Here is a 55,000-nt window from a genome sequence, read left to right on the forward strand (position 1 = left end):
AATCCGGTGTCCTTTTCATCAGTTGTTGCAGCTCTCTCTCTCTCTTGCTCTCCCTCCATCTCAGTGTGTAAACAAGCAAAATTGATGGTTTCCGGTGATGAATTGTAGTGGAATGACAGTGTCGATTACCAGGAGTGACAGTACGCCTCTCAACGTGACCCTGATTTCCTTGTTTCTGTGCCTGTGTGTGTGTGTGTGTGTGTGTGTGTGTGTGTGTGTGTGTGTGTGTGTGTGTGTGTGTGTGTGTGTGTGTGTGTGTGTGTGTGTGTGTGTGTGTGTGTGTGTGTGTGTGTGTGTGTGTGTGTATGTGTCATCCTAGGGCTATTTTGCTGACTCTGAAAAGCCGTTTCCGCATCTACCTTTTTGTTTGGTTTCGTTTTTCTTGGGAAGTGACTGCGATCCGCCGCCGCCGCACTCTACAGCGGAGAGACAGATTGATAAAGAAAGAAAAAGAATGTTAAAGAGAGAGAGAGAGAGAGAGAGAGAGAGAAAGAGAGAGGGAGAGAGAGTGAGTGAGAGGGAGACATAAGGAAATAAAACAGAAGGGAGAAAGAGAAAGAGAGACCGAGGAGGACAACAAAGAAAGAGGGAGCAAAGCGGAGGGAGAGAACCTTGGTTGGTTTTCACTTAACGGTGCAGAAAAATGGGCGCTGGATCTCGAATTAGAACCAGTCGCCATCACAGAATAAAGAGTTAAGATGCTGAAGGCTGGACGGCCCTCTCTGCGTTTCTCTCTGATTTCTACTCGCCTTTGATCTTATGTTTACTTCGACCTATTATCCGTTACTGTGTGTTGCCCCACCCCACCGCTTATTATCTGAGGTAAATGCAGAACTCCGGCCAATCACGAGCGAGCGAGCACTACTTAAGCAACGTGCTGCTGGTATTTTCTTCCCGGGAGAAGTGAGTGTAAGAGTAAGTTCAGTTTAAAGGTGCAGTGTGTCGAATTTAGTGGCATCTAGCAGTGAGGTTGCAGATCGCGACCAACTGAATACCCCTCCGCATGGTGGTGCAACATGGCGGCCTCCGTGGAAGAGACGGGGGCCACGCATCTCAAGAAAAAATGTGAAAGGCTCTCTCTTGAGCCAGTATATTTGGTTTGTCCGTTCTGGGCTACTGTAGAAGAAACACGGCGGTGCAACATGGCGGCCTCCGTGAAGTGTACCTACCTCATTCTATGGTAACGCCAACTCCATTCTTATTTTCATGGGATAATACACTTATTAAAACATACTTATGCATATTATATTCCATTTCTGCCAAGTCTGTTCCCTAAATTCTACACACTGCTCATTTATTTCAAAGATTAGGGTAATCCCCGATGTTGACAAAAAAAAACATTTAAGTTTTGAATGGAATTCTGGGTCTTTTAGTGTTATCCACCAAACACAGACGACTGTACGGATCGGCATTTTAACGGTAGGGGAGCCGGGACAGAGGCCTTGCGGGAAAATAAATTGTGCAGGACAGAAGATAGGGAAGGAGGGCAGGCGGAGGAATAGGAACAGAGCCTGAGGGCACTCTTCATTTTTTTGCCAGTTGGATGGAAATCTAATTTCCCCAGTGCTGCGGCCATCGTTCTGACCACATCAGCAGCAGCAGCAGCAGCATGTCTGTCTTGGACTTGGACTCTCTCTCTCTCTCTCTCTCTCTCTCTCTCTCTCTCTCTCTCTCTCTCTCCCTCTCTCTCATTCTCCCTATTTGCCAGGAAGTTGTCAGGCACCTTCATTTCCAACACTGAGTGTTTTTGGGAGTGTACATGGCCACGAGAGCACCCCTATAATGCACCTTTACCCATATAGGTGCCGTGCGCATTTACACTATTGCAAAGTAACCCAAGCTGCTCACCCGGCTGGCTGGTGCCTGGCCATTATTTATTTTCCTGTCTTTTCCATTTTTCTTTCTATTTACCACTCCCTTCACTGCTTCTCTGGTGGGTTCCCCTTGAAATGTTCCATCTTTTCCAATTATCTGAGATGCTCCCTGGATCGTCATGGGTTCATCGCAGTTGCCACCGAGGAGATATAGAAGTGCATAATGCGTGCACAGGCATGAGTGTGTGATATCTGAGGATTGGCAGGTTGTTGGTTTGTAAGTGTTTGTGTCCGTGCATATTCGTGTTTTTGAACTAAAGCATCCATAAGAAATGTAGAGAACGACTGGCTTCCTCTGCCGCTCTTCCTGTTCTTTTGCCTCGTCTATCTGGCTCTGTTAGAAGCCGCCTACTTCCATAAATGACCTACCGCTTCTACTCGCATTGCCATATTTACCCAACATTGCGATGGTCCGTCCTTCCCTTCTCTTCATTACGCAAGTCATTAACAGCATCTTTGAAGTGAACTGTGAAGAAGAACTTTATACTGGCGAATGGATAATTGAAAACTTTGGCCACTGTTTAGCTGTGACTCGGCACTCCCGTCTTTAATGAGAGCACATATCTGCCTCCTGCCACACTTCAGCCGGGCTGCATTGTGCGGCGGCAAAGAACGACACAATGCCCGTGGCTTCACGCCGGAGTCGGCCAGATTCCTGTCCAAAATGGCGTCTGCTTATTGTCTCCTGCTTAACATCTTCTGGCAAAAGCCACCCTATATAAAAAGGTATTTAGCGTTTCTTTTCATTACATTTTCATTATTATTTTTGTAAACCTGTGCTGTCAGCATGCTGGGCATACAACACTGAGTATTTGTGACATTGCATCTAGGACAGAGTTAGTCTGCAAGAGGAGTTCAACTTCTCAACCTGCAATGCCCCCCCTCTTTATTCATTCTTTTATCATCAAGAACTGCTTGTGATAACTCTACCGACCTGTGAGATGACAAGAGCACAGCTTTTTGTTACACAGAGCCACCAGCAAGCCCTCTCTTTGGAGAATGATCTTATCATGTTTTGGTCTTTAATCATTATTACTACTCCAAGAGGGGGCGAATCACCACGGGTGAAACAAATAAACATAGAACCAAACAACAATATGTACATGGAAAAACGTAAACACAGAAACATCAGGAGACAACATGAATCGACAAACCATAATTAATTAAGTCCAGGGAAATTGGAGCAGCAATTCGGCACGTGGCCTATTCCTGTCATAGCTATGGCAGTAAATGAGGGAGAAAAGGAGAGGGATGTAATCAGGAGGATGTTCGTGTTTTTCAGCTTGGCATCCAACTCGCTCTCCTTTTATTTGTGCTCTCTATCACTATATTAATTTACCTGCCCTGTCAATCAATTCTGAACAGTGACCTTTCAACAGGACAACGCCCTTTGACGAGGGCCTCCTGTCACTGAGCGGCCCACAGAGAGACTGTTCTGAAGGGGGGAGGGGCTCAGAGAAGCAGGCACGAGGGCATGAATATTTAAAGAGGCACAGTTCGGGTTTCAAGCTTCTGACTCTGAGCTTTATTAAACATTGACAGAAAACTGTACAGCTCCGAGTCCCTGCAGAACGCCGACTATCAGGGTTGCCAATGGCCCGTGAATTCACAACCCGGCCCACTAAGGAAATCATCTAAATTGGAGCAAATTCGGCCCATCCATCAAAAGAGAAGTCAAACCGTCCATAGAAATGTTCCGTTACTCTGACAGTAATAGAAATTGTCTCTCTTCTCGGTGGCGTAGAGGAATTGTTGATGATTAAAATTACTGATTTAATTAAATTTGCTTCTTTTTTGTAACCCACCCATTTTGTAAAGGGCCCAGAATGAGAGACATACATTACAATTACGGAGAGTAAAAATGATGTACAGTAAGGGTGACCACATTTTGAAACCTCCCAAACCGGGACCCCAAAGTGTACTGCGCGTTCGGCACTCTGTGGGCGGGGGGGCACCGCACAATGCACAGTCACGGATATTAGGACGAAGAAGAGAGTAGAGAGTGACTGATGAGCCTCCCCCGTTATGCACTGTGCTTTTTTTACTTTTGTTCAATCAAGTAACGGAGAGACACAGGGACTCGCAGCGGAGTCGCATATGGGAAGCGCCGGCCCTACACACACACACACACACACACACACACACACACACACACACACACACACACACACACACACACACACACACACACACACACACACAGAATGCAAGCAAAAACCACACAATTCACATTGAGGGAGTGGGCATGTTGATGACTTTGTGCTCTCTCCTGCTTGCCTGTATCCGGTATATAATATATGTAAACGCTGAACACACGTATAATATTTTTATTTAAATTGTGCTGAAAACTGGGATAATTTGGTACTGAATGTTGAAAACCAGGACAATTTAGTGTTTTGCAGATATCGGTCAGGACTCGGGACACACAGCTCTAAACCGAACAAACCGGGAAATCTGCTTTGAATATCCCAACCTCTCTTATCTGAATTTACCCCCGAACCAAACCTTTTTCCCGTTTCCCAGGCTTGTACGTCCCCAAAAATCTATCTGACAGGCCGCTGAGTAGGCTATTAGCTCGTAGTTTTGGCTGTTTTAGTGTTTTTATTACAATTTTCTTGTGTTATACTGTGGCTAATTACAAGGCTACTTAGTAAAAACAACATAGCTAACACTGCAACATCCACAACATCCTGACCTTGTACCTTCTATGTAGCATCACAAGATGTCACTGCTAGCTAGAGTTAGCATTAGCATATAGGCGGTTTGAAACGAGGGATGTCAATGCAGGTAGGGAGAAGTGGTTGTCCGTGGAAACGGTCATTATTAACAGACTGTGGTATTAACTCAGAAATAACTGACCGCTAATGGACGCAATGTGATTGACCCATCAGGATCGAGTATTCCACAGAGCCGCGTTATAACATTGGATATTCATAGGCTTGTGTCTGCCAGAGTTTGCCCGGGAACCTCGGAAGCCGTTTTGAAATCCAGTTGTTCAGTGTTTCAGTCGACCGAATGTGCTCCCCAAATGAGCTTCCACTCGATGTGCGAAGGAAATGGGGGCCGAGGCAAATATGGAAAACGGAAAAGATTAAGCTGGAGTGGTCGGGCTTGGAGTGCTCCGGGCCTCGAGTAGAGAGAGAGAGCGCGAGAGAGAGAGCGAGAGAGACGTGCTGCGGAGTGGACGCACGACTCCATTACTCCATTACCCCTGCCCAGTAGAAGGAGAAGAGGTGAATCCCGGTGGTCCCCGCCAGTCCCTAATGGACGCAAGCAGAGCGGGAATGAAGAGAAAGTCCGAGAGAAAGAAAGAAAGAATATTGTGCGTATCAATGCAAGGCGTTCGCCAGCGCAGTGGAGATAGAACAGCGGCGAGAGCGGAGCGCCCGTCTCTTAGTAACACTGAGGTGTGCTGACAGCACGGCTGCCGAGCTGGTCGACGGAGGAGAATCAGCCCAAAAGAGAGAGAGAGAGAGAGAGAGAGAGAGAGAGAGAGAGAGAGAGAGAGAGAGAGAGAGAGAGAGAGAGAGAGAGAGAGAGAGAGAAAGGAGGAACAGAGGGGGACAGACGGACGGAGTGGACAGATATTACTGAAGGATGTAGGTCAAGAGCACAGACTGGGCGTGGAAGTAGACACCGAGACACAAAATGCAGCGGGCGATACCTTTCCAGTGCTACAACAAATCTGTGTGTGTGTGTGTGTGTGTGTGTGTGTGTGTGTGTGTGTGTGTGTGTGTGTGTGTGTGTGTGTGTGTGTGTGTGTGTGTGTGTGTGTGTGTGTGTGTGTGTGTGTGTGTGTGCATACGAAGAGTGACACCATGATTGACAGCTCCTCATCCCCAAACCCTCCATCCCCCCCCCGTCCCGATGCCAGGGACGTCATAGTAAATAGAACATGGTTTAATTTACCCTTCTAGGCAATGCCAAGCTTCTCACTTTGCACGCAATTAAGGAACACACACACACACACACACACACACACACACACACACACAGTTAACAAGCGTCACCCAGTCAAACCCAGGCTGCTTGGAGAGGCCGATGACACGGCCCGATGTGGGCGCCGTTTCCTGGGAGGCGGTTCTCATTCGGCCAATCAAAGGGAACAGGTCACGCTCTATTTGATGATTAGAGCGGCATCTGTCCCCTCGCCTCCCGTCTCAGTGGTTGAAAGCTAAGCCCCTAAAACCAGCCCGTCGAGAAATTACACCCTCATCAGGTAATCTCATCTCCAGTTTAATCAATTTCAGACCCTACCGGATTTTCAAATTCCGCCGAAATGCGTTTGTGTTTTATATCTACAAACCCCCTGGGTACGACTGATTATTTTGCCAATGAACAGTACGATTAATAGAGGAAATGATTAGGGCGTCTAATGCCGGCCCGATGAAATACATCATTACAACATTGGTGGCGTAATGGATGTTATTATCCACTTGGCGTGGGAATTGGATGACATTCAATATTTTGCGACGTGATCCTGTTTGCCTCGTTGCTCATTTGGCGTCTGAAGTGGAAGTGGTGTGTCATGCAGATTACAGAGCTCTCACTAACGGTGGATTTCACCCTGGGTTCCCCGGATTCTCCCGTATTTTACTCTGCTTTCCCGCTCTCCTCCCAGTTTTTTTATTTTCCCTTAAATATCCTGTATTTTTAACCTTTCTAAAAATAAAAGGTTGCCATGGGGCAATCCCCGTTCCGCTGACTGCTGCGTGATCCGCTGCGTGTCCCCGCTCCCCGTTGCTCCAAATAAAACCAATAATAACAGTGTGTTTATTATAGTAGTTGTATTTATTTTAATTAAATGAAATAAAAAAACATAAAACACTGGCCCAACCGTGCAGAATGGGGAGCTTCAAAGCGGGACCATCCAGGACGTCTGGTCACCATAGTTATATTGCATGTTTACAAGTCAACCTAGCGTTACTTCATCATTCCCATGCGACCAATAGTTCTCAGTCCACCTCTCCATCTGAGGTTCAAAGTACGCCGTGCTGTGTTGTTGTATCTGTTGCTCGAGAACAAGCCCATCAATGTGCATGGCCACAATGTTCTTCTGTGTGTTTGACACAAAGTTTTATCGCCCCGCAGCGCTGGCCTGGCATGCTTATGAGAACCTTTTCAATCGTTTTTGAGACGGAGATATTTTCAAAAACGCCGCTGGTGTGGTCAGGAGGTATTTTGAGAAGGGAGGGGAAAAAATATGTTTTTAAAAATGCTCATTAATGTGTCGACAAGAGGTGTGTCTTAGAGGTGGGAGAGAAGAGGAATCATCACAAAGAAAAAATGAAATTTGAGAGAAGGAAAGGCCAATACGCATCAGCCCAGATAAATGGCAGCCTTTGAGATGAATGAGCAGTGGAGGAGCTGCCTGCATGCTCAGTGCAGCCTCCGGGATAAACGCTGGCTGATGAACTGTTTGTCTTTGTTGGATAAAAATAAGAAAAGAAGTGCAACATCAATAAAAATGATAATCAGTTAATCAGAAGAAAATAGTTTTTCACTGATCGTTTATCCAGCCGCTTGACAGCCCCCGGAAACAACGGAATCAATTCTTGGCATCAATCTAATAAAAGTGGGTTTCTTTTTGTTGCAAAAAGCTATTGTATTAATTTGTGCATCCCATCAAAAATTCAGTCCCAAAAAAAAAATCTGTTCTGTTCGGGGGTCTCTGCGTGCACGTCATTTATCTTGAACCAAATTCTTTGTCTTCCCCTCAGGTGAGTCCAGCGCAGCCCTGTCTCGCCCACAGCGCCCCCTCTCGGCCCGGGCGGCCCACCACGCCCCGGCGCCTATGAAGGGCTACCATGTCAGCCGCAGCATGTCCCAGCACTCCTCCGGCGGTGGCGGCGGGGGAGGGGGGCCCTGCCACTGCATGCCTGAGGACTGCGACGCCGGCCCGGGCCGCGACTACTACCAGGGCCACAACGAAGCCGGTCACTTCTACCCACCGCCCGAGGCCCTGGCCCTCGAGAGGCACCACTCGCACTCCCACAGTCACTCCGGAGGGGGCACCTTCCCCCGCTCGCACCCCAGCCAGCACCCACCACTGCAGTCGTTTGACTCATGTGAGGAGTGCCTGTCCTCGGGCCACACCGCTAAGATGCACCGCATCCCCCCCAGCCTGATAGACCAGTTCGAGAAGCAGGTGCCCTTCCACCCCGACGGCTTCCACACGCTGCAGTACCAGCGCACAGCCAGCGGGGGCGCTGAGCAGCGCAGCGAGAGCCCCTCCCGCATCCGGCACCTGGTCCACTCGGTCCAGAGGCTCTTCGCCAAGTCCCACTCGCTGGAGGCACCCTCCAAACGGGAGTACAACGGCACCAGGGGAGGGGGTGAATACCGTGGTGAGAGGGGAGGAGGCGGCCACCGGAGTGGAGGGGAAGATGGCGGGGGCCACTACTCGGGGCACCAGTCCCGCTCTACCAGGAGGAGCAAGTCCCGCGAGCGCAGCAAGAGTGGAGACTCGCGCCACGAGTCCAGCAGGCGCCACCGGAGCCGGACAGCCGGCTGGTGGAGTTCGGACGACAACCTGGACAGTGACAGCAGCTTCCTGGTGGGTGGGGGCAGGCGCGGCTACCCCAGCGGCCATGAGAGCCTGGATGCCGCCATCCAGGAGCTGACGATGAAGAAGCCCAAGGAGCGGGGAGGTGGGGGTGGAGGTGTGGGCGGGGGTGGGCAGGGGCCAGCGCCCGCTCCGGGGGAGTGCCTGGCCTGCACCAGCATGGCTCTGGCTGGGAACGAGGGAGGCCACCACGGTGGTCACCATGGCCACTCCCTCAAGCGTAGCACCTGGTCGGCCATGACGGTGAGCCAAGCCAGGGAGGTGTACCCCTCCAGCCGGGGAGGTGGCTACGACAAGGCGCTGGTGCCTCTGGAAAGCAAGCTGAAGGAGCGGTCCTTCCACTACCTACAGGTGTGTTTGTTGATCTTTCATGCATGTCTCTGTGTGGGATTACGTTGCACTAGTCGCCCATTGAGGCGATGTTAACATGCTGGGGTTTGCTTGCGACACGCCACGCTGAGCCGCCCACCATCAGCCATTGATCTGTAAATTTGCCACAAAGATCCCCGCAGTCTTGGCCTGCATAGAGTGAACATGTACTCATTAGACGTAATTGTTTGACAGCACGGAGGCTCCAACAGGACAGAATATCTTTGCCGAGATGCACGAGATCCACAGGCTCCTCTTGGTACTCCGCCCGCCACTGTGGAGAAGTTTCAGTTTTCTCCGTCTTCCCATGCGCTCTTCCAATTTACCAGCATAGGCTCATAGGAGGCACGTACAGACATACACACACACGGCCTACAGCAGCCCAGCATGCTGTAGGCCGTGCCGACCGCCGTGTTTCTACGGTAACTGCAGGTAGCTATAGGAGCTCTTGGTGTTTTCACAGATCTAATTTAGAGGAGGAGAAAGTGTGTGCGTGTGTGTGTGTGTGTGTGTGTGTGTGTGTGTGTGTGTGTGTGTGTGGGTGTGTGTGTGTGTGTGTGTGTGTGTGTGTGTGTGTGTGTGTGTGTGTGTGTGTGTGTGTGTGTGTGTGTGTGTGTGTGTGTGTGTGTGGGTGTATGTGTGTGTGTGTGTGTGTGTGTGTGGGTGTACGTGTGTGTGTGAGGAGGTTATACTTTATGCAATAGTCTTTCTCAGAACAATCCTACCAGACTCTCCTCTGCGCCTTGAGCCACCAAGTCCCCATATCGCAATCTCCCGGTGTTCTCCACGTGTGAATTTCGCTGTTTGAATTGTGCCAAGACTTGCTGGAGCCGGTGGGTGGAAGGGGTGGGACGGGTCGGATGCAGAGGAAGGACAGTTAAAGCAGAGATGACTGACGTCCGAGACCCAGAGGGAAATACGGAGGGAGGTGGGGTTGAGGTGGGGTGGTTTTGTGCAGGCACATGGCGGCGCGGCGGCCATAAAGCAATAACAATTTATTTTTGCGCGTCTGGACAGAGCAAGATGGAGCAAGCGAAGCAAAACCTCCAATTACAGACACAAGAGGGCAAGGGTAGCAGATTCTGCAGTTTTGGAGAGGAGGGTCCACACAGAGAAGAGAAGAGAAGATTTAGCTTCATCAAAGTTCGTTTTGTATTGCAGTAGAAATTCACATGCACATTGTTGAGCTTTGGACGGAAATAGTTGAGTCTGCTGCATTTGTCATACTCTGAAACACACTCGTGTTTTGGTGTCCAAAACCAACTCACTCAACGAGAGCAGAGACTGGGAATGGACCTTTTTTTTGGGGGAAATTTTACCAAACCGACTCGTGTTTTTGAGCCAATCTTCACAAGTTGGGATAAGTGGCGTTCAAAGGCGGCGGAACGGCGGCAGATTTCTCTCTCCTCCCCCACCTGGCAGCCTCCACGGTGACCCGATCGCAAAGGGGCACCGCGCCGCTACTCCGCCCGCCCTCTCTCTCTCTCTCCCTCTTTCTCTCGCTCTCTCTCTCTCTCCTCTCGCCGTCTGTGTCCGGCAGATAAGGAATTCAAGTATGGAGGGGTGAGAGAGAAAAAAAACACAGAAGTGAGTGTGAAATAAAAAGGAGGGGCGGAGGAAGAACGGGGAGGCGGTGGAGGTGCAGCGATGGCCGAGGGAGGTTCAGAGACCATGGGGAGAGATAAAGGAGAGGGAGTGGGATGGAGAGATGAAAAAAGACGAGGGGGGAGACGGACGAGGGCCAGGGGATGAGACGGGGGCAGGGTGTAACGTGGGATGGGGGAATTTGGATGAATCATCTCTTTTAAGTGATGACCTTTAAAAACACACTCGGCTGGACCGACCCTGAAGCCCTGAAGCCCTGAAGCCCCGAAGCCCTGTGCGCGTGTGCGTGTGCCTATGCGTGTGCGTGTGTGTGTGTGTGTGCGTGTGTGTGTGTGTGTGTGTGTGTGTGTGTGTGTGTGTGTGTGTGTGTGTGTGTGTGTGTGTGTGTGTGTGTGTGAAATAAAGAGCCTTTTCTTGGTGGCCGTTGCACAGGATTCTTCCACCGCCAGCAGCTGTGTCAGCTGGTGTGAAACTCCCATCGTATTGGTAAAGGACTGGGGCCAGATGGTTGGCACACACACACAGACACACACACACACACACACACACACACACACACACACACACACACACACACACACACACACACACACACACACGGGTCTGAGGGGTTCTCCAGAACAATACAATGGAGGCTAGATGGAAGATGAATTAAATGTATGTCCACATGGGCCATCTCCCTGTGTGTGGATTGTATCTATCTATGATGTACATATCAACTCGTGCTTGTTTTGTCTGCTCATTGCTTAAGCTTTTTCTCATCTGCTTATTTTTAATTTGTCTGCTTGTTCCTATCTTGTTTGTGTCTGTCTGTATATCTATCTATCTATCTATCTATCTATCTATCTATCTATCTATCTATCTATCTATCTATCTATCTATCTATCTATCTATCTATCTATCTATCTATCTATCTATCTATCTATCTATCTATCTATCTATCTATCTATCTATCTATCTGTCTATCTGTCTGTCTGTCTGTCTGTCTGCCTGTCTCTTTGTGTTACAGTAATCTGTTGGCTTCTCTCGCTCATGCAAACTTCTGTTTTCCTCTCTTCCGTGTCAGTGTTTCTCCAGCTGTCAGAGTTTCTCTCTCTCTGTAAGTCCTCCTTGTCCTCTCTCTCTCTCTCTCTCTCTCTCTCTCTCTCCGTCTCTCTCTCGCTCTCTTTTACTCCCGTACCATCTCACGCACACGCGTGCATGTACTCTTACGTGCACCCGTGTGGGTCCGTGCGCATGAGCATGTCCGTGCTGTGTGAGCTGTCCTCTCAGACCCCATGATGCACCCCTCCGGGCACACGCGCAAGAATGTCGCCAGCACGATGGCACGGGGGACATTCGTCTATATTCCATCGGACGTCGTGAAATATTTCAATTGGGCAAAGTCGACGTCCGACTTCGAAAGCAGGGATTGAGGGTATTGGGAGAAGTTTCAGGTTAAACTTCTTAAAATTGTGTCATTTATGAGCACTGACTTAACATTATGGATAACAACCCCGCCCCCCCACCCCCTTAACTGTTGACTTGGAAGCATTAATTACTTAACTACTTTTTAACCCCTCTGTGGAGAAACATACTAAAACTGTGTTACTCATGACTCAAACTTTTATCCTCACTCAAATGTTACCCCCATTAGTTGCGTGTGTGTGATCTTTTGTCGGGTCTGGGCGGATCTTTCATTTTGAAGGTCCCGTCGGACGAGTGGGGCGGGGCCTACCCGGGGGCCGGCGGGGCAGACAGCGGCGGGGAGATCCCATGCCGCCGCATGCGCAGCGGCAGCTACATCAAGGCCATGGGCGACGACGACAGTGCCGACTCGGATGCCAGCCCCAAGGCGTCGCCCAAGAGCAGCCTAATCGCCCAGCGCGAGGCCTTCCGCCGCTCCATCAGCATGGATCAGAGGTCCTAAAAAATTGATTTCTGACGTTTCTCGAGGAGTTTTGATAAAACTCCTAGATTTGCTTTAAAATGATTTTTATCCGTATCCAAAACCTTAACCTGATAAGGTGGAGCAAAGGAACAAATGGCATGTGGCTCAATACTGGGCCTAGAGGTTTGATTCCTACAAGAAATGGGGTTGGTGTTATGTTTGATCAGTGGGATTGGATCGGACGGAATCATCAAAAACAAAAAAATGAATATTAGTTTTTATTTTAAAAAATCCTTTCCATCCTGCCCTCCAAAAAATTTGATTGACAGAAATATGTCTGGCTTTTCCAGGCAACCTGCTTCATCTTCATGCAGAAAATGCAGAAAATGACATAAGTAATGATACACACATTAACAGTGGACCTCAGTTTATAGAAAGATAATGCTGAAATGGTTCTATTTGTTATCCAGGTACTCCTGTAAGCAGTGCACAGACTCCTACCCAAACAGCCGAACGACGCCCAAGAGCCAGACCCGCTCTCGCAGCTACACACGCTCTCTGACCAGCTCCCAGGTAGCTGTGTGTGTGTGTGTGTGTGTGTGTGTGTGTGTGTGTGTGTGTGTGTGTGTGTGTGTGTGTGTGTGTGTGTGTGTGTGTGTGTGTGTATTGAAATACAATTGAATTATTGATGTATACTTGTTCAAAGTGCCTGGCTATATGGTGCCAGAATAACAATTGACACAGTATGGACATAAGGTTGTTGAAAATATGGATTAAAAATCATTCATTCATTACAATTAGCTATGCCTAATGAAAATGTAAAGTATGATATAATACGATATGATATGATGAAGTCTGTTTGGATAAAAATGTTGTAGTTTCTGTACATTTACAAATAAAACCTCCATCATATCTTCCTGTAGCCATTAGTTAAGATGATAAAATTGTACATCATCAGCAGATGATCTTAATTTTCCCACAATGCAAAACCACCGATACATAAATCTACCCTTGGGGTCGCAGCGCCCGTGGGGTGTCACAGGACATATCTAAGACTGATATATTGATATTTGATTGATGTATTCTCAATAAAAACTGAATTTTAGTAGGTTTGAATATATATACTCATTTCTATATAATTCATTTGGAGCTCCCTCCAAGTCGTGTTGGCTTCAAAATAACAATAAAAGGAAAGAAAATTGAAAATGTAAATTTTGAGACCTAAAAATGAGGTTGCAGGCCAAAGGATGAGAACCCCTGCATTCAGCTGCTCAACCCCTTTTCGTCTCTTCTTTTCTAAGTATCTTAGTTCCTGAGTTTGTTTCCTCTGAACACTCCCCCCACTTTCGAACCCTCTCTCGATGACATTATGTAAATATTGTATTTTACCCTCACCCTTCAGCTAGGGGAGACCCTGAACCGGCAGTTTGAGGCGGTGTGTGAGACCATGTTCGGGGAGGTGGAGTCGCAGGCGGTGGAGGCCCTGGACCTCCCCGGTGTCTTCCGCACGCGCAGCCACAGCTACGTGCGTGCCATCCAGGCCGGCTGCTCCCAGGACGACGACTGCCTGTCCGTCTTCTCCATGTCGGGCCCCCAGGGCAGCATCAAGAGCGGGGCCGGTGAGTGTGTGTGTTTGAGTGCATACGGCATTTGGTGTCCTCATAATATCATAATATATATATATCTATATTTTATTATATATATATATTTTTTTTTTTGATGATTTAAATTATACTAGATTCATAATATTTAATATTATATATTTTGTAAATATTATATGTGTATTCAAGAAAGAACATGTGTCATGATACATGGGTGAAAATTCAATATAATAATAATGGAAATATTGTTAGGTGAATTTTGTGTAGTAACGTCAAAGCAATACTGTAACACTGTAGATTAAGGTTTAATGCAAATATCTACTTTTTATATGATGTTTATACCTTCCATCAAAATAAATAGCTATTCTCTGATTTTGAGAATTGCTACAGTATTTATGAGCAAAACATCGCGATTCTTGAGAGTGTCAATATTTTGGTGCTGTGTATGTGAGTATTTACTAAAGTTATGTGAACTAACCAAAGGCACATTTACGAGAATGTTGCACTGCACCCTAAAACAAGCTGTTATTTTTACATAATTATTACATATAGACCTGATCGCAATTATTTGAGATCGCAATCTTTTTGTAAAATCGTTTCCATTTCCATCCTAATTTCAGGGGACTTTTAAACCAATGTTAGAAAGTCACAATAAATAGAATCTGAATTAGAAGAGTTTCCACCAGTTGAGCTGAGGGAAATTAACTGTCTACCCAAATTGTTATATTCCAATCTACATCTTCAATGCTAATTATTGGCTCTTCTGCAATAGGTACACATGTGCTCCATTGCCACCATATGATAGTGATATAAAAGCAATTAAATTGTAATTAAATTGGAATCGCTTTGAAAGCGATGGTGTAAAAATAATTGTTATGCAATTATTTCTATGACAATTATTCATGGATCAAATGTATTCACATGATCATGATGGCCCTAGAGCGCATGCAATTTCACTCAATTGCTCTACTGTATTTATCTGAATGCCATTCCGCTTGTGTGTTCCCGCTTCTATATCGACTCTATCAGATTCTTCTTCTTCTTCTTCTTTTTCTTCTGCTTCTTCTTCTTCTTCTTCTTCTTCTTCTTGGGTGGAATGGCCGCTGTATCAGGCTCGGTAATGGCCACTGGAGTGCTCATGATGAGGATGATAGCTCAATGTACCCTGCAACCGCTCCCCTGGCCCTCTCTCTCTCTCTCTGTCGCTCTCTCTCTTTCTTTCTTTCTCCTTCCTCCTTCTGCCTTGATGTGTTCTTCCTCTCTTTCTACATCTCCTTCAGCTGGGTTCTATTCTCAAGCTGCATCTACAGTACATCTCCAGCATAAAGGAGTGTGTGGATGTTTTGTGTTAAACCTGTGTGTGTGTGTGTGTGTGTGTGTGTGTGTGTGTGTGTGTGTGTGTGTGTGTGTGTGTGTGTGTGTGTGTGTGTGTGTGTGTGTGTGTGTGTGTGTGTGTGTGTGTGTGTGTGTGCGCGTGTGCGTGTGTCTGTGTGTGTTTGCAGACTGCGGTGTCTCTTTAGCGCTATCTCTTGTGTCCCTACAGGGCTAATATTTCTTGGCTTAGAGCAGCAAATCCCCCGGAGATTTATTAAAGCCGCCGTGAAGTGGTGTACACATCAACCACCGACACACGCACACACGCACACACACACGCACACGCACACGCACACACACACACACACACACACACACACACACACACACAAACACACGCACATCTTGCACGTGCACACACACGAGGGAGGGGAGGCTCAATTCACTGACACACTGACTTTTGGAATATAAAAGCTTGTAGGAGTGCTGCTTTATTCAGTCAAAATAAACTTTGAATAATATGCGTGTGTGTGTGTGTGTGTGTGTGTGTGTGTGTGTGTGTGTGTGTGTGTGTGTGTGTGTGTGTGTGTGTGTGTGTGTGTGTGTGTGCCTGTGTGAAAGCAAGGGTGTAAAAAAGACACAGAGAGCGGGAGAGAATCCACAGGAAGGATGGGGGATCTCTTTATTGTGCGTCTCATTTTAATATTTTCTCAGGATATCGCTTCATGTTCTTAAGAGGCAGAGTTAACTTCGCTCACAGAAAAAAAGCTTTTCTTTCTGGGGTTTTTTTTTTTCCTCTTTCTCATTTTTGTCATTCCTCTCTCAAGCCGCTGCCTTCGTCTTGATGAAATTCTGGCTGAAAGCTAATGTTTGGGAGGAAAAACAAAAGTAGAGCGCAATATGGATCTGCCTCATATTACTTTTGATGATTATTATTATTTCTCCTCCCTGTTTTCATTCTTCCCCTGTTCCTATTCATTCTCCCTGTTTTATGCACCACACGCCTCCCTCCCTCTCGCCAGCCTGCCCCCATTGTAAGTATCCCAACACCAACCAACTCCACCTCCACTGCCACCTAAACCCGAAACAAAGGCCGAAACATACCCGAAGTAGGCACATGAATAAAAAACCAAAAGGTCATGCACCTGAATCCAACAGGGGGCAGTAGAGGACAAATATGATCTGGTTTGTACTATGGCAGTCGACAATCACAAACAAATACTCTATGTCCGCTGTTGAGGAATGTGTCATTTTGCACTTATGGTACCAGAGAAAAATAAAATAATAAACGGGCAGAATCGAGACTGGAGATGGACTTTCTAAAAATTTACGTGTGTAAACTAATCAAATATTCGTCAAATTCAACTGCCATCAGAGCACCAAATATAAGGGATAAAATAAAAATAAATAAAAAATACAAGAGATATGAGATTTGAGAGGCTGTTTCCTGTTGTTGCTGTCCCCTAGCTGCAATGCATGCCCCTGCAACTGGAGCTTGTGCGCAAGGATACGTGAAAGCAGCTTTACGTAGCTCGAAGTGTACTTACATAGGGTATGATTCAGCTCTAAGTTCGCACGTTGCCCGTACACTAAATAGCACACCTGCTTTGCCTCAATCTCCCTCTCCTCCCTCTCTTTTGGCCCCCCAGTCTTTCCATACCGCAAGGGTGCCCCTCCCCCGCTCCCGCCTCGCATGTCCAAGTCCTCCCTGTCCGTCCGGGCACAGAGCAGCACTGAGTCCACCCAGGACGCCTACTTCCACGCCACTGCACAGCGCTCCATGGACATGGGCCCTGGGCGCCACAAACAGCACAGCAACTCGGTGGACTTGGGGGGCTCCGAGGGGCCGTCGGGCCGCACCTCCAGGGGAGGCTACTACACAGGGACGGGCCCCGGACGCTCCCGGCAGCACAGCAACTCGGCCGAGAGCCTGGATGGCGGGGTGAAGGGGTCCCGGGAGCTGGTGCCCTATGGAGGGGGCCCCGGCGTGGGGGTGAGGGCCAAGCACAGCAGCTCGGCCGACAGCCTGCTGGAGGGGCCGCCACGGCCCCCCAGGGAGAGGGACGGCAGGGCCGGCGGTAGCCTGGGGAAGTCGGCATCCCTGCCCCAAAACAGCATGCTGCTGAGTAAAGGAGGCGGAGGGGGGCAGGAGGAGGGGCGCGGTGGGAGGAAGTGGAGGCCATCCATCGCAGTGCAGGTGAGGTCCAGATGGGTGTGTTGACAATTACAGGAAACTATACGATGTCAACATATATCACGTATATCGTATATCTGCGTAATAAAACGAAATTCCACATTAAGAACCCAATGGCAGTTTGGTTCTTACCTAAAACTAGATGGAACTGTTAAGTATGATATCACACCAAATCCTGAAGTATTTCAGGTCTCAGACCTTGTGGAAATCTGTAATTTAGAACAGTGAACAGTGAACCTGCGATGCCTGACCCACACAGGGGCTGCCAGAAATCGAAGGCGGGGTCATGAGGCCTTGGACAGTTTGGGTGTTAAATACAACTTGTTACAGAATCAACATGTTATAATGTACCCTATGCTCCCAAAAACCTACATTAATGTTGTGAAATTAAATGTGATGATGGGGGGGGGTCTGAGATGAATCAGGTGTGATTAAGGTGGTCTCGGTTGGGAACTACTGATTTAGACTACGAAATGTGCCTATGTTCAAGGTTCTGATGTGTTAATACCACCGGAAGAGAATATATGATAACACTGACTTCTCGCTGCAGGTGGACAGTTCAGAGACCCTGTCGGACTCGGATGCAGAGGGCAAGGCGCTGAGAGAGGTCCACTCCATCGGGGTCCAAGTGGAAGACGACAAAAGGTAAGAAGAATCTTTAATTGTCACTCAACACACCACATGCATACACACACACACACACACACACACACACACACACACACACACACGCTTTTTGGATGGTGGCCGGTGAAATGTGGCCTCTGCATTTGACCCATCCTGGCTTGTCCTTCCTCCTGGAGGGCAGCCAGGAGCAGTGGGCAGCATTTGTCAACGCGCTTGGGGACCTGGGATTCAAGATTCAAGAGGTTTATTCGTCACATACATATACATACTTTCATACATATATGCAGTGAAATGTAATGCAACGCACCCGGTGATAACACACAATATGTCTTAAAAATGTCTTTCTAATAGACCAGCTAACTGATTCCTAAAACGTAATACAGTAAGTCGAATAATACTTATAGAATAAAATAAAAATATATAGAATAAAATCAAATAAAATAGATAAAGGGAATATGCTTATGTATATGGAATAGGCAATCATGTACAGATATGTGCATTAAAGTGGCATGTGAATGAAGTGAGGTAGTGTTAGTGGGATTATACAGCACAGTATACAACAGTACGGCATCACCGAACAACCCTGAACGATGACACAGTATGCGGTACAGTATGCTACATGCAGTACAGTAAGGTAGTGGTACACTAGTGGTAGTGTGTTGGTCAGTGAGGACGCCTGGTGAGGTCAGCATTGACAGTTCTTATGGCTTGCGGGAAAAAACTCCGTCTCAGTCTCTCTGTTCTCGCTGTGTGATTGCGGAGGCGCTTGCCTGACCGCAGCAGCTGGAACAGTCCATTGTTGGGGTGGTGAGGATCCTTCATGATCCTGCGGGCTCTGCTCCTACACCTCCTGGTGTATAAGTCCTGCAAGGGGGGGAGGGTAGTTCCAGTGGTACGTTCAGCTGAACGCACCACCCTCTGCACGGCCCGCCTGTCCTGGGCAGTGCAGTTCCTAAACCTCGAGCTACTGTATATGTGCTCATGAACGAGACGTTCGAATCAAGAGATACTTCGCTCAGACTGCATGACATTTCGACACCTCAGTGTGTCATGTGCCACGGAAATAAACAGCAAACTGCTGGGAAATCGTCGCATGACTACCCCCTATCGTGTTTGTCAATCAATCAGGCACTAGAACAAGAAGTTCCGTGAACCCGATGAATCTTGGAAAGGCTCCTGTACCCCACTCTCCCCACTCTCTACTCTAAACTCATCATTTTTGTTTTGTTTTTTCCCCCCAGACGGGCTCGTTTCAAGCGCTCCAACAGTGTGACGGCGAGTGTGCAGGCCGACCTGGACCCCGAAGGCTTCCCGGGGCTCAGCATCGCCGTGCCCATGCAGGACAAGGGCCTCCAGTTTGGCTGCTCCTTCCAGAGGCACTCGTCGGAGCCCGAGTCAGCCGGACAGTACGCAGAGTACCACCGCACAGTGCACACACAGGGCCAGTGGGCGTACAGGGAGGTAGGCGTTCAGTCAGTGTACCAACCTTTTTAACAATGAAATAATGTGACAGCACACCACTATCCTGCTAACCACTAACAACGCAACAAACACGTAGAACGGCGCTTATCGCAAATGATTCGTTTGTAGCGAAGAAATCTTTGAAATGACTCGGGGGTCGGTCGCATGTTCGACTCACAAACAAACTGAAAATAATTACTGAGGACTAATTCCAATGATTCTGACAGCATGAAATGAATCTTGTGAGAATTCCAGTCACAACTGAGAGCTCAAACGACTCATCTGACTCTTGTTCATTGCCTCTCTCATGGTGTGTTACACCAACAGATGCAAACAAACAAAGAGTTGGAAAATCAAGCAACTTTTTTTACAGAGTGACTCGTCAATCACTGAATCTCAAAGAAAGAGGCAAAGCTTTCATCACCACCAGTTCTCACGTTCATTGTGAAACTTGAGTTTGCTCTGATGAACACAGAGCTGCTATTCTGTCTGGAACTGATGAATTTGATGAATTAGTACCGCCTTACATTTAATCTTGCAACACAAGAGCTAGTTTCCATAGGTAACTAGCCCCAAATATCATTGGCTTGGACAGATCTTTTTCATCATCTCTTTCTCCAAAAGCAGGACTATATCCAGAGCGGCTACACCGGGGAGACCTGCCAAGGCGACCCCCGGCCCCACCAGCACCCCATCCTCCCTCCGCGTGCACACTCCCCACTGCCCCTCACCTCCGAGCGGGCCTGGGCAGGGACCCCGTCCCTGGAGGGTCCACGCAGCCTCCCGGACTCGGGCCGCGCCTCGCCCTGCATGAGGGACGGAGAGTTCTTTCTACGGCTGCTCCAGACCGAGGTGGAGAGGATAGAGGGATGGTGCCAGAACATGGAGAGGGAGGCTGAGGAGAATGAATTGCCAGAAGAGGGTATGTTACAGGGGTGTTTCTGTCATGTTTTCTTTTTCGTGGGAAGAGGTTCTGATGGAGCAAAGGGAGGTTTGAAGATGAAACAACTGTGGGGATTTTTATTTTGTAAGAGAGCTGAATGTTCAACGTCTTTCCGCTTGCTTCCCACTCCCAGTTCTTGAGCTGATTCGTAATGCGGTTGGCAGCGCACAGATGCTCATGTCTCAAAAAGTCCAGCAGTTTTTCCGCCTCTGCCAGCAAAGCGTGGTGAGTATGTGCATTCTTGTGTGAAAGCACCCACTGCAGTGGACCTCATTTGAATCCATGGCGTGCACATCTGCATCTACACATCGATTTAAGCTACTCTCTATATATTAGCCATCGCTGCAGGTGGAACCCGGTCTCAGAATCACTGAACACGTTTTATTCCTTTGCCCTATTTCCATCTCCCCCTACATCTCCCAGGACCCCTCGGCGTACCCCCAGCCCACCTCTCAGGACCTGGCCAGCTTCTGGGATCTGCTCCAGCTCAACATCGAGGACGTCAGGGTGAAGTTCCAGGATCTCCAGAGGCTAAAGGACTCGGACTGGCAGCTCCTGCCGGAAAAGAAGGTGAGCGGCCCCGGGGTTCGCTCGGCTCTGGTCTCATTTCAGCGCTCCCCCAGAACCAAGATGGCCGTGTGCAGGAGAGTGCCACAGATGGCCCTGCCCTCCACCAAGCCGCCGTTGGCCAAGAACCCGCAAGACGGAAAATGGAACTCAGTCACGTGAAATGCGCGGAGACCCTGGCAAAATCCCTGTATAGGTGTACAAAACTATTTATATGTGCTTGTATATGTTGCAGCTGTGTGCACATAAATTTAATTCTTATAGATATTTTAAACAGTGCAAAATTAGATTCAATCTGCCCTCAAAAAAGTACGAGATGGTGAACTTGGAAAACGAATGGATGGAAAACTACCTAAATGGTAAATTAAGATACACCTCATGGTATACTCATTGACAACTAACACTTGATCTTTTTCCTCTTTTTTCCCTTCTACTTCATCTTATTTATAATTATTATTTTTTTTCCTTTCCCATGTGTCATCCCCTTTTGCCATTGTACTGATGCCAATCCATGCTGTTGTTTTTTTAATTTGTGCGACCAATTTGCTCCTTATCTCTGTATGTAAATCTGCTCATGTTCTTCCCTGTAAACCGGACGTTGATCTCATCTACCCATTGATGTTTTGTACCCGTTTATGCCTCCCAATGTCCCTCTCACGAAACCGTCACCGTGCAACCCTTGCGTCGCTCTCCTGTCCTGTCCTGGTTCATGGTCCATCAACACCCTGTCCTTACTCCCTCGCCACTTCACCATCACCCCTCGTCCTGCCAGGACGACAAGAAGCTTCCTCCCCCCTTACCAAAGAAGCCAGCCGGGGGGGTGAGTGGCAGCCTGCGGGCCGACAGCGTTGGGGACGGAGGCGGATGTGGAGGCGGAGGCGGCGGGCTCGGCGGCAGCGTAGGGACCCTGGCGGTGCCCCGTGTAGGCGGCCGCACGCTGCCCGTCAGGGAGAAGTCCCTGGACCTCGGGGAGCGGCAGAGGACAGAGGCCAGGAGGAGGCTGCTGCAGACCAAGCGCACCGCCTCCTTCCGGCAGAACTCGGCCACCGAGAGTGCCGACAGCATCGAGATCTACATCCCCGAGGCGCAGACCCGCCTCTGAAACGGGCAGTGGACACTTTGGGCGCTCTATCCCAGAGCGACCAACGTTTTTAGATCTGGTTCAACCGATACCCTTTTATCGCTGCCGCCCATCTGCTACCCTGCCCTCAGTGTTGACGTTAAGTGACGGACAATTCTCTCGTGCCCGACCCCGTATGGGGCCAAAGCAAGCAATGACGGGACATTTTTTTCGACATTTGTTTTTTATTGGCGGTCCTAACCTAAACCTTAAATGGTAGCCTGGGTTTCGCGGATGGTAGTCAGCTGTAGTAGCATAGCATGCCTGTGCCTGTCCTCCTAGCAGCTCTCCCTCCATGGAAATAAAGGGCTTAACAGGCATGCCATCCTTGTCGAAGGAGAGAAGAGCACAGCACAGCATCACCTTATGCCGGGATCAAACTACACAATGATTTTGTCTTTCATGATGGTCACCATGTCGGATTAGGTGATGATAGTGCCATAAATTCTTGTCGTGTCTTGGTCGGGAGACAGGGAACACTACAAGCATGACCCCAACCATCGTTGCCTGAGTTCATAGGTCGCCGGGGGTTGGGGTGGGGGGGAGGGGGTCAAGAAACTGTCAACAAACATGGCTACACAAGCTCTATGTATGATGCTGGAGGTCTTGTGTTCTGGGAAAGAAAAACAAAAGAAAGAAAAAAACGATTATGGACCCGTTCCAGTGTACATGCGGCCATGTGGACAGTCTGTGTCGGCAACCGACGTACAATCTGAATCGGTTTTGGCTCACACCTCCCCGTCTCGCAGCGCCTCCCGGGTGGACTTAGTTCTCAGTTCAATCAGAGCCCCCGTCCCCGGACGTGCCCGGAGCACAAGGCTAATTATTATGCAGGATGACGTCGTCGGACCTTCCTAGGTGCACTGGGAAATGTTTTGGACTAATTGAGTTTGGGAAACAATGGGCAGTCCCCACAGCAACAGCAGCATCCCTCTTGCCATGTTTACATACAGGTATGTGCACCAGAGAGCACTCTGTGTCGTAGGACGAGGCAGGAAGATACAAAAAATTCTGACATGCTAGACTTTTGGTTTGGGTGTCGCAGGGCGTACGAAGATTATGTACATTACCACACTACACGGGTTAGATGCTTCTTCGTTGTTCCCGACATTCATATTTGGGCCTGACGCTGGAGATTCGACGGCCACGAAAGAATCGCCTAAAAATCGGGCTGAATTTGTGTAGTCTGATCCTGGCATTATACACGTCAACCATCACCACCCTAGAAATGCTTTTTCACCACTGAATCTCACTATATACCATATTTACAATATGTGAGCTGGTGTTTGTTTTTTGGGGTTTTTTTTGTTCTATTTAGTACTCTTCAATGACGCTCTCAGTATCCTTGGTGGGTTTTAGACTATTTTCAAATATAAGGAGTACTCCTTGTGAAGACAGGTAGTTGGCAATCCCAAAGAAAATTCGTCATTGCATAGCATGCCAATTACAGATTTCATCAAGGCCCAGTCAGTCACTCTAAATATATACATATATATATATATATATATGTGTGTGTGTGTGTGTGTGTGTGTGTGTGTGTGTGTGTGTGTGTGTGTGTGTGTGTGTGTGTGTGTGTGTGTGTGTGTGTGTGTGTGTGTGTGTGTGTGTATATGTATATATATATATATATATATATTTCAGACCGAGCGTTCCGCAGCGAGACCCTGTTTTGTACATAGTCTGCATGCCCATGCTTTGCCAGGGAGGGAGCTTTGCAGTGTAGCATCACAGGCTTGACAGCCGGAGATCCTTGCAGACACACACAAAAAATAAAACCCAGAGTTGTTTGCTTTTTATATATTCTTTCTGAAGTTAGAGTGCTCATGGGCGGGGTAGGGGGGACATTTTTGGGGATTTTTCGGTGGCTTTTTTCAGAGCTGTCAACGAGAAAAAAAGCAAAGGAAAAAGGGAAGCCCCATTTCACTGTGAGACTACAGCACTCCCCATGTGGTGAAACAAGGCAACACACAATACAATACTGGCCTGAAATAATAGAGATCTTTCTCCTTCTCTTGTCCTGCTTCCTCCTCTGAAGTGCTTAGATTTTCAGTGAAAACATTATACCCCGTTGAGCCAAATTATCCCAAGGCTCACCTAAGGAGAGGGCGGGGAATGGACACCATCCCTCCTGCATCCTAAAGTACTGACCACAGTCTGAAGGAACCCAATCACCCCCAAGAACCCAACGAGATCATGTCAAAAGTTACACGTCGCGACACTTTCAATTTCACACACTGCCATGCAGAAAAAGAAAGGATGAGAGGAAAAGCGAAAACAAAGCCTTGGTCTCGCCCTTGGAGCTAAAACGCTCAAATATAATCTGGCTCCCGCCAATACTCCCTCCCAAAGTGACGACAATTTAATTTTTACGCTCCAGAGGTGACGATGGATCAGGCGGGGAAATGCTTGAATCAAAACCGGAATCATTTTGTTCCCTTTTTTTTTTTGGTGCAGGTTAAACCGCCTCTTCTCCCTGCCAAAACCGTACTGCTCGTACAGGACAAGCATAAGTTCTAAAGATCTGAGAGGGTCCCTTTGTTTTTGTTTTCAAACTCATGTGGAGAAGATACTAAAGATGTTATTAGATCTTATCGCTGGTGCGTGAGTGTGACACTGTGAGCGTGATTAAGACAAAACAAAGGGCTTTTTTGGGGGGGGTTTTTTGTCTAAATTTGCGATAAAGCCCTGATTGATAGCCTGTATTTAGGAATTTTTCTCGAAGAAAAAGGAAAATGAGCTGAGACAGGAGTCTTTAAGCATGATATGTTGTTTTTTTTTCTCATTTCTTTTTCCCTTTTCTACCGTTTTGAGACGGAATGCGTCGGGGAAAAAAATAATATTTTACCGGGAGATGTATATTTTATAATATAATCAACATTTCTTATTAGATGAGTAGAGACTGTGGAGTACAGCGTACAGAGGAACCTATATCAAATGTGAAATGTTGCAGTATTATTATTATTATTATTATTATAGAATATATAGTGACGTGTGATATGACTACAGCCGCCAGGCAAAAAATATTATTACTATTATGGCGTCAGCACTGGGGCATTTTGACAGGGTACAACTGGCAAAAGTGCAGTTTGCCACTGTCTATTTATCTTCTAAGTCAGTGGTTTTTTTGATGAAAATCCAACTACTGTAACCCCCCCCCCCCCAACCCCACCCACCCACACACACACTCACACGCACAGACACACACACACACACACACACACACACACACACACACACACACACACACCTTCCCACCTCCTCTTGCTCCCCTGTTTTGAACCAACTACATGTGCCTAACCAGCTAGATGTGGACGTTTTCTTGGAACACACTCTATATAGACACGTGACACGTGCATATACTGTGTGTGTGTGTGTATATATATATATATATATATATATATATATATACACACACACATACACACACATATATATATATATATATATATCATACAAATCTACAGATAATATTGTAAATTTTTTGAGGAAAATGTTTTTTAATCGTGTAGACATGCGTGCATCCCTCCCTCACTCACGTTGTCAGATCAACTGATTTTGCCCTTGGATTATTTGCATGGTGTTACGGCATTTTTTTTCTTTAAGCACAAGGAGTCTTTTAAGCATCATTTTATTCAACGTTTGAAAAGATTTCACTCACAAGGCTGTGTTTTCTTTTCAGAAACTTTTGAAAAAATCATACATGGCGGTTCCCTTTTTACAAGGACGTGTACTCCTCACTCAAAGCACAGAGATCTCCCTACCGGTAAACCCACTGGGAAGGACTTTTAACCTCCATCCCTCACGTCTCTGTTTCCACACACACAACTTATGCCAAGTTCACTCGTAGCAATTTATTCTCACTAAATCACTGCATTGTTTGACATCGCAGTAAGTGTTGTGGGTTGTTTTATTTTGTTGTTGTTTTTTTTTTTTAACCAGCCGTCTTGCCTTGAAAACAGGTCCATTACAAACACTTAAAACTTACTGGGCAGGTGTGATTTCCACACCTTAGTTTCTGTATTTAAAACCTCCAAACAGTTCCCACGCCTGTAAATACACGGGGGCCGATAGGCGCTTCCCTTCACTTCACTTGCAAGCAATCGCACTGGAGAGTGACGAACACGTGTAAGACCCTGCTCGGCGCCCACGCGGGGCGCTCTGGATGGGACTTCAGAGTGCAAAGCGTTTGGACAGTTCAAGTACCTCAGTCTCCAGGCCCCCTCCTCCAACCCAACCCCCAAGGCCTCGATCGGTCCTCAGGGCTATCATCCTGACACACAACCAACACAACCACAAACCCCTCATTGGATGACGGCACAGCAGGATAGCCATCGCCCCCTTGTGGAGAGGAGAAGCCAGCGTCCATTTTGGGTGGGTGGACGAGTTGAGCTCAATTGTAACCAATGGTTGTCTTGGTTGGTTCATGTCTGCAACAAAACTGGAGAGTAGGGAACTGGTAGCATTAACGTGTATATGCCTGTGTGTGTGTGTGTGTGTGTGTGTGTGTGTGTGTGTGTGTGTGTGTGTGTGTGTGTGAGAGAGAGTGTGTGTGTTTTGTGTGCGTGCGTGCGTGTGTGTGTGTGTGTGTAATTGCACTGTGATGTTCACACCCCCTGCTCCTGCCGCACGGACACACGTAACCCCACGCCGGTCGGCGACAACTCAGCAATTACTGTGTAATTAACAGAACCATGAAATAAACAGATAGCAAATACACCGGTCAGTCCGCCCTCGTGTTTACAAAACCCCTGTAAATACCTTGTCGCTCTGATTCAATGACATGTATCGTTATTACAATTAGTAGGATTATTATAAGTACGATATCACCGTCATTCAACTGATTAATTACTGCCATCGCCGTCCTTTCTTATGAACTGTTGTCATTGCAATTCTAGTTATTAGGGTTGGGTGAGGAAACATTGTTCTGTCCTCAAGGACGAGTCTTATGTACAATAACAAAACAAAATAGTCTATTCTACTATTTAATTGCTGCTACGGACGGAAAAGACTCGAGACAGCAGCTCCGAGAGGACACGCTTGATGGACTGTTGGAAGGAGGGGGACGATGGAATCTCAGGAGCTTATCGGTCCCACAAAGGACTCCTCGGTTTTCCGCACTTTCCTTCCTTGATTTTTCGGAGGGGAAAAAAAGGACAGAACGGACTTTGCAGACGCTCCATCCTCCCTCCCTCCGCATACTCTACTTCTCTAATGTAGCAACGCCACTCCTCCTTCGTCCTCCGCTCCATCACCCCTCCTCCTCACCTCTCCTGCTCCACGTTGTTGTTCTCTCACCCCAGTTCTTAATCAGACGGGTTTGATACAGTGAGATGTTTCTTCACTTAGGACAGTTATATACACTTACACACACACACACACACATATATATATACACATACATATACACACACACACACACATACACATATATATGTGTGTGTGTTTGATTCAGATAGAATATTGTACATAGAGAGGAAAATATTTGTTTGTCCCTTGAAAAATGGATTCACTGGGGCTTATAGCAATAGCAACGCCGCCGAGCGGAACTCTGTTGTTCTACACCAACGCCACCGACGGACACACGAAAATGCATGCGACCGAGAACGTAGTGTGATTATGTGCTTGGTCGAGGGGTTTGAAGCGGTGGGAGGGTTGGGTTGCACAGCGACATATAAATCATGATCCAGTTTGTTGTTTTGTTTCAAATTTTTTTGTGCATACAAAATGATTTATGGAGCCTCCATGTTCCACGACACTCGATGTGTCCAGGAGTTCGTCTGCTGAAGCCCCGGAGAGATGGCACACTGTGACATGGTTTACCCCAACACAGAATGTAACACTGTCAACATTGTCGAGACATTTTCTAATGGCTATATTATTACTATTAATATGATTATTATAAAGCTATTTTTAGCGAGTTAAACAATTGCCGATTGTGGATACGCTGTGTCGTTATTTGTGTCGATTCCCTGACTCTGACTTTAGGTATTCGGATCAATATTTACTTGCGGCTCACGTTATCTATCTCTAGATCCCGAGGGGATCGTTCAGTTTGGAACCCCTCTGCATTAGGTCACACATGTTATAAGGGCTTAGCATAAAAAACCACAATGAATACAGTGTCAAACTAGCTTTGAATGGCAAAAAGTGTTTTTCTTGGAAAAGGGGAGAAAAGGTGGCCGAAAAAAGTCTATCCAACAAGAGATGCATACAGCATATCAGCATTAGGAGGTTGGCTGGAATTTAGAGTGGACACTGGCTTGTGATATAGCTTTCAAGGACTCAAATACTCACCAAACCTGTTGGTCTAGAAAAATCACAAGGCAATTCTTAACAGTGGAACTGTTACAAATACAATAAATCATGTCACGGCATCAGCCGTGTTCTCAAATGAGGATCTTCTTACCGCTGAGTATAATTCCTTTTCCATCCATTTCCAGAATCGGATAACGGCTGTTAAGAGAAGCCTTTTACATATCCCAGGAGAAAATACTGGACAACAAAAACAAACAATTAATTTCTATTTTCTTTGTTTGGTAGGAGAAAAACAAAACATTACCCTTCAGGCAACTCAAATTATATTTTATTTAAGTAGAAAAATAGAGTGCTATTAAACGGTACATCACGTGTCATGTTCATTAAAATCAATCGGTTCTGGAATGAAAGGATTCTCCAGGTGATGCAATTAGCTGAATAGTTGCCAGGAAACACATTCTATTCACAATCATTGGTATTTAAATGGAACACAACTTCTGGAAAGTAGTAAGGCCTCAATCTCCGAATTCAGCATTCAAATTTGGAATGCAAATGGGGAAAAAAAAAAGGCATCTTTTCAAAACAAATGATTCTGCATGTAATGGCAATAAGGCCTTCAAGATGAATAGTGTGAAATCTTTGCAGTAAATTACTTTCAAAACAACCAAAACCACTTCACATTCGATAAAATATTCTCCATCATCCAAACGCGCTGATCCAAGAGTCTGATCACTTCTAAGTTGAAAAAGGCGCCCGGGACTCACAGGACCCCGTCGAGTCTGAGCGTCCAGGCCTGTCCCGGGACAAATGGGAGCTCCGGCAGCAGCACGATCAGCCCTGCGCTGGGGTCGATGGGCGACCATTTCAAGGGCTCAGGGTTTCCCAGCAACGTCACCTGAAGGAAGGGACAAGACGCGGCTCCATCATGTGTTCCATTCACAACGTTTCATTTATGTTCATAGCACAAACTTAATACAAGCATGGCTACCGAACATGAGGAAGCAAATTTTCAGTGAGCAAAGCTATGAGAATTCTGAACCCATCAAACACTGTTCACTCGGCACAAGAAAAAGATTATGAACATATTAAATGCTGTTAAAAATTATATATGAAATGACTCAGGAGTCGGGAGTCACTCCAGCAAAAGAGTTATTCGCTCGTTTTGTTTGCGACTGTAACTGTAGCGACTCACAGGCTGAACTGAGACTCCAACCTGGAATGAAAAGAGCCGAGAGCTCCAAGTCCCAAACAGAGGCCATGACACCCGCACTGAGGGCCGCTATACTGGGATGTCTATACTGGACAGAAAGTGTTCAGACTCTTTTATCAGAAATTGTATTGATCCTGTTAGTACACCTACATGTGACTAAATAATGATGTATTTTAATAGAAAACATTGGAACACTATGTTTCCTTTTTCCTCAAAAATATATAATTCTAAATAGAATGAAGAACTTTTGGTCAAGATGGTACATATTCTATCCTGTCAACTTCATCATATGTATATAGTGACCACTTATTGAGGATAATTAGGAAATCCTGAGTGTTTTTTTCCTTCTTTCAGTTTGTTATTTATTTTATTTATGTTATTTTACATCTTTCATGGACGATTTCCTTTTTATACCTGATTTGGTATATACGGTATACCATATGATATAGACAGGAAATGGGCAAATTCTCGTCTGTCTGTCTGTCCATCTGTCTTTCTGTGTGTCCTGCGAGAAGTACATAGACCTATTTATGAAGTGAAGGTATCAATACGCTGACATAAAAGTAACTGTAGTGTGCACCGAGCATTTTAGGGGCAGGTGCAAAAATTCGTAGTCTCAGAGAAGCTGGAACCTAGCAGGACTCTCTAGTGTAATGGGTTCAGATGCCGCCTTTCAATACTGCCGCCACAGGTTCACGTCACAGGTCCAGATTTTGACATCCAAGTCACTGCCATTGTTCCGTAAATCAGATGCCTGGAGGAGACTTGGCAAGCTGTTGGAGGACTTCAATGCCCAAGGAGTTTTTGAAAGGCGGCACCTCGAGGAGGCGTTTGAAGGTGCCCAGAGACCCGGGTTGATTGGTAAGTCTACCCGGTGGCACCATGGTTCAGCTTCCAGCCCTGCCACCACAGGATCTGTTCCTTTAATCAAATGATTTGAGGAGATCGACCGAGTTCACTAAGTCTCGGTGGCACAAAAAGATAAGGCCGTGTTGAGGACCTGGGGTTCAAGGATTTGAGGGTTCAATGCCAAGTGAGCTTTTAAATGCCGGCACTGCCGAGGGCATGTTTAAAAGCACACAGAGACCATGGCTGAATGTGAAGCCATTTCGGCGGGCGGCTGGTTCCACTCCCTCTCTGCCCCAGTAGCCGGATCGCAACAACATATCCCGCTGCGGTGGGTCTGGGGAGGCACTAGGTTCCCCGTACAAGAACGATAACGCTAGTGGATTATTCCGTGAGTAGGCTGTGTGCAGCTGAAGCTTTAAAAAAAGCCTCACCACTGACACGGTTTTTCGAGACCAGTGGAGGATGTGTAGAAGGTTGTGCTATATATCATCAATGTGTTCATGATCATGTCATTCATTGTCCATTTGAGATGAGTTCAGATTTAGTCAAGTGGCTGTCTTATACCATTTTCACACCAAAATGAGCGGATTGACCCGGGTTTTTTTAATCCCGGGTCAATCCGCTAAAAATAGGCGATTGACACTGTGGTGGACGGGGCGGCTTAAGTAGCCAGTTTTACAACCGGATGCTTGTTAGCCCAACCAACGAGCATCAGGTTTTAAAACTCCGTCCACACACTCGGTCAGGATGGGAGCCGTTTGTCATGACATGTTCCATCTGCTCCTGGCTAATTCCACCTCGCCGCATCTCTACAATAAAGTGGTGGTATCAACCCCCCCCGTCGTCTGTGTCTCTGTGCCAGAGGTCCCTGAACATGCCACTTGGGTGGTGTGTGGTGGCAAAACTGCCAGAGACACCTTTCCCATTGCCAGGAGGAATGCACTTTTTTTCTGGGGTGATGGTGGAGCTCCCGGCAGGGAGCTTGGGGGTTCTCCGCTGTGCTCCCCATGGTGCGATCCCCACACTCACAACATTTCATGATCTCCCATGCAGCAAGAAGCCAAAAACTTCTGATTCTGGATTCTAAAAGGGATATTGAATGACACACATATATTCCTGTCTATTTATGCGCCAGCATTCGAAACTTAAACGCGCGTCGCATCACGCGCGTTGAAGTGGGGGCAAAAAGGGGCCAAAATTAGCAATTCAACCCGGGTGTCCTGCTCATATCTGCGCCGATCGGAGGTAAAGCCTAAAATCTGCGTCTATTGCGGGTCATTAGACCCGGGTTTTTCCTTTCTCACTGATGACAAATGCCGGACATAAGCGGGTGCCACCGGGTTTTTGGTGCAGTGGGAAAGGGGTATTATAGATGATGGACATCCCAATCATGTTATACAGTCCAAAAACTAGTGTCCAAGAGTTTTAGATCTCATCTATAAGACAGGTGTCGTGTATACAACTAAATGATGACATTCCTTTCTTCTTGTGGACACAAGAATCTACTGATCTCTGCAGTCGCTGTCTTCAACAGTCAGTTCTGAGGTGTTATTCTAAAACGTCAGCAGCGCTGCACTGCTTCCTCTTAGAAAATCCCCAAGCGCCATCGTTCCCGGAGACTGGGGGGACTTGGCGCCCCCACCAACCCAGTCTCCGAGACCCACCGCAGCGGGATTTGGTGTTGCGATCTGACTCACTGATTCAGAGCTCATTTTTTCATCACTCCACAGCTTTCAGCTTGCGCGCGCCGCTTTGTTTATTTAACAAAGGGAATGAATGTATTCAGATTAAGGGCCTAAAATGTTTTGGCCCTAAAGCATTACAGATCACGTGAGGGGCGTGTCATCTATGTCATTCATGCAACACGCGACCCTGTAATAGGCTGATATGCAGAATGATACAGAGCTTGGGGCTAGTGAGGAATTAAGACACTCCAGCCCCAAATTAATCTCTTTCAAGGTAGTTATTGACATAGAATGGGGCATGAGGACATACATACCTTAAAGAGATTTTCTCATCTTTTTCTCAAAAATATGGGGAGGGCTTAGCCCTGTTAGCCCTTTATACCAGACTTCCCTGGTGATCTTACTTTGGTGTTCTCTGAAGTCCGTGGCTCATACAGGTAGAAAGTGGATTTGGAAGGCCTGGTTGTCATGGTGGCATAGACAGTGGCGTTTTTGGAAGTATACCTAGAATCAGGAGACAGTAAATAGAGTTGGAAATATAGTCAATATTAAAAGCAATTAAAACGGTTGATAATTTCATTTTTTCCTGAATGACATAGATGGATTTGTCACCGTCAACTAAATTTACAACAATGAAAATATCAACTGTATGTCATATAAAACCAGTAAATGTCAAACACTAGGCGACCAAAAAGCATAAAAAGCACTGGTGCAGTGGGATCACGGTTCAGTATCTATCACGGTTTTTGGGCTATGGTAAGGATGTCTTTATATTTAAGACTTTTTAAGTTAAAATGTGTAAAAAATGTTTTTATAGTAGTCTGCCACAAATAATAAGAAAAGTACAATCCTGATGTGCAATGTGTCAAGATATGTGCAATACGCTTAGTACTCTGGTTCCTATTTATGGTGTTTTTTTATAAATATTTTATATTGTTTGTAGTGCTTACCTTGATATGCTCTCTATTTTCTGCTGTCCCCATTTTTCTGCTGAAACAATGTCAATTTCCCCGGTGCGGGACTAATTAAGGCTTATCTTATCTTATCTTATCTTATCTTATAACTACGCTCTGTGTGTATGACTGTGGGCGGAGGGCGGAGACAGGGTTCAAGTTCATTTGTGGGTTGGTATAATTTGCATAAGTTCATGTGATTGGAGGGGAGGTGTCCAGGATAGTGGATAATTCAAATATATATATATAAACAATGTTTCGCTATTAAAAAAAATAAAACCAGTTCTATAGTTATGTCTTCACAAATAAATAATAATAGTAAACATATTGAAATAAAACCTCACAGTCCTAGCAGGGCATGTGTGCCTTGGCTTTGTGAACCTGACGTGACAGTGGGTGCGCTCCTTTTCAGCCAGGGCATCTCCCGGCGAGGCAGGAGCATAGGCTACCTCTTACATAGAGGTAAAACATTTGCCAGTGGCAGGAGACGACAACTTAATCAAACAACACAAGATAAAACTGTAAAACTTCACAAAAAAAGAACGGCTCATCACCCAGCGAGACTCGGTTCCCTTCGTTGGTACTAAAGAGCCGCTCAAAAGAATCATTCAAGACAAGTTCGTAATAAAGAGGAAGAGGGACACGGCCATCCCAGAGGTTTCTGTGCCAATGCGTCCGCTGGACTTCTACCATGATACCATAACATCATAATACCTGTCACGTGTGCGTATTGAAGCGTAGGGGGCGTACCGAACGGTTCGATAACACACTGTGTACCGTTGCATCCCACTAAATTCCCAATTCAAAACTTAAATATGTATGAGCCCAACCCTTCTGTCTCCATTACCAGACGATCACTGTGGTGTTGTCTGACTGGACCCTCCAGGGCTTGGAGGCATAGATGGCCTCCCCGTTGACCTGCAGCCAGGCACCTACACCCCTCAGCCGCTCCTCGAACAAAGGGGGGATCATCCCGTCGGGCGTGGGGCCCACGTTCAGGAGGTAGTTCCCTCCAAGGGCCACCGTGCGCACCAGGTCCTGTACAGGGGAGCAAAACAACAATCGGAAACCCGATCGAAACCTGGATCACATAGACTAGATGTTGGAATTTAGATAAGGTCCACAAGTTGCTTCTGATCAATGTTCTCTTGACACAGATCATTTGTATACTGAAGGAAAGTGACAGGATTGGTGTGATCTAACGACACTAAACTAGTCAACTATTTTTATACCCTATAAAACCCCTGAACCTATAACCCCATAAACAAACACTAAAGCCTAGCCAGTGTGTAGATAACAGTCCTACTGAGTTTCTTAATTGCACATTAACCCTTTATCTCTATGTGATTTTGCGGCGGTTTTGAAAAGTGGGTTTGACCTAAATCAGGACTAAGACAATCCTACTTAAATTAATCCAGAATTTTAAAATGTCTTTCTGAGACGTTGCTTAATTTAAGATTAGTTCTAGACTAGGTAGTCCTGGATTAAGGTAAATAAGGACTAGTCAGCTGGTCAGCTAGTAATCTGGTTTTGGTCCAGATAATCAATTTTCTCAAGTGTCGAGGTCAACCTGGAGGACCACATCCACTCATTCAAAATGAACCTGCCTCTGGCCAGTTTTAATGAAAGACTTCACTTAGACCTGCATTAGCTCTAATATTGCCTCTGGAAACTTCTGAAGATGTTTTGAACCAAGACTAGGGCAAGTCTGAGACTATTTTAAACCACGACTGAGAAAGGCCATTTCAGTTGGTCCAGATTGAAAGTGTGATTTAGTCTACGATTAATATGCCTAATCTGTCCGCGAAACTGCCCCATGATGCCTTTTCTTTTTTAAATCTGTTTTTAGGTTGTTTTTCCAAAATGTAATTCTCCCTTTCTTTTACATTATGTATTTTATGCCGTATATAAAGAACTTTGAATTGCCACTGTGTACAAAATTTGCCATACAAATAACCTTGCCTAGGTCTAACGATAAGGAGGAAAATAGACCTGTTTTCACCTCTATGATGTTGTGCAGGTCCATCAGCTCAACAATCTTCATGTTCCTACGGTAACCCCAGGATAGCAAATCGACAGACATGCACTTCTCCCACTTGTGCTTGGGGAGCTCGGACGGCGTGTACTTGTCCTTACAGTTGTAGTAGCCGCCGTGTTTGCAGTAACAACCTGCACCCCATCTGTCATTGGTCACCACAATATCCTGCGACATATAGATATGTTAAGACTTTGATCAATCCAAGCCTGACAATACGAATCATACAAGATCAACCACTGAATTCTAGAGATGCTTGCTTAAATTTGAGAGCACTTACTTTTACAGGGCTGTCGTTGTAGAGCCAGGTGAGGAACTGGGTGGAGTTCCAGTAGCTGTCAGGTGCTTCCCAGTCCCCGTCGGACCAGATCAACTCGGGCCTGTACCTACAAACCAACAGGCACGGAGCCATTTTTAATTGGTCAATGGGTTTCTTTAATAGGCTATATATTCTGCATATTTTAATATATTTTAATATTTGTATTTTATATGTGGCGGCTATTTCTGTATATTCTGCAATTTCTTTTTAATTTAAACTTTGGTTTTAATTCTATTTTATTTAGTTTTTATTATAATTTATTTGCAGAGTAAACCTTTTTTATGGTGATCATCTGTAGAAACGCACCAAACCTCACTATGACAAATTCGTCGTACATGTAAATGCACCTGGCGGAATAAACTAATTCTGATTCTGCTCTGAATTTAGACATTTAAAAATGCCATATTTTTTTATATACTGCTGTAATTACATTACCTCACAACCATGTTATAGAGCTCCGGAAGCAGTTTGTGCAGCACAAACTCCTGTGTCTTGAAGCCATTCTTCTTGTCGGACAGGTATAGAGGGTGAAACCACTCGTACAAGGAGTTGTACAGTCCATAGTGCAATGACCTGAATTAGAGAAAGGTAAGTAAAAGATGTCTCACGAGGAAGTTGGCACACAAACAAACGATCAACAAAACAGGTTCCACATCGAATCACATGGAGCTATTAAAGATCCAGTCAGCAGTCCGCGAATTGAACTTGTTTTCATTCCTCACCGGTTGCGTACGGCCTCTCCCAGGTCTCCCACCATGTCCCTGTGAGGGCCCGTATCGACCGAGTTCCAGTTCCACGAGTTTGGAGATGCCCAGTTGGTAAAGCCCTCGTGGTGTTTGGCCGTGAACACCACATACCTGAAGCCATGGCGAGAAGAGTGACAGAGGCTTTTAATGGAGACTAATGCCATACTTATCACTGTATGACACAGTATAATGGACCTCTCTAAAGAAAGAAGATATTTACATCATTTCATTTTCAGCCATAAACTTCCCCAATATATTACATCTCTCCTCAATCTTACAACCATGGTCCTCCACACCAGAGCTGAGGGCTGGCTTACTTTAACCATTCCACTCCCAAATATACATAACTCGATGTACTGTACGTGACCCACAAAGGACGAAAACCTCCTATTCCATTCGGTACCTTTGAATCAGCAAACCTTTGGGCGAGAAACTTGTGCTGGTTCTGATTAACACAGAGCTGCTATTCTGGTTGAATGGAATGTTGATCGTGCGACACAAGAGCTAGTTTGGCAACGGAATTTGACAGTCTCACGGCACCGTGGCTGAAAAACAATGCCCTGGAGAGCCTAAATGGAAACTCGAAATTCCAAATTCTGAATTCCAATTCAATAGCGAATGAGCTATATCAAGCCTCTCGGGCCATGTCTTTTACAAGCGAAAATATAATCGTATGCCACCATAAAGCAGGTAGATTTAGAGACATAACGACATTTCATCCTAACCACACCCTTCATCCGTAGATTTCGGTTAGATTGGGTCTTTTCAATGCTGGAATTCAATGGGTGGTATTCCCGTTTAATGCCTGCAATCGTTTCTACTAGTTTCTAATGTGTATAAACAGAGTGCTGACTCTATACGTGTGTGATTGGATTATGGTTGTCCTGTTTTCTTAGTAGCTGCTCTTTCATTTATGTTCTGTTCTCAGGTAACCTCTGGTAAAAGTCATTCATATCTCAATGAGAACCTTATGAGAGAAAGGTATAATTTCATTTTTCATTTCATTTAAATTCTTATTGAAAGGTAAGCTGTTTATATGCATTTATTTATTCATTTTTACATCATTTATTTTCATTTATTTTCCCTCTTAACGCCTTAATTGTGTCATATGGGGGACAGCAGAGTAAATACATTTGAAAGACACCCACTTTGCGCCAGAAGCCTCGAATATATCAGCCCAATCCGAGGGGTTGAAGAACTGGGCGTGGAGCTGCGGCGCGAACTCCGGGTAGCTGAACCCGGGCGGGTAGTTCTCCTCCATGTAGCGCACGCACCGCGGGTCCGGGGGCCGCTGGCCCTGCCAGTACCACCAGAACCACTCGCTGTCGAAGGCGGGCACGGAGAACACGCCCCAGTGGACGAAGATGCCGAACTTCGCCTCGTCGTACCACGGCGGTAACGGCCGCGCGTCCAGGCTCTTCCAGTCCGGAGTGTACCGCGCCCCGGCCAGGGCCAGGGGCAGAGCCGCGGCGAGGAGGAGCGCAGCGGCGGAGGGGAGCATCGTGGAGGGGAGCGTCGTGGAGGGGAGCGTCGTGGGGGGGGAGCGTCGTGGAGGGGAGCGTCGTGGAGGGGTCCCTCCGACGTGAACTCCCGTTCACAGGCGTCGATGGGAGAAATGAGCAGCGAGTTTGTTCCGCTTCCGGGTCCCGTGACTGTGACCACGTGACTGTATCCGGGGTTTGTTTATCGTTGTTATCGTTACGGTGCGTTCCGATTCAAAGTTTGGCCCCGGAGAAGAAGAAAACAACAACCCCCAAACCTCCTCCCGATAATCGGAAAAATAATTCGAATCAGGGTTTGCATGCAACGCATGCATACGAGGAATCGAGCCCATTTCATGCAGAACACACAGTCAAATGTCAATGTAAAGAAAAAAAAACAAACTTGGGGGGCTCCCGTAATAAACAGTTGGTGCAACGGACAAGCGGCGAGTTTGATTTCCGAGTTGAGTGGAAAGCAGCGTTATTTACTTTTGTTTTGTTTTTTGTTTGTTTCAGGTCTTAATTTCCCCCGTTCGCACATCTTGTAAAATGTTTTCAATAAGAATGTAATACAAACTTCAATATTTTCTATAATGTACTTTTAATGGAATCATTTATTTATATTTTGCTTTTACCTATACATTGTCTTAAAAAACGTGTACACACGTGCATTTTAACTGGTGTTAAAGATAGGAGTTAAAAACAATTTGGCGATCTTTTGAGATGTCAACAATTATTTTCTTAATAACGTGGAACGTTACTGCATTCGCCCTTCAACGTGGATTGTCTTAGAATGTGGATTACACTGTGCTTTTCTGATGCTACAGCTGCTACAAAACGTGGGAAACAAGACAAGCAGGAGGTTGTTCTCGGTTTCAAAATCTGAAATTGTGTAAATGAGGAACAAAAATCATTATGAATAGAACTTTTTGAGTAAGAAAGCAAGGCTCTAAAAAAGACTGTAGTTTTTGAAAATGAATTAAATTTTTATTTTTTATTTTTTGATCATTTGTGGCCTTACGAAAAAAAAACCAAACAAACAGACACGCCCCGTCATCTGAGACAATCCGCCTCTCCGTTCCTGATTTTACGCTACTCCTTCCAACTTCAGAGTCCAGGCGTTACCAGGGGAAGCTGGCATGAGCGGCATGGAAACCAACAGCCCGGTACTCTGCTGCAATGGATTCCATTTCAGTGGCACACTTGGATAGTCCAGAAGAGTCACCTGCAAGCACAAGAAACATGTACCAAGAACGTGTCAGGACTCCAATGAGGCAGCCCACACTTTGGTGCAAGAGCCTGGTGTAGACTTACATTTGTGGCAGGGGATGTCTTGGGGGTTAAGAGTTGAAGTTGTTGGTTGGGCGGCCATCCTAATATTACAGCGTAGACTGTGTTATCCTTGGCAGTGTACCTAGAGTAAAAGCAGGGAAGCCATTTTTTAGCACCCCACCACCAAACTGAACACATTGAGTCCTTTGTCGTAAGTACATTTTATCTCACCAAACGGGAACGACCGCTTTCTCCGTCTGGGCCCTCCACGTCTTGGAGGCATAGATGGCCTCGCCGTTGATTCGCAGCCAGGCGCCCATTCCCCTATACCTCTCCTCGAACACCGGGGAAATCATGCCGTCGGCCGTGGGTCCGATGTTCAGCAGGTAGTTGCCCCCCATGGCGACCACATACACCATGTCCTAAGAAGGGGAAGGAGAGAGTCGCATAATACAGTATGTTGAGTTTCCTTCGGCCCCATGTCTGATTAACGTTCATGACTATCGGATCCTCTCACCGCTAGCAGGTCATGCAGGGTCATCAGCTCGGTGGCCTTCATGTATCTGCGGTAGCCCCAGGATTGCTTGTCGATAGTCTGGCATTTCTCCCACTTGTGGTTCAGCAGCTTGGTGGGGGTGAACTGGTCATCACAGTTAAAGTAGCCACCGTGCGTGCAGTAGCAGCCGTTCCCCCATCTGTCGTTGGTCACAATGGTATCCTGTGACAAATATATTAGATTTAGATCGGCCCGAGTCCGGAAAGAAATCCCCCCCCCGCCCCCAAAAAATAAGCAAAGCCCTGAATTTCAGGGACAACTGTCTTTGCTTCTTCAGAACATTCTGGACCAGGCTGATTCAATTCAAGATGAACCAAGATCTTGCCCATAGCAAAGGTTACACATACTATGTCGCTATTTTTACAACATAAATACAAAAGTGAATGTATAAACGGGCGGTTCCCAAATATGTGGTCCATATATAAACTCACTCACTATGAAAACACGGCGACTTTTTCTTACCTTGACCGGGCTGTCGTTGTAGAGCCAGGCCAGGAACTGAGTGGAGTTCCAGTAGGTGTCGTTAGCAACCCAGTCCCCATCGGACCAGATCAGGTCTGGCTTGTAGACGTTCACAAGGTTCACCAGCTCGGGGAGGGTCTTCTGCGCGACAAAGTCCTGGGTCTTGAATCCAGAGGCTTGGTCAGCCAAAAAAAGTGGATGGAAAAACTCGAACAAAGAGTGGTACACTCCAAAGTGCAAAGACCTTTTTGAGACAGAGTGAGTGTCAATAAACATAACAGAGTAATCGCCGTAGCTTTTGGGCAGCTTCCAATCTAATGTCATCTGAATAAATAATCATCTAGCTGCATTGTGAGAGGTTAGATTTTGGAAAATAATCACTTAAATCAGTCATTCCCTCTGGTAATTTTCCATCTGCATTTTACCCAAGTATTTAGAAGCAGGCAGCCCGGTCAAGGGCATTGGCAGGAGTGTGTAACCTGATGTGCATGTATTTTAGGCTGGCAGGAAACCATGTGAACGCAAGAACATGCAAACTCCACACAGAAAGTTCCCAGTCGGCTTTGAACTAGGGCTGAATGATAAATCAAATTCAAACCGACATCACAATTTAATAGAACGCAATTTTCAAATCGCAATGGCTGCGATTTTATTTTTAAGTTACACAATCCAACAAGTTTGGGTCATGGTCATGGTCATGGGTCATGGTCATGTCGCCGCCGTATTGGAACGGGAAAGACTGGCCTGCAAACAAACACAAGTAAACAGGGGAGCTGCGTTTTTTGGGGGGTAAAAAGCACTATAACATTTACATTTCTCAACCGATATGAATTAGTTGTTTTTATATTCAAGGGGTTATGATCTACGTGGAGTAGATTGTTCCACCGTCTACCGTTTCCCTTATTGGTTGCGTATTGCTTGACACACTTCCTGTGACGCACTGCTGTAAATCCTTCATTTTCCAGGGAGTTCGTACCCGGTGGCAGTCTGAATGCATAGTGATATGGAGGCTTATCGGGAACCAATCGAAATGCCGATGGTATCATTATTCTACAGTCATTACACTGCGCAATCAACATTACCTTCATAATGATAAGTTAAAGCAAAAAAGTTGTCTATTACCCCTTTAAAGTGTGGTGGTGGGGGGGGGGGGGGGGGATCACCCTGGAGAAGAGGTTCTTTAATTTAAGATCATTTATTTAAAAAAAGACCTGAGTTTGTCTCTTCAGGACGAGACTGTCTAAATACACGGATACAAACCCTTGTATGATATCTAGCCGTGTATTGTGTCCTTGACTGAATATTCCAACTATTCATGTGATTAAATAGTAGTGTCTACTAGACTGACTTATCTCTTGGGAGTGGCATTGAGCGAGAACGCTACGCTCAGTCCACTATTTCAGTAGCAAAAACAACGTGTTGTTCTAGGTTCTGTGACCTTTCCACTACAAAAGCACAACGGATTTAATTCAGAAATGATGCTTGTGGTTAGTGCTGGTTCTCACCTCTTCCTGACGGCCACCGCCAGCTCTCCCACAATGTCCCTGTGAGGGCCGGTGTCCATGGAGTTCCAGTTCCACGAGTTCGGCGAGGGCCAGTTGGTGAACCCTTCATGGTGCTTGGCCACCACCACCACATACCTGACAAGGGATGCATGCAAATGACCTTTCAGCCAAAAGGAAGAACACAAATAAAGCATGGGGAACACCGGTCAACCTGCTTTGAAAACTGTGGAATGTGTGTTGGAAAAACCTGTTTAGATGACCCGCCTCACCAAGCAGGCACCTTCAAGTTCAAGACATTATTTGTCACATGCATCTCTAGCGCAACTAACCACCATTGATATGTAATAACAAGAAATGCAATGGGCAGCCTGTAACTAATTAATCACGTCTCGCGTGAATATGTTATTACTTTGCCCCAGAAGCCTCGAAAATCTCTGCCCAGCTGTCTGCGTCGAAGAACTCTGCGCGGAACCGGTGCGCAAAGTCCGCGTAGCTGTAGTCCGGCGGGTAGTTCTTCTCCATGAACGCCACTTCTGGTGCGCGCTGGGTCCCCTTCCACCAGTACCAGAACCACTCGCTGTGCTCCCCGAAGCCCGGCACGGAGAACACCCCCCAGTGGATGAAGATCCCGAACTTGGCCTCGTCGAACCACGTGGGAAGGGGTCGCGCGTCCAGACTCTTCCAGTCCGCCGTGTAGCGCGCGCCGCATCCGACGAGCGTCAGTGACAGCGCGAAGATGAGCGTCGGCACCGGCGTCGAGCGCATGGTTCCACGGGCCGCGGCCGAGCTCCCTGGCGGGCTGGTTGGCGGTGTCTGGCGGCTGTGCTCACCTCTCCTTTTATACACCCGCTTGGAAAAACAAAACACACGGCGACGACGCCGAGTCGGTCAGTCCGGCGGACTGTGGGAGTAGGCGCAGCGACGGCGCAAACTGCACTGTCAAGTTAAACAGGAACTGGTCCATCAGATAACCACGAAGTTCTTCTTCTAAGTTATGGAAACCACCGGATACATACATTCTGCTGGGGAGGGGGGAAAACAAACTGTCACATGTGTTGTGGGGCATTTTATTTGGTTAAGAAAATATTACAAATTGATATGTTCATATTATTAATATACTATGAATTTGTTGGCAGAGCAGAGGCATAAATGCGAAAGAAAGATACAGTATATTAAAACGTGCAAATACCCTAACACAAAATGACAAGTAAAATGACCTCATTGCCAATTAAAGGTATAAAGTTCTTGCTCTTAAATGTACTTAGTGTTGAAAGCAAAAGTACTTATCATATCCAGTGCCCTGATTGAATAGAGCAAGAAATAAGGCATAAAGTGCTCCTAGAGATCCTAATGACAAGTACAGGCGGTGTCAGTGGTTTTAAAGGATATGGAATCCTTGATGAGAAATCCCATTTTTTTCTTATTTTAAAGATCCAGTTCCTAATTTTTATTTTATTTTTTGCACCCTGTGATCCAGTGGGAACAACAGCTTAACACAATAAGAAATTCAATTATCAAAACATCAAATAGAATAGAACCATATAATAACTTAATAGCATAACAGAATAGCCACAGATGAATAAAACTCTGGATGCAGATTGTTTATTGTTTAGATGCAGAGAACCCAGTGGGTGACCTCATCACCGCCGACTCAGCCAGCTGCTTGTCCAGAATCTGCTTCTCCACCAGGTCCTCCACCCGGCCCACCTCCACCATGTCCGCCTCATCCATAAAACTGGACCAATCCGTGCTGCCGTCCCCCCGCTCCGAGGCGTCTGGTTGGCCGGCGGGGAGGTCGGGGGCGGGGCCAACGTGGGTGGTCGTCACGCAGTTGCAGTTGTCGCAGACGCCAAAGCGTCGCAGTCCTGGGGAGATGTCAGAGCCGGTGAAGGTTCTTCGGCAGCTCTTGCAGGACAGCGGCCAGCAGTGACGGTGGACCTGCAGATGGAAAGCAGCAGAGGAACTAGTCTGAAGACTTGAAATCATCAGCAAGTCATCAGCCAGTAGTCTACAATGTATTTCATTTCGTAAAATGTATTCTGTTTAAGGAGGCTGGAATCAATCCAATATTATGTCTTCCGCAGAAAAATTTGAGATTGGCAATCGTCTATTAGTGCATCAAGGGAACATCTTAGTCTTCGGGAAAATATCAGCGCCAGCAGTCCAGGCTTCATTATTCATCAATGTCACGGGTCTCCAATTGTTCATCATACATAAAACTTCCTTTCCTGTTGCGAGATTCAAGTTCTGGGTTGAGGTGGGTCATGATGTCTGCAGCCACGTCACTCTCCAAAAAGTGGTGGGGGGGTTTTTCCCCACCATGTGTCATTTGACATTTCACATTGTTTGTTTGGGCTCTGCCATGCAGATGTACCCCCCCCCCCCGCCCCACTGAACTAACACAGATGCAGTTCTCCAATGTGGTGGGTGTTATTAATCTCTCCGTCTAGTGATAGTGTTGGAACAAAGCTTGCATGTCTGCCTATTTTGTCATATTAGATATACTGCTCTACCTTATAAACTTTAAAGTTAACCAGTGTGCTAGTTAGATTATTAAGTGTTCATTCGCCCATTGAAAGATAAATAAAGTATAAGCATGTTTCTGGTTTACCCCTTATTGTAATGCTTCATGAAAAGATCTTAAACTGAACCAAAGAAGAAAAACAAATGCTTGTACCCAGTCAATACAAATGCAGGAGGCAGGAGTAACCTAAATTGTTGAACTTTAGAACAAAGAATAACCTGGTCACAGGTTAACTCACCTGATGCAACTGCCTACATTGACTGTAATATTACACCATCAAACTGTGTTTTTAAGATTTAATCCAGGTATTCAGTTTAGACACATGATGGGTGGACTGAGCCAGAGACACCCATAGAACCAGATAGACAGGTCTTGTCAAAAAGTGAGATGAGGTAGGGCCTGAAACAATACAATAAGTCACACACAGCAAGGACATTTACACCACAGCACTGGGCACTTACACTGAGGGTGTGTGTACGCAGGTGCTCCTGCCGCGTGAACCTCTTGCCACACATGTGGCAGGGGAAGGGCCGCTCGCCCGTGTGGCAGCGGATATGTCTCTTCATGATGCCCTTCTGCTTGGCCGTGTACGGGCAGAACGGACACTTGTGGAGCTTTACCGGCACTACAAAGCCATCGCCTGTAGGGGGAGACAGTGGTCACCGGTTCAGAACCACCGCATGAGGGTTGGCTGTAGGCTGCGTCCCAAAACATGAAATAAGTTACTGCTACTGCTCCAGATGCTTTTCTCTGAATTACCTTTTGCATGCTGTTTGGTTCGTGGATAGAGATACATCAGTGTACCCTACTGGAGATACATTGAGGGGGGCAGTAGCTCAGGAGGTATAGCGGGTCGTCTAGTTATCCTGCTGGTTCGATACCCAGCTCCTCCTGCTAGCGTGGTGTAGTGTCCTTGGGCGAGGTGTAAGAATAATTGTAAGTTGCTTTGGACAAAAACGGCTGCTAAATGATGACATGATGTAAATTAAGGGTCAAGGACACCCATGCCTGATTTTAGGGAAGACACTGGTGGTGTATTAGAATACATTGCAAAAGAGTGAGGAGGAAGAGACGTGGTTGTTCGAGATGAAGAGGTTGTTCTGTTGTATTTTTTTTCTCCCATATATTCGTCGGGTGATCCTGATTTATAACGTGGTCTAAACAGACATGTGGAATTGCCATTTACTACTTAAATACCATGCCATTTATAATGACTGTGTGAGTAATTCCAGCAAGGGTGCCCTCTATGTCCCCAATAAAAACCCGATTTAAAACAAGGGCCCCCAGATATTCTTAAAAAGAACAGTTGACCCACAGACTCACAGTCACAAGTATTTTTTTTCCTGAAACTGCTCTGTGACAAATGTCAAGCATGCCCTGACAGAAACGCCAGGAGGTTAAAACGTGGTAAGATGGATTCAAATTCATCAATTTTTATTTGGAAAAAAAAAAAAAAAAAAAAATATATATATATATATATATATCTCCAGCTTCTTCGGGAGCTGGGAACAATTCTCCTGAAATCGTTTTTTTACTTTTGCTCTGTTCTGCTCTATTTGAAGACATTCTTTAGCGCGTGCTGAATGAATTGAAAATAATCCATTTCCTGTGTGTTGATGATTTTAGGGATTGCATGTGGAGTTCCACGCTTGTAAATATTAAGGTGGTACTTTAATGCTGTGAACGTAGTGACAAAATTCTGCGATATTTTGTCCGTATTGCCCACCTATACGTCCCAACATGGGGATGCCCACACACACTATCAAAAGTAAGCTGCTGTTTGCACAGAGCCTTGAAATCATATCAGGTGTCTCAATTCACAAACTCCCTTCTTCCTGTTCGTCTCCTCAAGGCAGTAATGAGAAAGGGAGGGCAGTAGCAGTTTTGGGACACAGCCATGAGGTCCCAAAAATTCTCCAAAACAAGACTTTGTTAAGACTAACTAACATCACTAAGCTCAACAGCTGGTTTTAATCTTGTCATTTTAAATTACCTGTGTCCTCTCCAAACCAGTTGGACTGCATCTCCATTATAGATGATCCACCCATCCCCAGGCCTTCATCCACCCTACCTCCACCAGACCCAACACCTAGTCCGTGGCTAAAGCGTTGGCCTTGCTCCCCCCTATCCCTGGTAGGACTGGAGTCCTCCACACCGGCCAGTGTGTCCATGAACTGCCTGGAGTTCAAGTATCCACCATTCCCCAAAGGGGAGGTGCCGTTGCTGGTGCAGGGACTCTGAGGGAGCAGACTGCTGTGATGGAGGTGATGGAGGGAAGGTTCGGGATACAAGCCGAGGTCTTTGTTGTCGGGGGACTCTGTCATCTCGTCATCTGGGTCGTACTCAATCTTCGGGTTAACAAGCTCCGGGGTCAAAACTGAGGACGAGGAGGAGGAGAGGTTTGCGGGCTCTATGTGTGTCTTCTGCCCTTCTTTCATTGATGGAAAGTCTCCTCTGAAACCATATTCACACTCTGGGTCCTTGCTAGTACCGGGATTGGTTGACGCAGGCCTGGAGGGGACTCTAGCCAAGGCCAGGGAGGCGGAAGCCAAACTATTCCCTCGACCTGTCTCTGCGGTCTGCGAGGGAGACTCCGCAGGAGAGGCGGGAGTGACGCTGTCAGCCGGACCGTCTCTCCCGTCCTGGCTCCTGCTCGCTTTCTCCTTCTCCCTGTTGCATATCTCCAGGGAGGAGCGGATGTATCCCTTGCAGAAGTTGACCAGGTCAGTCATTTGCAGGTAGCTGGCAGCCGACATCACCTCAATGACATTTCCGCTGCTCAGCGCAAGGCGGCCGGAATACAGGAAGTCCAAGATTACAGTGAAGGCGTCAGCCGTCACAATGTCCAGGGAAGCTGTGCTGTGGCGCTGCCCGTTGTCCTGTAGAGATAGAGTCAATGAACACTGAAAGAACTGTTTGTGACCCCTTTCCTGAAATTTTCCTCTCATTCACAAGGCTTTGCTCACCTGCAGGTAGTGAACCAAAAGGGCCCGGAAGTAGCCGCTCCCAGCAAACAGGACATTGCGATGGGCTTTGAAGACCCGCCCTTCCACCAGGATGCTACAGTCACAGAAGAAGTCCCGCCTGCGTTGCTCATTGAGCTCACACAGCAACTTGGACAAGTAGCCAGGCACTTCCATGTCTATAAACCTCGGGCGGAGCTGGAAATATATAAGATAAGATTAACCTTTATTTGTCCCACAACTGGGAAATTTACATCATTCCAGCAGCAAAAAGGGGACAGCAGAAAATAGAGAGCATATCAAGGTACACACTATAAACAATATAGAAAATATCAAAAAGATTTGGTCAAATGAACAGAAACAGCAGAAGAAAATCATTATAAAGTAAAAGGGTAGAATACAGCAAATTGACAAAAGGAAAAGTAAAGAGATACTTTCATTTAGGCCTCATAATAGGAGTGGTCATTCCTACAAAACCTGGACTAAAACAGAACTCAGACTAATTGGATCGCATCAAATGAGGGTGCCTGCTCCCAAAACACTCTTCAAATATTATTCAGAGGTTCACACTGCTAGAATCAGTGTTTTCATTAACACACCAATTTCTACATGCATGCTTTAATGCCGGATGTTTCATTCTGCTGCTGTAGTGGTTTGTTCTGCTTACACTATTCCTTAGCCTCTTATAATAGCGCTTATCGAGGTAGAGCGAGGTAGAGCTGGTCGTCTAGTAATCTAAAGGTTGCTGGTTCGATCCCAGGCTGCTACTGCTGTCCGTCGGTGTTTGAATAATTGTAAGTCACTTTGGATAAAAGCGTCTGCTAAATGCAATGTAATGTAATGTCCATGTCTGAATTGCGAATAAATAACTTCATAAACTTTGACTTAAAAACAATACCACACTAACTGTAACTATTGTCTTGAGGTTTTTAATATCCAGTCAGAGTGATTGTTATACAAATCATTGCTCTCCTTTCCAATAAAGCGTAAAGGTAGGTAGGTAGAGCTTTTGACAGATATGTCATGTGTACAAGGTACACAGCTAAGGTGGCAGCTACGTTTAAAGTGAGTTGGGGTTATCTAGAATAGGCATTTTCCAAACAGGTAAGCGGTATGCTTAGGGTTTTAAAACGCCAGAAACATTAACTCTGATTCATAAGAACTTGACCAATTAGAAAGGTATGTATAAATAAAATCGGGTAAAGCGTCTGTGGCAGAATCAAGAGCTCAGTGAGTCAAATGGACAACTATTAAATGACTTTCAAGCCTTAACTTTTGTAAAACTGAGTTGAAGACATAGTATGGCATCTGCAGACACCCTGCACATACTTACCCTGGCCTAAAGACAGCATACCACAGCATGGCACTGTTTACTTTGCACATCTATCTGGGAGCTTGGACTAAACCGCTTGATGTGTTTATCACTGTATTTCCACAATGTTAAACGTGTTTGTAACTCAAACTACATACCTATCCATATCTATCTATACTTACTGATAGACACATACAAATTGACTTATGTACAGTTATACTATATACTTTATCCACCTGATATCCGCAGAAAAATGAAAAGAGCGGTTGGCAATTAAAAGACAAGACTTGTTGTTTTTTTCTCGTTTGTGTTAGCTTCTGTTGCTAACAGCATTTAGCTTAATAACTGATAAACAAATACTGAATCAAAGTGCTCCTACTTTCATGATAGTACTGCTAGGGTTTATAACGTGTAGGAATTGTCTTACCAGTCCAAACCCTGTGAGAGAGATTAAATCCCCATTAAAAAACAAAGACTCAAACAGCCGAGCTCCATTGCAGCTGGAAGATGGACACTTCCGCCTTCGCCGTCACACGACGTGTGCACGTCGTCCAATCAGATGCGAGCTCTCCCTCCTCCTCCTCTTCTTCTTCTTCTTCTTCTTCTTCTTCTTCTTCTTCTTCTTCTTCTTCTTCTTCATCATCTTCATTTTGGGGGTTAACGGCGGTTGGCAACCAGTGTATTACTTGCATTACCGCCACCTTGTGCTCCGGAGTGTGCAGCGGATATTAAACCCTGCCCTTTCATCCTTTTCATCAGTCTAAAGAACTGCAAGAAAAGTCTGCTGCTCGACCCAACTTGACAGGTTCATTCAGAACGTAAAGCTGGGCTCCTGGACTCCAGTCTTCCCAAGTTCTCCCTCCATATACCGTCTTTCTTGATCACATTTAGTAAACTCTATGACTGCATGCATTATAGTCTCCTCTCATAAACCGATTGGGTGCTTTCCTATTACACTGGGCGTGCCGTTTAAATTGGAATGCCCGAGCCTTGTTCTGTTGCCCCTCTAGTTTCCGTGACCTACCTATATTTCTTAATGTTGAAATTTACTTTTCTAATCGTTTTCTCAACTGAACATTTAAGTCCCCAAACATAAGCCCCACTGTTCAACCTTCCTGATTGCTTCTTGCAGCGTCTCTTTTATATGCAAAACATTCCCTCTCCTTTTCCACAATGCCCCATCATCTGCAAAGAGAGATCTGCCATTTTCGGGTTGGACTTGAGAAAAAGCGTCATTGATCATTATTGAAAAAAAATTACGGACTTATTACTCTCCCTTGTGGGGTCCCATTTTTCGCCACGAATCGATTTAATGATACATTTCCTACGCTTACTTGAATAGTTCTACATACCATGAAGTCCTATCGTCCCTCCTACACCCATCAACCTCAACCTCATCAGAAGTCCTTGTTTCCACATCATATCGTAGGCTTTCTCAACGACAAAAAAATACTGCTATAACTGCCTCTTTATTCATCTGTGCTTCTCTAATCTCATTTTCCAAACAAATAATGGGATCCAGAGTTCCTTTTCCTGTCCTAAAACCGCTTTGATAATGTGTTAATAGTTCTCCCTTTTCTATAATATGCCAACTGTAAAGTAACCATTCTCTCCATGATCTTACAAACAGTCCATGCAAGGGCTATTGGCCTATAATTAGAGGGCTGAGATGGATCCTTCCCGGGCTTCCTTATAGGAATTATTTTAGCCTCTTTCCAAGCCTTGGGCAGCCTTCCTTCCGCCCATACTCTATTATAAAGAACCAAAAGTTTCTCTAAAGCCCCAATAATAAGATGACTAGCATTATGTAACATGTTTGGTCCTTCTCCTTCCCTCACTGTACTGCCTGATTTACAAATAGCTCTTTTCATTTCATCTAAAGTGAATGGATATTTGATTGGTTGGTCCTCCATATCCCTACTCCTTTCCAATGCTCCTAAATGTCGTCTCTCTGTTGTTTCTCTTCTTCTTCTTCCTTCTTCGGCCAAATATCCTGAACCATGTATTTGAACAAATGCTTTTACCATCATCTCTGATTCGTCCTTGTCTGTAACTGCTACTTCTGCAGATTCCAGAACAGGATATTCCCATTCCTTTCTATTACCCCCCCCCCCATTCTCTTAATCATACTCCACACATCTCCTATTGGAGTTGATCTTCCAATCCCATTTCAAAATCTTTTCCAATTTTCTCGCTTTGCTTGTCTTATTGTTCTCCTCACCAAAGCCTGGGCTCTCTTGTATGCAACAAAATGATTAGGATTACACGTCAGACGCAAGCTCGGCGCTGAGCACACTGTTTATATACACAGGCTTTACGAATATGAAATGAAATTCCCAGGAAAATAACACATGTAAAAGGCACACTGTGCGTGATGGCCTTTGCTACATTAGAAAAGGAAGCTTTATTATGTTGCCGCCTCTCAGTGCAGTCACCTAGTGGCTACTGTCAACTTACATAATACATCAAAACAAGTTTGTCCGCTATGGATAGATAGTGTTTTTTGAAGTGAACACAGCATCACTACCTGATTGTTATGTAAAGAAGGAGTCACCTGTTAAACAATATTCATTATCAAAAATACTATTAGTAGAGATTGTTTGGGAAACACACTTTAGATAACAACATAATCATGTTTTAATACATTATATCATATAATATCATATCCTTTCATATTATATTATATTATATTGTATTACATTATATTATTACAGTATTATTTGTTGAAGAGAGCGGTGTCTGAAGTCACTAGAATACAGGCAGTGTTAAATAATATAGCATAATAAAAGTATATATAGTAAAAATAAATATATGATTTATTTAAACTTTTCAACATTATTATTATTATTATTATTATTGTTATTGTTATTGTTATTGTTATTGTTATTATTATTATTATTATTATTATTATTATATTATTATAATAATAATCATTATTATTATTAGCTAAAATTAGACGAATGACCCTTACACGCTGACTCCCAATGATAATGTAACAACATTATAATTCCAGATTTTTTTTCTGTCCCTCTCCCTCAGTGGTGTTGACAGCGAGGGTTCCTAGGAGGTGGACCCCACAAAAAGACGACGGCTCGCTTCCTCACATGCCCCCAAGTCCAAGTGTGTCACTGCGCAACCATTGGCAGCTCACGCCTGCCCGCATTGTCCGCACAAGAATGGCTGTTTATTTGCCTTTCTGGAGAGAAAATAGTCCCTCCTTTTATTTTCAGACGTGGAGAAAGTAAACAAGCAGTTCCTTCAATAGCGCTGCCACACCCTCCTAGCACAATCCACAGCCCTTAGAAGTGTTTTTTTTTACACCGAGGGGTGCTGGTCGGGTGACTTATTTGTTTCAGATATTTTCCCATGGTGAACCGGACGAGCACAAAGGCTTTCGCGGTGTCCCGGGGAGACCGCAGGGTAGGCGTGCGCGAGGGCTCCACGCTCGTCCCCTTTGGAAAATGAAATTTATGACACCCCGTAAAAAAAAAAAAAAAAAAATAGTCCATTCACGGTCATATACCCCTATATTTAAACCCCTGTGTGGACCGGTGTTGGCGTGCAAGGACCGTAGACCGCCCCCCGCCGGGTACAGCTGAAAACAGTCGTCCGACTGCAGGGATGAACCAAGATGAACTCTTAGGTGACCGTAGTCACTGACCTCCCATTCCCTCTGAGTCAGGGAAACACAAACTCACACGCCCGCCCGCGCACTCACACACACACACACACACACAGACATCCAAAAGGCCTTTGTTGTGCTCACTCGGTGACGCAGGGACAAAGGTTGTGTGTATGTGGGGGGTGGCGGCAATCGGAAACGGCTCCTTCTCCTCTGCCCTTTCCAAGTCTCAGAGAAGAGACACAGAAGAGGTGAATCCATCCCACGAGTTCACCCGTTATCGCCGTGCGTTTTTTCGCACCGTTGCTTTGCGCCCCGTCGCATGGAAATAACAGGCAGTGTTGTGATGCCTTGCGACTGGGGTGTTTTGACTCTTGGTTGCACTGGTCTGCAAAACGAAGGCTGCGGCGGCTGTTATGTAAGAGGTTCTGTTCCATTCCGTTGGAAACACTTTTGGGCGCTCTCCCCATTGTGTTGCGTTAGCCACCCCGGAGACCGGCGGCTGGCACCCAGGGCTCCGGCGGCGCCCCCCTCCAGGTCCCTGCGGTCGGCGCCTCAGTGCATAACAGCCACTTAGGCCGGCATTTTCCCAGGCCGAGACAACGCACCACGGTGGCAGCAGTGAGCCGCAGAGAGTGCCTGATTAAAGGCTAGGGGACAATGGAAGAGAGCGGGAGACGGGCCCCGTGGTGGCATTTTCCGTCCCGGCCACTGTCTCCCAGGGAGGGGAGCGGTGGGGAGGGAAGAGCGGGGGGGGGGGTGCAAGTATGTGCCGTGAAACGTTTGAATTATCCCAGAATCTCTGGAATTTAGACGAAGGCACCGCGGAGAGGACCCTCGACCGGGGATCAAAGACATCGCAGTGCAGTGCGGTGGAACCAGCGGTGGTGGAGTGGAGTGGAGCTGAGTACATAGGGGAGCGAGCGTGTGTGTGTGTGTGTGTGTGTGTGTGTGTGTGCGCGTGCGTGCGCGTGCGTGCGTGTGCGTGCGTGTGTGTGTGTGTCAAAGGACTCGCATGTAAAAGATGAAGACATTGTTTTAGTTGGACTCATATTTTCCTTTATGGGCTGCATTTCTAAAGATGTTTTGTGAAAGAGACGTGTTTGACTTCTGAAGAGGCAACGATTGCTGGGCAATGAAACACAGGCGTATGTGGTGTGTGTGTGTGTGCGTGTGTGAGCGTGTGTGTGTGTGTGTGTGTGTGTGTGTGTGCTTGCGTGTGTGTGTGTGTGTGTGTGTGTGTGCGTGCGAGTGTCGCCGTCTCTTCATCCCTCGTGGGATCAGATAATGCAATCATAGCCAATCATTGGATGTCTAATGCGATGGGCGCCCCTCTTTAGTTTTCGGAGACGGCGCTCTCCTCTGCGGTGGCTGTGGAGGAGGAAGAGAACAGAGGGAAGAGAGAAGAGAGAAGAGAAGGGGAAACTCTCCCCTACCCTCTCTCTCTCTCTCTCTCTCTCTCTCTCTCTCTCTCTCTCTCTCTCTCTCCCTCTCTCTCTCTTTCTCGCTCTCCCTCACTCTCACTCTGTAATTACCACTTAATCGTCTTCTGTTATCTGGAGACGTCTGTCTCTCTCCTGGCCTCCTTCTCCCCTTCGCCAGGGGGAGGAGGAGGAGGAAATGTATCACAGCCTGAAATAAATATGTCAGCCTTTTTATCATGGTATATTTAGCACCAAAGGAAAGTGGTAAGCGGAGCCGCAAACTTCCGGCGGCTGCGGGGGCCCCAGAGCAGGCTGAGCGCCACAGCCAGAGGCAAGGAGCAAGGTCGGCTGTGAGACTGTGTGAGGTTATGAGGTTTGGTGAGCGACCTCAGGCATCTCCAGCAGGACAACTCTGTAGGCATCACTCTGTCCATCGCAAAATGTCTCCAGAAGTTGTTCGAACGCACATCTGCATCGATGCATTATCGCCGTAGCGTTTCTGTATGTGTTTTAGGTGTGATGGACAAAAGAGACAGTGTTGTAATGCGCTCAAGACGTGGCAGGCGAGACCAAATTGGAAGCATCACAACACTCACCACAGAGCAGACTGAACGGCTCTGAACAAGCAGACGTGGAGACTCTCTCTTTAATAGATAGATAGTGATGAAGGAATAATAATAAAGGAATAATTTAAAAACAATCTGGGAATACGCAATAAACCTAATAAATGAGAAAAATCTTGAAAACTATTTGGCAAAATACAATAAACCTAAAAAATGAAAGAAAATGGAGAAATTGTCATGATGCAATGAACCTAAAAATTAACTAAAACGTTTGAAAAATGTGGCAAAAAAAATGTACAATAATTAAAATATACAAACAATATACAATAAATCGAAAAGTTACCGATAATTGCTAAACCTCTGTATCAACAATTAAAAACTGCTACTGGCATACCTTAAACATGGAGCACCGTAAGCATGGAGGTCTAGTTTTCCAACACCTACACCTTTCATTTCATTACTTAATTTCACTCCTTCCATCCTTCACTCTTCCTGCACACTCGGCGTAATCCTCCTTTCCGGGAACGCTAAAAATGACCCTGAAGACAGCTTGGCGGAAGAATTTTCTTTGTTTTTAATCCCTCATTTTTTTAGGGGGCTTACACCTCCACTCTGGAGCTGCTGTCGGCACGAGGTGTCGGCCGCATGCCGAGCCGATAAGGCGGGAAAAAGCGGAGGTGTGAAGTGGAAGGGGGGGAGTCGGGCGAGGGCAAAACCAGAGCGACGCAGCGCGGCGGCTTGACAGGTTTCTACGGTGGCCCTGAAGAGCGAATAGCAACGACAAATTGTAAAACACAGCAAAAACCCACAAAACACAAGAGCAAATAACAAAACGCAATGACAAAATGCAGATGAATATTAAGGAGAGAAACCACAACTACAATTCAGAAAACACGGCCACAAATCGGAAAACACAGAGACATGAACTCCGACAAGGAAAAGGTGCGTGCCTATCGACAAGGCTTGTCACTGATTGGGCGCACTCTACTTCTCTTGACAGGTGTCATGCCAAGCTACTGATCCTTGATAGAGGGTATGACCATGGCCTCTGGAGCGCGCATTACTCCGCTTTAAGTTAACAGTATCGATCGTGTATTTAAATGAACAAATTCCTTAGAAAAGGTTGAATTACAGCATGTTTGGATCTAGTTTCT

General features: G+C 46.1%; 4 protein-coding genes across 4 annotated transcripts; 1 reads left to right on the forward strand and 3 right to left on the reverse strand.

Moving 5' to 3' along the window:
* Nucleotides 1-7,668: 7,668 nt before the first annotated feature.
* Nucleotides 7,669-22,092, forward strand: dlgap3 (discs, large homolog-associated protein 3; the record flags this gene model as incomplete). The annotated part of the gene is made up of 12 exons (XM_080013253.1): nt 7,669-8,790; nt 11,480-11,512; nt 12,101-12,315; nt 12,754-12,856; nt 13,686-13,902; nt 16,848-17,395; nt 17,943-18,037; nt 19,261-19,480; nt 20,108-20,402; nt 20,557-20,648; nt 20,847-20,993; nt 21,763-22,092. 12 exons carry the CDS (start codon nt 7,669-7,671, stop codon nt 22,090-22,092), a joined length of 3,417 nt encoding a protein of 1,138 aa, XP_079869379.1.
* A 6,584-nt stretch (nt 22,093-28,676) lies between these two features.
* Nucleotides 28,677-37,760, reverse strand: LOC307240155 (tissue alpha-L-fucosidase-like). Its single transcript, XM_080013821.1, has 8 exons — nt 37,311-37,760; nt 36,139-36,273; nt 35,852-35,989; nt 35,378-35,483; nt 35,065-35,265; nt 33,910-34,100; nt 32,514-32,613; nt 28,677-29,260 (listed from the first exon to the last, which is right to left on the reverse strand). The coding sequence occupies exons 1-8, from the start codon at nt 37,661-37,663 to the stop codon at nt 29,126-29,128; spliced, it is 1,359 nt and encodes a 452-aa protein (XP_079869947.1). The 5' UTR covers nt 37,664-37,760; the 3' UTR covers nt 28,677-29,125.
* Nucleotides 37,761-38,646: 886 nt separating this feature from the next.
* Nucleotides 38,647-42,203, reverse strand: LOC307244797 (tissue alpha-L-fucosidase-like; the record flags this gene model as incomplete). The annotated part of the gene is made up of 7 exons (XM_080020101.1): nt 38,647-38,868; nt 38,958-39,057; nt 39,147-39,337; nt 39,433-39,633; nt 39,934-40,177; nt 41,439-41,573; nt 41,848-42,203. 7 exons carry the CDS (start codon nt 42,201-42,203, stop codon nt 38,731-38,733), a joined length of 1,365 nt encoding a protein of 454 aa, XP_079876227.1. The 3' UTR covers nt 38,647-38,730.
* A 370-nt stretch (nt 42,204-42,573) lies between these two features.
* zbtb8b (zinc finger and BTB domain containing 8B) lies at nt 42,574-48,852 on the reverse strand. The gene is made up of 5 exons (XM_080001132.1): nt 48,665-48,852; nt 46,929-47,123; nt 45,956-46,841; nt 44,424-44,602; nt 42,574-43,376 (listed from the first exon to the last, which is right to left on the reverse strand). The coding sequence occupies exons 2-5, from the start codon at nt 47,100-47,102 to the stop codon at nt 43,041-43,043; spliced, it is 1,575 nt and encodes a 524-aa protein (XP_079857258.1). The 5' UTR covers nt 47,103-47,123; nt 48,665-48,852; the 3' UTR covers nt 42,574-43,040.
* Between the last annotated feature and the right edge of the window lie 6,148 nt (nt 48,853-55,000).

This window comes from Zeus faber (genome assembly GCF_960531495.2).
Source record: "Zeus faber genome assembly, chromosome: 1".
Lineage (NCBI taxonomy): Eukaryota > Metazoa > Chordata > Actinopteri > Zeiformes > Zeidae > Zeus > Zeus faber.

Excerpts from the sequence above, each read along its gene's own strand:
- LOC307240155 (XM_080013821.1), bottom strand. The coding sequence starts at position 37,663 with ATGCTCCCCTCCGCCGCTGCGCTCCTCCTCGCCGCGGCTCTGCCCCTG. Across the intron at positions 34,101-35,064 it reads ACCTGCACAACATCATAGAG|GACCTGGTGCGCACGGTGGC; the intron begins GTGAAAACAGGT and ends TCCCCTGTACAG. Across the intron at positions 29,261-32,513 it reads GGACTTCAGAGAACACCAAA|GTGACGTTGCTGGGAAACCC; the intron begins GTAAGATCACCA and ends CCCTTCCTTCAG.
- zbtb8b (XM_080001132.1), bottom strand. The coding sequence starts at position 47,102 with ATGGAAGTGCCTGGCTACTTGTCCAAGTTGCTGTGTGAGCTCAATGAG. Across the intron at positions 44,603-45,955 it reads CTGGTTTGGAGAGGACACAG|GCGATGGCTTTGTAGTGCCG; the intron begins GTAATTTAAAAT and ends CTCCCCCTACAG. Across the intron at positions 43,377-44,423 it reads TGCGTACACACACCCTCAGT|GTCCACCGTCACTGCTGGCC; the intron begins GTAAGTGCCCAG and ends TTCCATCTGCAG.